The following is a 72,089-nucleotide window of genomic DNA, read 5'->3' on the forward strand; positions in this document are numbered from 1 at the left end:
ATGAATTAGTGAAGCTAATGGGGTGTTTTTAATAAGGGGTGGAATTTATTAGGAATTTATTACGTATCTTGGAACATGTTTGTACTTTCGCACTTTCGTACAGGCTTTATCAGCTCTCCCAAAAAGCCCTCTCCCACTCTAAAGAGAGATTGCTCTTTAAACAGATCAGTCCTTTTACCTCACTGAAGGCAGTACATCACGATAACACCTTTTAAAATCGTCCAGCCTGAACTCTTTTGATTGCATTTTGCTCTATAGCTTCAGGTTCATTCTGAAATATTTCAGGAATTCCTAATGAGCATATCTACATTTTCTTTCTTTTTTCTTCAACTGTTTGTTGGGGAAACAGATCTCTACCACAGCTTCGCTATGATGGATTAGCCTATCACGCATGTGAGGGGACAGGAATTCAGCCGTGGTTTCACTGAAACTCAAACTAAAGACGAGAGAGCAACACAGGAAGGGCTGTATGACACATTTTATTGGGACATTGAGTAGTGACTCTGATTTACCATACATGTCTGGGTCTGTGCAGTGCTTGGTTAGTTTAATGGGTCATTTGGGGTCCTGTTTGAGTGACAGTAAGAGTTCATGCAGAGGTAGAATAAATTGTGGTAGTATGTATAAGTTTAATCAAGCCAAGCCATCCAAAATTGAATCCTGCACATATTCCTACTGGGACCGATATCGCATGGACATTTGAGACACAGAACTAAGTACTGATCTGAACTGATATTTCTGCCTGTCCTGGTGAAGCAGGTTGTTTGGGCCCTCAAACAGTAGAGCAATATGCATGCAAATTGCATGTCATACAGCCATTTTTGCTGTTCTTCTTCTCTCCTGACAAATGTAGAACCACACGTACCTTACCTTTGTATCTTATGGTGATAACAACTCGAGCTCTTACCCTTCACCACTAAGTTTGTGAAGTACCTGGATAACATTCTTTGTATCTCCACCGAAGGTCTCCATTTGTGCCATAAGCTCAGTCCCACAGCACCCAGAATTTCCTGACTTCCTGTCATTCTGCAGCCTGTCACTTTAGTTGTGTAGATGGCATCAGTGGATTGCTTGGTGCCACTTGTGTAGTCATGCCACTGTTTCTTGTCCGTTCAATATGTTTTATATACAGACGTAAATTGTATATTATTTTACCGCTCAGGCTCATTGTTCCCGCCAGCCTGAGTTATCCCTCAGTGTTCTGCTCAGGCTTTTCCACATGGCTTGTCATCTGGCTGACTAGAAGGCCTGCAGCTAGTGTTATAAGCATATTTGAGGGACTGTCAATCGGGTCCACGACCTGAGATGTATCGCTAATATAACAACCGGGGACTGAAGTTGATTACCCTCCATCACCACAATAATTCTCACTTTCAGACCATTATCATTATCAGTCTGACCCCCAAAACTCTATCTACAGGCAGACTAGTAGCCTGTAATGATCACATACTGCTAGCATGTTTGGTACCCAGTTGGAGAGAGATCGAACAATCCTAAATGAACAAAAAAATGTTTTGGCACCCCAACCAGGTTGCCTGTGCAGTTTTGGCTCCTCAAGACAAAACATGGTCTTCATAGTATGGGCTACCTTCATAGTATGGGCTACCTCGTATGGAGTATGGTCTACCTCGTAGTCGAGGAAACACTCCTGAATGCCAGAAGCCCTAGTCCATGGTCTTTGAATGCAATTAGGTGGAAGCCGTTCCATGAACTTGTGGACCACGTTGACTATATCTGGTGCACAGCCCTAGCAGTGACAAGTCTACATGTACAGGGTCTACAGCATGTGGTGGTCATTGTGGCTATAGAACACTATATAATTTATAGATAACACTAAAGAAATGATCTCTCTAGAGCCTTAGATTTCTTGAAGCCTTTCTAAAAGGTGTGAGGTGACTCCATTCACCGTAAGTCTTCGAGATTCTGCCATCTAACTCTTCTGCTGGACTATCGTATGGAATTTTTCCAAACCTCTGTAAGATGCCAAACTGAAACTGGTGTTTCTAAAAGCTTTCTTTTTAGAAACATTTTGTTAGCTATCACTTCAGTTAAGATTGGGAGAACTGACGCATTGGCAATATGTTTGCTTTAAATTTATTGTTGGCCAGATGGCTTTAGAGTGATATTGTGGTTTAAATCCAGGGTTTCTGCCCAATGTCATATTATCCAATTTTGTAAAGCAATCAGTTGATGTTGCAGTGTTTCATGAAAGCAAACCTGCAAAGCATTCCAGATGGCTCTGAAATGATCTTGTGGTTAAACCTGGGGTTTCTCCAGTTCGTAAACTGTCCCACAGTGTAGTAGAAGTCATCACAAATGCATATAAGTAGACTGTCGACCATGACTTACCAGTTCACCCAGAGGTGTGTGTATGTGTGTGTATGTGTGTGTATGTGTGTGTGTGTGGCAGTCTTCTTCTAACGTCATTCCAGTGAGTCCTAGGTGGTGTTGGTTACTCAATGGTTACAGTATCCAGGAGGTTTTCACCACTCCTCACAGTTAGAATGGGTGAAAGAGAATGCTAATTACATATGTAACTGTGCTTCTAAAAACATTGCGTAACTACCAGGGTTCCAAGGAAAGATGGCTGTATATACAGTAAGTGGTCTACAATGTCATATATCACTCTGTGACCTTGCTGGAAGGTCCACACAGTGGTTCTCACTGCTTATTTTATTTATAGAATCACATTTACAGTACATTACTGTATATGCAGGCTCTCACGTTCCAGATTCTCTCTTTTTTTCCCCTCTTTCTTACAGATAATAAGGCAAATATTCATCTGTCCATGCTCTCCATCTCTCCACCATCTCCATCTTTATCAGAGTCACAGATGATCCAGAGTACAAACCAGGAACTCTGGCCATAAGGTTGGGACATCAGTCCTTTTTCAAGGCAACCTCATGGAAGCCGACATACAGTAACCAAGCCGAGAAAGCAGAAATGCCGTGCCAAAGGTACTCTTTGGAGTTTGCCTGCTAACCAATTTCAACCCTTCTAACAAATGAATTGATATATTGTTAGCTTAATATATTTTTATACATTATACAACAGTTTACTGTTAGCTGTTTACTAAATAAACCATTTATTTATTTCATTATTTAGTGACCATCCCCACCCCATTTTCCCCCCAATTAGGTCGCCTGCAAAATACTACTGGCAAGCCAGGTCTGCCTTACCATACAATATCAATTATGAAGGCTGAAGGCTAATATCTGCTTCCTTTGAGCCAACTAAAGCCATCGAACTGCACACGTTCACACTTCAGCTTATCCTGCATCACGATGCGAGGTTAAACCACTCAGAAGAAAGTATTATTTTTTCTCTCCCTCTTGCTTTAAGTGAGTGGCAGCGATTGTTGTTGTGTAGTTGTCCTTCTGCTGCTCCCTATTCTGGGTCACCACAGAAGATCATCTCGTCCACATAGGACATACAGTAAATAACACGTTGGGATAGATTTCAAACAAAACATAATAATAGATAATATAGAAGATAATATAACAATATAACAGTCATATTTTATACAGGACTCTATATATTATTGTCATCATTTTCTGGACAGAAGCTACTGTAGATGTTTTGAGTCACTAAACCGTGAGCCGGATTCTAACATACAGACATTCTAACAATTGCCTTAAACCCGAAACAAAATCCTTCTTAACGGTTAATTTAGCACTGTGCTTTTCCTTGGCAGGCCAGAGAGCCCTTATGCTGAGATTAATTATGGTATATTTCTCATCATTAGAGATTTATTGGTCCTGAGTTGTGCTTACAGTAATCACTGACATCACTGTAGGTAATGGGGTGTGTCTGTACTGTAAAAGAGCATGGAAATGTTTTGTTTTTTTGGAAAAAAATGTCATGAAGGCAAATGAGACAGAAAGTACATGAGTCCAGGCAAGACAAACTCACTAGCTGTGTATATCAAATGAGGGTCTGAAACAAAAAACTGAAACTTGGCAACCACATAGCAAGAAATGATCAAGAGTTTATATATTTCCTGTTACATAGCAAAGGTTTTATAGGCTGTGAGTTGATTAAGAAAGCATGGATCTCTGTGCAACCTTTGAAAAGGGAATAGAAAGGATATGAATTTGAAGCCACACATCATCAACATGCTTGTTAAAACACAGTTCAACAGCATCTGGTTGAAATCGTTAACTGAACTTTTGATTTATTTTGTTGGCCTCTTAAAGGTAAAAAACTACAAAGAACATCTTGCTTATTAACATTTAGAATTAAATTTAGTGGCATTCAAGATCATTTTGTAATAAGTCGATCATTTTCGTTTAAACTTCTTTCGGCAGTCTGTTTTAGACTACGTTAGTTTATTTTGTTATATAGTCTAATGCCATTCAGTTAACTGCTGATAGTGGTGCATGGGATGGGTGTAGTGGTGGATGGGATGGGTGTAGAGGTGGATGAGATGGGTGTAGTGGTGGATGGAATGGGTGTAGTGGTGGATGGGATGGGTGTAGTGGTGTATGTAGCAGCGGTTTATTCTCTTATGTCACCTCCACACTAGCTACGTGGATCGGTTTGATGGTTTATAATAAATGTTGATTTTTTTTTAGCATACAAATTGATTTCAGTTTGTAATTTTGGTGTCCAGGATATTAAATATTACAGAAAGTGTTTCCCTCACACACACCTGCCTGGTGTAGCTTTTATGTTGTTGTCTTTTCTTGTCAAAAGTGAAGGGCTGAACCTGTCTCTGTTTATTGCTGAAGACTATCAGTAATAATCCTCTCTGGAAAGTCGGGCAGAAGAGCTTTTACACGCATCGTTACAACCTCCCAGTGAAAAAAAAAGAATGACAAAACCATTTCCTCACAATTCCAAACATCTGACCTCTTTCTTTTCAGTGTAGCAGATTAATGTGTCTCTGAGGGTGTCTGAGGGGAGGTACCTCACAGAACATGGGAAAAATGAGGTCAACCCGAGCACCGAGTCGCCCGCCAGCACCATGTCACGGTCGCCTGTGCTGAATTACAGAAGTGCAAACTGAGAAATTCTTCACATTACCCCTTCATATGAGCATTTTATTCTGCTGCCAGGTCATTAACGTTTATCAGTGTTTAACCAGCAGCCATAATGACTCTGATTACATTTTCTCCAGAACGTCTGTGAGCTTTCCTGTGAGCAGGCTGTACAAAACACGATGTGCAGTTGTTTGTATATGCCATATGTGAGGCATATGGACTGCTTCAGGAACACAGATATGTATGAAAATGTAAGCTTTACCATTTAGTATGGAAGTAATGTGAGCAAAGATGATCTACATTTCCTTGTGGCATGGTTTCTGTTTTAGCAACTGTTAGGTATTAAAGGCTGCATGTTTTTTTGTTAAAATAATATTATTATACCGAAAGCAGCATAATATCTGATTTGTATGTGACTGAGATGTACTTTATGTATGTAAGTTTATTTGAAGGTGCATTAATTTGAATAGATTAGATTCCATCGGGGGGGGGCTCCTCACGGTGGCTTAGTGGTTAGCACGTTCGCCTCACACCTCCAGGGTCGGGGGTTCGATTCCCACCTCCACCTTGTGTGTGTGGAGTTTGCATGTTCTCCCGGTGCCTCGGGGGTTTCCTCCGGGTACACACACTGGTTTCCTCCCCCGGTCCAAAGACATGCATGGTAGGTTGATTGGCATCTCTGGGAAATTGTCCGTAGTGTGTGAGTGTGTGAGTGAATGAGAGTGTGTGTGTGCGCCCTGTGATGGGTTGGCACTCCGTCCAGGGTGTATCCTGCCTCGATGCCCGATGACGCCTGGCACAGGCTCCCCGTGACCCGAGAAGTTCGGATAAGCGGTAGGAAATGAGTGAGAGTGAGTGAGAGAGATCCCATCAGGAAACAACAAAGAAGAAGTCACACAAGAGGGAAGCTTGTCGTCTTTAACATGAACATGTTCATTATAACCCTAGGTTATAAATTAGACTATTAGTTGTTTTGCAAAATCGACCCAAAAAGTTTGTTGGTTTGAGATTAATGATGAGCTGAAGTGACTGTCAGAGCCATAACTCAAATTATGGTGACATTTCGACCTCTTTGTCTTTTACCATTGTTTCCACTTCAGACTTGTTTTTACATAATCTCCTTTCTGGATGAGGCTTTGCTCATTCCGATTGTGACTTTGAGTTGTATCTGTAGATCTTGGACAGTAGATATTCTCATAAAAAGCCAGTGGAATAGAGTGAAATAACCCTGTGCCAGCTCTAAAGCCCACTCTTATCTCTCTCTGACTTTTTACTGAAATGTGGTTGGAAAAAATATTTATCCAAAGAAACGAGTCATTATAAATGTTGTTTAGCAGAAAATATGGAAACCTGCGTGCTTTGATGTCGTTTCTATGGCGATTTAAGTCTATTTTTATAGATTTTTTTTTTAATTCTGACATGCAGAAAGTAATTATAGTGGGTGAATGTAAGTTTATTGATTTAGTCATTACTGGCAAACCAGTGCTAACATTCCGAACCAGATGAATTGCTCAAATGGGAAAATGTAACATGTTTATGACTCATGATTAGGGGTGTTTTCATTGTTCTGTATAGTAATGGCATTATTTTTAAGCAACATTGTTAATGTGTCCTAACGGACAGCGTAAAATATGTAAACGTGATTACAGGTAAACATTTACAAAATGAACAGAATAAATATTTAAAATCTTTCAGGTTTTTTTTAGTTGTGAAATCGGTTGATTACACACAGCTGACGGAGTCGACCGACATACAGGATGCTGAATAAAATTTCTGGAGAATACAATAAAGAGTCGTCTCAGTGTGAAAGTAACACATTTACACATATGACCTTATTCCTCTGGATTAGGAAGTTACCAGCTGTATTACAGTCATTGGTTTTGTGTCACCATTTACAGCATCACAACCAGAGTAGTACTATACAAACAGACGGACTCTTACAGTGCCCTGAAATGAAGGCTAATTATTGTCGTTGGCACGTTTCGGCTATGACTGAACATTAGCAGCACGAGCATACTGTGTCATGAGCAAACCTCTCATGATTTATTAGGCACCATTCCTTTCCAGTAGACGCTCACAGTATGACTGTTCTGCACTTTGCCTTCTGGGGAGCGAACGTGTCAGCCCTTCCACAAACAATCAATACATGTATTTGTGTTTTCATCTTGGACATAAGATTAGACATCTCTTTTTTTAGTCCACTAAAGTGTCCATGTAATGGCTATGCCATGTAACTTGCCCCTAAAGTAAATAAACCGAATGTCACTAAACGATCATCATAGCCAAGGTAAGGCTAAACTAAGTGGCTGAAAACGTCCATATCTTAGACGAACGCCAAAATCAGCTCTGACTAAATGACTCACATCAACATCTGTAGCTTTACTACATGCAAAAATATTCCATTTTGTAAAAAAAACCCCAAAGACATGAAACTCTTTAAAACAGACATGTTAAAGTGCAGACACTCTGCAGCTACAGGCCTTATAATCACAATACACTCTTTATTATAAAACTGAAACCATTCTCCAATGAGTTTGTGTGTGTTAAGTTTGGGTGTAGACTGAATATTTTACATGATCAGTGTTCATTTTAGTATCAATCTAATCTAAGTTTAGTATTGATCTGATTTCTGTCTTTTAATTCTAGTTTTGAAATCTAATTGTGGTACGAGTTTCCGGAAGACCCCGATATTTGGTATAGAACATACATAAGAAACAGCACCATGAATAAAACGTTGCAGTCAAACCGGGGTTCTGGACCTAGTTTTTGAACAGTATCACTCAGGGCTTGGAAAAAATATCCATGCACTTAACAGCCCCCAGAGAACCATGAAATGCACTGTTAAATGAAAGAATGTGGGACAACTGCAACTCTGCCTAAATAAGGCCATCCACCAAAAGTCAAAGACCAGGTAAGGAGGACATTATGGAAGCAATGACAGCTCAGAGAAGCCAAGACATTAATTAAAATCTGGGCTGCATAGAACACTGGTCATCACCCTGAGATCACCATCCACACACGGTGGTGTTGGCTTCTCAATGCATCAAATTAATATCAGCTTCATAGTCTGTTATATGATTAATTCCTTCCTGACCACAACCGGACATTCGGCTATGATGTATTATTTATTAATTTTAATGGTGCTCCATATATTAGAATGTATGAATATATAAGTCCATAAATAGAAAAGCTTAGTAAAAAAAAAATTAAGTCTTTTATTTCTTTTCTTTTAACTCATCAACCAGGGTTTTTACTTCTCATAAACGTTGGGGTTCAGTGGTGGCTCAACTGGTCAAGGCTCTGGGTTGTTGATCGGAGGATCGGGGTTCAAGGCCCAGCACAGTCAAGCTGCCACTGCTGGGCCCTTGAGCAAGGCCCTCAGCCCTCCCTTCTCTAGGGGTGCTGTATCATAGCTTCCCCTGCATTCTGACCCACCCTTAGTTGGGGTATGAGAAGAAAAGAATTCCACTGCTGTAATGTATATGTGGTGACGATAAATGCTTCTTATCTTATCTAAATTTGGCTTGCAGAAGTCCAGAAAAATACAAACTGCTGCTGTAAACATTCCATAAAGGTTTAATATGCACTGCTTTTTTATTCTTTTTATACGTGTTACTGGATTTGCAATCCTAAAATGTAATGGCAGTCAGGTCAGAGTGCTTTCCTTCTGGGATTCATAAATTAGCAAAACATCACACCTAAATGTCTTCATTAAATTTGTGAGAATGATGTCAATGATATTTCCTGTCTGGCAGGAAAAGACAGGAGGAAATGACTGAATTCCTATCAGTCAGGTGTCCCGGGACATGACCTTAAACACTCTATCTAGTCATGATTCACCTACAGTCTGTGGGGAGGTCATATCTCGTACTGATGTCAGCATTCGCCGTCCTTTTTCTTTTCCTGGTGACTTTTATCGTAGACTTTGTTTTGGAGTGGTTAGAACAATTGTGTGATCCTGCTTGGGTTAAAAACACGTTGCTTACATAAAGTGTATTTCATAACTACAGAATAATAGACTAATTATCACCCAAACAATTAAAATAAATTAATAGAATCAACTAAAAGAAATAAACTGATAAATGTCCATGTAAATACAGTATCTCTTGTGCTGCTCCTTTGTTGATGAATAAAATCCCAAGGTACTTAAACTCATCTGCTAGGAGTACAGCCGAAGGGAGAGAACCATGGATTTGGTCTTCAATGTCCTGATTTTCATCATAGTCAGTAAATCAACTGAGTGCATATTAAAGGTCCTGTTCAGATGGTTCTAAAAGAAGAAGACAGTCTACAAAGGACAGGGATGCTGGCCATCATTCCCAACTTTAACATTTGAAGCTGTCCAAGTGAATTGTAGAAATAGTTGGATGTTCTTTTCTCAGGCACACACTCCACCTTCTTAGAGAAGAAATTCTCACTTAGTCCTCACCTGAATACTGTAAACAACAAGCAGAGTTTTCCATCCTGAGACTTGAAATCTCAAGGCAGCCGTCCTGTACACTGGGATGAGACAAAGTGCCGAGTCCTCATCCTGGGACGGGTAAATATATCCACACTCACCTGAGGTCTATCTCCTGGGGGAACTCCAGAGTAAACTCCACAAGTTTGTTTTTCAGTAGGATTTCCTTCGTGACTTGGAGCGTCATGCAGTGTTTAGTAGACATTTCTGTATTTTTCATCTGCTGATGTAATGTTTTTCTGCATTTGGTGATTTCTAGCTGCTGTTTTTACCTGGAATATAGTGAGTGAGTGAGTGAGCATCACATTTTTAACGCAAGATTGAACTATAGTTTTACCACACAAGGGTTGGGGGTTCGATTCCCGCCTTCGCCTTGTGTGTGTGGAGTTTGCATGTTCTCCCCGTGCCTCGGGGGTTTCCTCCGGGTACTCCGGTTTCCTCCCCCGGTCCAAAGACATGCATGGTAGGTTGATTGGCATCTCTGGAAAATTGTCCGTAGTGTGTGTGTGTGTGTGTGTGTGAGTGAATGAGAGTGTGTGTGTGTGCCCTGTGATGGGTTGGCACTCCGTCCAGGGTGTATCCTGCCTCGATGCCCTATGACGCCTGAGATAGGCACAGGCTCCCCGTGACCCAAGAAGTTCGGATAAGCGGTAGGAAATGAATGAATGAAGTTTGTCACAAACAAGTCCCTTTTCTCTGTAACAGAATTTGTAAAATTGCTCTGGACCAAAACTAATATGATGGAGCGTTAACAGAGCAGTAACTAGAACACTGGATAATGGACCCAAACGCATGAATATTTTGCAGTCCACCAAGAACAAGACAAAAAGAAAAAGAATCAATGTTCTTTTGAAACCAGCTTCGTTCTATAAGGTTGTATAACTAATTTCACAATTCCAACGAGCCAGAGATTGAGTGTGAAAACCAAACCACGTTTAATTAAGATACCTTGTGTGTAGCATTAGCCTAAGAACTGGTCTTTGACCATATTTGGTCTTAAGTACCATTAAATTCTCTTGTTTTTGGTCAGTGCCTTTGTGTGTTACTTCATCACCAAGAGTCCCTGCTGGGGATTCCCTTCACTATAGTAGTAAAACCTTTTCCACCTGCCACAACAGGAGGAAACGTTAGCATTTAACAGACGGAAACATTTTAAACGAGGCACAGCTATATACATTCACTCTAATGGCAATATAGAGCAAGGGTCAAAGACTGAAGACAGGCTCAATCTGTAAACCTGCTTTATAAAGGGAAATTAAATTTACATCATTATTTTACCTAGAGTAACCTAGAGGGTCTTGGCCTAGAGCTGGCGCTTGAAATAGAGATGACAATTAGAACACATGAGGATGAGTGGGACAGACACAATAAGTAAACAAAAACACATGGGTGGGGCAGACACGTGAACCCAAACGTAAACAAAAACACTTGGGTGGGGCAGACACGTAAATAGAATACGTAAACAAAAACACTTGGGTGGGGCAGACACATAAATACAATACGTAAACAAAAACACATGGGTGGGGCAGACACATAAATACAATACGTAAACAAAAACACATGGGTGGGGCAGACACATAAATACAATACGTAAACAAAAACACATGGGTGGGGCAGACACGTAAATACAATACGTAAACAAAAACACTTGGGTGGGGCAGACACGTGAACCCAAACGTAAACTAAAACACATGGGTGGGGCAGACACGTGAACCCAAACGTAAACTAAAACACATGGCACAAGACGCTGGAACATGAAAATGTCTAAGCGTAATCCTAATGTCTGTTCTGTTGTGAACTATTCAGTGTCACGTGTGGAGGTCTTTCCAGCACTTCCTAATATCGCCTGGTCTGATTTGAACTCATTACATTAAATGCCAAACGATCCAAACATGTCTGAATTCTTTACAAACATCTTTTCTCCAAAGCCACCACTCAGTTCCATGGTTACTGCAATCAGGTTTCCATTACGCCTGAAGGAAAATGAACAAAAATGAAAGGGAAATGATGGATTGTGTATTTTTCACCCTCTAATGCTGAGCAGATACTTTCTACTTCATACTCCAGATTATATATTACTTTATCCAGCTGCCATTTGGTCCACTGATCTTTATTGTAGTTTGCTGGCATCACAAAAAAATGGCGTCACTACTGATTACCAACTACATAATTCATTTATATGCAAAATTATTTTATAAATGTATCCTACAAAACGACGTGACAGTTCAAAAGTGATTAACAACATTGTCCTTCTTGTTGGTTGTGACCAGTGGCCGCACTTTTTCACACAGAGTAAATGCCTATTAGACATGCCTGTAAGTCTGTGTTCCTAACACACTTCTATTTACCGTATATTTAGATTTCAATCTGTTTTCAAGCTGTCAATGATCTAAAAATTCTTTCACAGTCATGGCACTTAATAACTCTACATGCCATGAACTGGCAGTTCCCACCAGTGTGAAACTATGTGACTGGAAAAAAACAACCGAGGACCCGGTTCTCATGGTACTTTCTCATGAGGACAACTAGGAATCTTAAGCTAAATTTGGAACGGTGTCGTTAACATAGTGGCAAATAATCGATAGGTCTCAGCTAGGACCGAGGGTAATGAACTACTTGGTTGGATTATTTATGTTAGTAGGTGTTCTACTATCACAAGGACAAAATACACCCTGGACAGAGTGCCAACCCATCACAGGGCACACACACACTCTCATACACTACGGACAATTTTCCAGAGATGCCAATCAACCTACCATGCATGTATTTGGACCGGGGGAGGAAACCGGAGTACCCGTAGGAAACCCCCGAGGCACGGGGAGAACATGCAAACTCCACACGCACAAGGTGGAGGTGGGAATCGAACCCCCAACCCTGGATGTGTGAGGCGAACGTGCCAACCACTAAGCCACCGTGCCATGTGTTATATTGTGGCACAGTGGGTAGCATTGCTCAAGTTTCCCTTTCTCAATCCCGTGCTCATTTTTAACTAATAAGAATAAGAATACAAGTTTTAATTTTAATCATTCATAGGTAAAGGCATAAATCCCTTCAAATGACACTTACTGTAAGTGATGAAATGTCATTACTTTCCTTCTTCCTTTTCCTGCTCCTAAACTTAACCAGTGTGAATTCTTATAAATTTGCAAGCAATGAGACCATCTTGTATATTTTAGTATATTTATTCTAATCAGCCTTTACCTCCAGAGAGCTTTGTAACACTCATGAAATTTGTGAGAACAGATCCATCAAACGTTGAACACTACGAAAGCCTGGGAGAATAACTAAAATCATAACAGATTCATTTTAACTTTGACTTTTTTCAGATAATCTACATGAGAGCTGACAAGAAGACTTAATCATTAATAACGAAAGTTTAAAGGTTAAGAGGACCGAAGTCCATTATTTTCAGCCAAAGGTATAAATGAACATCGAACACGGCTTTCGGTGTGACACATAACGTGTTTTGTTTTTGTGATGTTTTCTCTTTGAACGTTTGGTGAGCTTAAGAAGCAAAATTCAACCCAGTCTAGCTCTATTTAAATCACTCAGATCATCATGCAAAACATCAGCAGAATCAACACTATGTTCCTATCTGATAAAGATGTATAACAGTCCCTCAGCACTTCGGGAATTTTCCCACAACACTGTTGCTTTAAGAGTTGATAATGGCCATCAGGAACAGTTTATGCCAAGCCAAGCAACAGTGAGATAACTCAAGCCAACCACCACTGTATATTTTGGGTTAGGAAGATTTGCCAAAGAGCCATACGGACTGCACAAGAGGGCAAGTGACCCCACTTTTAAAAATGACCCACAGCTCATGCATACTAATGGATGGTCTTCTTGGGGTTTTTTCCCTGCCTGGCTCCAAAGAAGACTTATTACGGCAGATGTTTACACAGCTGTGGCCTTCAAAGGTACAGTCTGGAGCGCTCCTTTTCAGCTACAGTGCATAAAGAATGGGACGAGCTGGAATAAAACCAATTAGATACACCATCAGGTTTTTTATGAAATGTGAGACACTCCTGTCTACAGCTCACATTACTCCTTGAATCATATCAGGCATATTGTCACACTTATTTTCTTGGGATAATTGACATCATAACTTATTCTGCAGGTTCCTATGAGCCTAATTTTGAAAAATGTGCATTCCTATTACTATTAATGTCGATTGTATAACCGTGGAATTAATTTATATTCTAGATTAAATTGTTCAAATTATTGGTCATTCGAGGTAAATTAATTAGATGAGTTATACACCCGGATGTGATGATACGCACAAAGCCGAGCTCAGTCCTATCCTTCACACTAAACCGAGTCTTCACACACGTTCCAAATTACCTACTGATATATTCGTTTATCACATCGAGATTTTTCTTTTCTTTTTTTTTGCATAAAAACTAAAAATCCACGAATTAAATCTTTTCGAAACGGCACTGCGTCATGATCGTAGATGGATTTTTGTTTGAAAACATTTGACAGTTGTTTGTAATGCTATTAACTGTACAAGGCCACATCTGTTCAACAAATGAGCCTCAAATATGTTTGAATTTTCCCAAATATCATTTATGTGATTGAAAGAAGGTTTAATAAAGTTTACATTTCGTGTCATTTTGTCTCTCGGCCCAGATCTCAGACAGGTAAGTCGTGGCCTCTGGGTTAGAGAATTTGACTCCTAACCCTTAGGTTGTGGGTTCAAGTCTCGGGCTGGCAATACCACGACTGTGTTGCCCTTGAGCAAGGCACCGAACCCCCCCAACTGCTCCCCGGGCGCCACAGAATAAATGGCTGCCCACTGCTCTGGGTGTGTGTTCACGGTGTGTGTGTGTGTGTGTGTGTGTGTGTGTGTGTGTGTGTGTGTGTTCACTGCTGTGTGTGTGCACTTTGGATGGGTTAAATGCAGAGAACACATTCTGAGTATGGGTCACCTTACTGAGCCGTATGTCACGTCACGTCAGGTAAAGTGCTGAGACACCTGTAAGTCAACAATCTAATAAGGACGATAGGCCACGTAAACAGTCCATGAAACAAAAACAATTCATTAGGAAATAGAACAAATAACTGACAAATCTGCTTCCAGGTGAAAGTGAATTATGTCTGGTTGACAAAATATCGATGATAAAATCCTGGTGCATTTAGAAACAAAAACATCTCGTTAAAAATCTGTCATCTGAAAAGAACGTTGGCACAAGTCGAGTTTTTGGAATTTTATATTTTCATATTTCTATTTCACTTTAGGATAACAGAATCAAACAGGGATTAGACCTGTTTCTTCATTCCCAAGAGAACGTGGCCAAGCCCAAGTCAGAGCTGAGGTATCCAATTAGAGATTCCTCCTCCTGTCTGTGGAATTAATGGCTGACGTAAAGAGATTCCGATCCTCAAAAGGGAAGAAAAAAAAATTGTGTGAAAAAACCAACAAACTTCTCAGTGTGCCTGAGTTCACAGATGATTTAGTCTGGCTGGTATGATGCCTGGTCACTTCATCATCAAATCCCTTTCCATCAGTACAAGGAGGAGAAAGTGTGCACATCTATCTATCTAGTGAATATTCACACTTCAACACATATTACATTCCAGCATCTTTCCCAATACAAGTCAGTGGTGCCAGGACAGATGTCTCGGCATTCGGTGCTCAAAATCTACCATCAGATATGTTTGAACAGCCCAGAACATGTAACATCTTCCTGACAGGGCAAATCTCTGAAATGTGCCAAATGCTGAATGCCCTGATTTGTTTCAATGCATTGGGTAAAGTCTATCTTTAGTGATGGCTCAGGAGTTAAGGACTCAAGCAACAACAAGAAACCCTAAGCAAGATCTTTATGATTCTGTCTGATTCAGGGTTCCTGTGCTCTGAATTCCAAAGAATGTAATATAAGGAAGTACAGAAATATCGTTCATCGTTTGTCTTAACAACCGCATCACTGATTGCTTTAATTATCATAGCAAAATATAGCTTTTCATTGCAACATTAAGCACTGTTCTCAGACCAGTCCTCACCTAGAGATTGATCACCTTGGAGCAACACAAGAACCATCAGAGACAAAAGGACTTTCAGACACTTGTAAGCTCATTAACATTAAAAGCTAAAAGTCATGATTTAACAGTTTGGTTTTTAAACATTCGGTGTTCAATCTAACTTCTCTGAACCCGACACAATTCTACGAGCTTTAAAGCAATAAAGACTTCTTTATCTTTTCACCAAGAATGAACAGGATGCTTATTATACATACACAGATCACTGATGTATATGTGGGGGGGCACGGTGGCTTAGTGGTTAGCATGTTCGCCTCACACCTCCAGGGTTGGGGGTTCGATTCCCGCCTCCGCCTTGTGTGTGTGGAGTTTGCATGTTCTCCCCGTGCCTCGGGGGTTTCCTCCGGGTACTCCGGTTTCCTCCCCCGGTCCAAAGATGTGCATGGTAGGTTGATTGGCATCTCTGGAAAATTGTCTGTAGTGTGAGTGAATGAGTGTGTGTGTGCCCTGTGATGGGTTGGCACTCCATCCAGGGTGTATCCTGCCTCGATGCCCGATGACGCCTGAGATAGGCACAGGCTCCCAGTGACCCGAGAAGTTCGGATAAGCGGTAGTGAATGAATGAATGAATGAACGATTTATGTTTATGTGACACTTAAACATTTCTATGCTATTTAACTTACCCAAATGATAACTTAATACTAAATCAGTTGTTGCTACTAAATTTGAATCATAGACTCATACTGACACATGGAACATCATTAGATCCTGTTACTCATCTTCAGTAGCTGGAGATGGACATTACTGCAGAACCGTGCACACTGTGTACACTTAAATCCACACATTCCTTCATCCTTGTGTGTAATTTGGAGTAGTCGGTCGATCTACTGTGGATGGTACAGTGGAAGAACCCAGAAGAAACGCACTCAGACATGAAAACTCCACACCAGTAGGGTGCAGGGAGATTAGAGGCAGCGATGCTACCTCATGCCTTATTGCCTTATTTTTACTTTTGCATTATGATCACAGTTAAATTGCTCTTGGTTATTGTTCAACTGCTTAAAATCTCTCACATAATGCTTATTGCTTAATTGTGCATCTCATGACATTGATTATTAAATGCTTTGAAGGTAGTTATTGGGTTAACCCTAACCTTAACCCTAACCTTAACCGTAACCCTAACCCTAACTTAACCCTAACCTTAACTCTAACCCCAACTCTTACCCTAACCCTAAACTTAACCCTAACCCCAACCCTAACCTTAACTCTAACCCCAACTCTAACCCTAACCCTAAACTTAACCCTAACCCTAACCATAACCTTAACTCTAACCCCAACCCCAACCCTAACCCTAACTCTAACCCCAACTCTAACCCTAACCCTAAACTTAACCCTAACCTTAACCTTAACCCTAACCCTAACCTTAACTCTAACCTTAACCCTAACCCCAACTCTAAACCTAACCCTAAACTTAACCCTAACCTTAACTCTAACCTTAACCCTAACCCTAACCCTAACTAACATTTTCATGTAAACAGTAATAGTATGTAGTAAAGGCTAGACAAGAATATTATGGCCAGCAGAAGCTCTTTGATGCATTTAGTTCAGATTTATGTATCAGGATTAGAATAAAACCCCATAAAAATTCACGTTGAATTCCACGCATGCTAAGCATTTCTCTACAGTGGAATATAGATCATATTCTTCTGAAAATAAAATTCTTTCTTTACTGAAGATGAAAATTTTCTTGGTGCTTGTTCTTTGTTCCTTTTCATCAGTTCATGTGTACTGACTTATTATTAACTATCTTCCAGGCAAATATAAAAAAGGACATATTACATTCATTGACTTAATAAATGACCAGAAATACCATGGATGGATGGATGGACATACAACTTCTTTGACCAATACTACCACTCACCATGGCATCCTCACAACCTCACTGACCTCGCATGACTCATCACAGACAAATTATTATTTCCAGAAAATTATTTCCTACTAAATATGCACTTACATATTTGTTACACATTTAAGGATTATAATGGTAATCTTTTTTAAAATAAATTCATTCATATGTCCTAGACCAGCTTAGCTGCAAAATAAAAAAAAACACTCATTAAGTCACACACAACACCTACATTAACGTCAGCTCATAAAAATAAAAAAGCCAATGATTATAAAGGCACAGAATCTGAAGTTCAGAAACATTGTGTGTGTGTGGTGTGTGTGTGTGTGTGTGTATGTGTGTGTGGTGTGTGTGTGTCTGAATGTGTATAACCAATGAGTAGTCAGTTAAGACCTAATGGTTTTTAACGAGCTAAACAAGCAGCTGAAAAAACATGGACTTCCTTAAAAGCACAATAGAAAACTTAACGAAAAGAAAACTTAAAACTGACGTATAGGCGAGTCTTTAATCTCACACTGATTAAACGGAGGTCTTCATTCAAGACAAATAGGAGGTCCACTTGATAGTTGATTGTCACCCAAGATGAAGATGAAGTAGAACCATGTGTGACTCCTGCCTGCTTGGACTGAAAGCCTGAAGCCCCACCAGCCCTTTTTAGACCAGATTGAAGCCATAATAGTTTGGAATAAAAACAAAATCTGAGCTAAAATGGTCTGACAAAGATTTCCTGTCAGTCCTGGCCATTATGTTTGAACTTGTTAAACTGCAGGATTTTGCTAAATAAATTTTCAAGGCAAAAAAATAAGACCGATGTATAAAGGGCACGACAACAAGGTGAGTTTATAGTTATAATAGTTCTTACTTCATACTTCATAATAAGTTCATACTTATAATAGATGTGTAATAAAGACATGTACAGTAACCCTTTTTTATTTATTTGTCTTGCAGGTGTTGGGGTAGTCGGGGTAGTTACTTCTGCACCGGTTTATGTGCGACGGAGTGGGAGCCGAGTCCTGGCTGGGAGCCCTAGCTTTACTAATCCCAGGAGATTCAAAGAAGCAACTGTGTGTACAATGTTCTATATCCCAGCCCATGTAAAGCAACTTAAATGACAGCTGACTTTGTCAAAGCGTATCTGTTTCTCCTCACAGTACTACTTATAGTGGTGTCCCTGTTAGCATTTAGCATTTAGTTAGAAACACTACAGAAGATCGCTAACTGCAGAACATCAACCTTTCCATTTATCCATCTCTGGTGCAGCATCTGCAACTTGGAACAGATATCTGTAATCTGTAGTATGTACATTGTTGTGGAACATTCCTTCATTCATTCATTCATTCATCTTCTACCGCTTATCCGAACTTCTCGGGTCACGGCGAGCCTGTGCCTATCTCAGGCATCATCGGGCATCGAGGCAGGATACACCCTGGACGGAGTGCCAACCCATCACAGGGCACACACACACTCTCATTCACTCACACACACACTACGGACAATTTCCCAGAGATGCCAATCAACCTACCATGCATGTCTTTGGACCGGGGGAGGAAACCGGAGTACCCGGAGGAAACCCCCGAGGCACGGGGAGAACATGCAAACTCCACACACATGAGGCGGAGGCGGGAATCGAACCCCCAACCCTGGAGCTGTGAGGCGAACGTGCTAACCACTAAGAACAACCATTAATTCCATTGATTTTTTAACACTATGAATAAAATATAAGGTCACACTTTCGCATCGTCAAAATGAATCCGTTCTATATCAGTTTGGATTATTTTATGTGTTGAATGTGGATCTGACAGACACACACACACACACACACACACACACACACACACACACACACACACACACACACAATGTCTCAAAGAAAACAAAATACACTGCTTACTTTCACTGTTTAAATATGAATCTACACAGACATTATGGTGCATCAGTCCACAGAAGAACATGATGTGATGTTGATTCTCAAGGCCTTCTTCACTCTAGAGGTGGATGGGTTGTTTTTCTGATCTTCTGAAGGCTTCAGTAGCCAGCGTTCAGTCCTGGTAGATACTGTGTAGAACTAAAGTCGAACACATTTCAAATAAACCACATCCCGCTTCCTGTAAGACAGTTTAAGTCATTCCAGGTCATTAAAGTAGTTGATGTGAATCACAGCACCACTTTCCATGCACTCAGAAATCATTGTACTTGTTTCTTTATTAAAATGATCTCTGGCTTTCCTCGACTTAAAGCCTGCTGACATAATCTCTGCTCACCCAATCATAATTGAATTGTCAGGGTTACGCCTAAAACAGGCTTAGGGCAGACCACACAGTGCGACACACACAGGAATGTGTACGTAACACACATTTATGCACTGAGTTGCCAAGCCATCTGCTCAGGCTTTGTGATTTCCATCTACAATAACGCTGGTGAGCTTCAAATCACAAACAAAACCAAAACCATTTATGTGTCAAAGCAAACAAATATGAAAACAGTCTGCAGTGATTTACAGTGAACACTGGGGGGCAGCTTTGAGCTGGTGGTTATGAGACACGTGATGCCTTTATCCAACATACTGTTCAAATCTATCTATCTATCTATCTATCTATCTATCTATCTATCTATCTATCTATCTATCTATCTATCTATCGTCATATGCAAAAGTTTAGGAACCCCTGACAATTGCAATGATTTTCGTTTATAAATATTTGGCGCCTTAAATACCTTTTCTCATGATTTTATGCACCTCTATGAAGTTCAAGGCTTAATGAGCCACCAAACCAATTAATCAGTGCTAAGTAGTTACAGGTATTCAAATCAACAAAATGGCAAGGGTGCCCAAATTTATGCACCTGTCTAATTTCATTTTGATGCATATTGCGCATTTTCTGTTAATCCGATAAACCTCATTTCATTACTGAAATATTACTTTAGTGTCCTTCAGTTATTTGACAGATCAAAATTAAATTGCAATATTTATACGTGAAAATCATGGAAATTGTCAGGGGTGCCTATACTTTTGCATCCGACTGTATGTCTATTTTTGTTTATTAATTTATTTAATTTAATATAAAATTGTGGGGCACGGTGGCTTAGTGGTTCCCCGTGACCCGAGAAGTTCGGATAAGCGGTAGTAAATGAATGAATGAATGAATGAATGAATAATATTAGTATATTAGTATTATTTTGCAGCATACATATGTTTTAGATTAAGACAAGAAATAAACTGTGTGTAAAACACGATTACTTTGACATTTTTTCCATTATTTTGGGGGTTTATTGCTTTTGGTTTTTGCTCTTGACAAAACCTCTGAGAATCTGAATGCCCTGTTTTTGGAAACTTCACCTGCACCAGTGCCGTGATTGAAGTCTCTGCTTCCACAATCCAAGAATTACAAATGGCCGGAATGCTGCACTGGAATGAGCTCCTTTAGAGCCAGTGACCATAAAAGGTTAAAAAAGAACATTTTACAGAAAGGGAGGGCAGAAAGGAAGAGTTTAGAGCCGGTCCTCGAAGAACAAGAGCTTCCACAGTGTTTTCTTAAGTATTGAGAAAAATTAGATTACATTTAGAATTACAAACTCAATAAAGAAGGAACAAAAGCGTAAAATAAGTGAAACGTCATCTGACTCTCAAAAAGTTCAACAAGGTCAATTCCTGAACTTCTGCTCATTTTACAGGATGTAATCTCACCGACGTTTATTAGAATGTTATTGTTAAATGTTCCATCCAGGTTTTATTCTTATTATAGAGTGAGTGAGTGAGTGAGTGAGTGAGTGAGTGAGTGAACATTCTTCTTATTAGTGCTTATTACTTTAATAATAAAAACCAATCACAGTAATATTTCTCTACACAAAATAAATGAAATTACTGCATGAAAGCACACAATAATATACCATAAGCTCAAAGTTTTATTCACAATTATTCAGTAGTAACGACAGGCATTTAGCTGGAATAATAGCATTTTACTGCTAAGACAATAGCGCCCTCTAAAGGCGCATGTCTGCAAATAAATCTATTTCACATGCCAATATTTCACCTTTCCATTCGGAAAACATTTAAATTTACCAAGTTCCAGGATTAACTTTGAATAAGTTAAAGATTATAACGAATATAATCACAAGACAAAGTAAAAACATTCAAAATAAAAACATCAGAAACCACAAAAATGCAAACTCTAAACTTTTACTTAATGCCACTAATATTTAGGAATATAGTTTGGTCAAAAAAAATGAAACGTACCCAGTTTGCATATGAAGCTCAGGAATTAAATAAAATAATGGGTTTCTATATCTTTTTTTACATTTAATGCATTTAGCAGACACCCTTATCCAGAGTGACTTACAACTGAGCAACTGAGGGTCAAGGGCCTTGCTCGGGGGCCCAGCAGTGGCAGCTTGATGGACTTGGGGTTCAAACCCATGACCTTCCGATCAGTAGCCCAACACCTTAACCACTGAGCTACCACATCCCACATCCCGTCTTTCAGCCCACAACAATATTCTGTGGGTACAGCAGTGGGTACAGAGGTGGGTACATTGGAGGGTACAGCAGTGGGTACAGAGGTGGGTACAGAGGTGGGTACAGCAGTGGGTACAGCTGTGGGTACAGAAGCAGGTACAAAGGTGGGTACATTGGTGGGTAAATTGGTGGGTACAGAGGTGGGTACAGCGGTGGGTACAGAAGCGGGTACAGAGGTGGGTACAGAGGTGGGTACAGAGGTGGGTACAGAAGCAGGTACAGAGGTGGGTACAGCGGTGGGTACAGTGGTGGGTACAGAGGTGGGTACAGAAGCGGGTACAGCAGTGGGTACAGAGGTGGGTACAGCAGTAGGTACAGCGGTGGGTACAGGGTCATTGAAACTGGACATGTAAGTGGACAGTAAGTGGGACAGTGATTCATGCTACTAGTTAGAGAGCGAGAGAGAGAGAGAGAGAGAGAGAGAGAGAGAGAGAGAGAGAGAGAGAGAGAGAGAATAAAGAGTGTGATAATTCACTATTGCACTTATTTGGTGTATATGGAAATAGACTGCAGTGTGCTTTACTAATGACTGTACAGATAGCACACACATTTTTCTTACACAACTGACAAGGACTTCTGTCTGAATCATTTTATTTCCCTGTAAACATTTCTATATCTATGTATGCATCTGTGTCTCTCTATGTAGAGAATGTAAAGAAAACAGCAGCGGTTATACAGCAGTTATACAGCAGTTATACAACAGTTATATAGCAGTTATACAGCAGTATGCTGGCACGGTTTTGTGCTATTTGTTCCCTTGGAGGACTCGCAGGTGAGGCTGAAGTGAGGTGGGAAATACCAAAGAATCAATATTTAAAGAAGCATTTCAGACCTGTCTGACCCTGATAAACATTAGAACACATAAAGAACCCTGATAAACATTAGAACACATAAAGAACCCTGATAAACATTAGAACACATAAAGAACCCTGATAAACATTAGAACACATAAAGAACCCTGATAAACATTAGAACACATAAAGATCCCTGATAAACATTAGAACACATAAAGAACCCTGATAAACATTAGAACACATAAAGAACCCTGATAAACATTAGAACACATAAAGATCTCTGATAAACATTAGAACACATAAAGAACCCTGATAAACATTAGAACACATAAAGAACCCTGATAAACATTAGAACACATAAAGATCCCTGATAAACATTAGAACACATAAAGATCCCTGATAAACATTAGAACACATAAAGAACCCTGATAAACATTAGAACACATAAAGATCCCTGATAAACATTAGAACACATAAAGATCCCTGATAAACATTAGAACACATAAAGAACCCTGATAAACATTAGAACACATAAAGAACCCTGATAAACATTAGAACACATAAAGAACCCTGATAAACATTAGAACACATAAAGAACCCTGATAAACATTAGAACACAAAGATATAAAGAGAGCAGTTTTCTTGTTTCCACCCAACAAACAGTGGGTACAGTATATATACATACAGTATGAAGCAGTAGGGTAATTGTGGTAAATTGTGAATGATTGTTGTTTTAAATTTTCTGATGTTACACCTCCTCTGTGTCTCAAGGTCAGTGATAAAAGGTAGTTTTTAGTTCTAAAAGTTACCAAAAATATCTTTGTCCATATGATTATTTGATCATATGATTAAACCTTTCTATTCTGCTGAGTGATCTCTTACAGGACGATTCTGTCCCATGACCCTGAACATAGGATCACTAAATGGTTTAATGAGTGTAAAATTTATAAATCGTATGTTAAGGCTTCAGCAGTCACTGAATTTCAGAGTGATGTGTTACAGACTGTTTGCTGCCACCATCATCACCAACTAAGTAAAGATGTTCTGTATGAATTTCTCTCCCCAGTTCAGTTCTACAGTAAAATCTATTCAAAGCTCTGCTGAAACCTTTGCTTGATAGGTCAGGCTTGTTTATGACGATCTCATTATCATCCTTTTAATCTGCCTCCATTTGTCCTGCAGAGCTTCTTTAAAACTGTCTGTCATGAGGAAGTAAAACACAGGGTTGATGGCACTGTGAGCGAATGCAATTGGCCGTGTCACTATGTAAGCCCCGTTGATGTAGTCTACAACACACTGTGACAATTTTAATTCAGGAAGCCGTGATGCAAGACGCACATTTCTCATGACATGGAGAGGTGTGTAGAGCAACAGGAACATGATTGCTGCAGACCTCACAATCTTTACTGGCCTTTGGAAAGATGTCCCAAGCACTTCCTGTCTTTTCACTAGTACAGAAACCATCTTTTGTGATGCTAGGAACAAACCTATAAGAGGAATCACATATCCAGTTATAGTGAGAACTAAGCTGTAGATCAGAGTAACTTTGGCCACTCCCAGACTCGCAAAATCACGACACACTGTCCAGTTATTTTGCTCCAAGTCCTGGATGATGAAGACGATGAGAGGAGCGATTTGAATATTCATCCAGATCCAGTTCAGGATGGTGATGCACAGCGAGGCCTTGAGAGTCAACAGGATGTGTTCTCGCTGTGGGTGACATATCAATAAGAACCGGTCCACACTTACCCACATCATGAAAAGAATGCTGGAGTACAGGTTCACATGGAGGATATAACGATTTATCATGCAGAGTGCAGTATTGAATTTCTTCAGGTTGTGAGCGTAGTTATAGGACAGCTCAGGTAAAGTGCACAGGAAGACGAGGTCAGACACAGACAGGTTAAACAGGTACACGTTAGTGGACTTCCAAGCAGGGAGGCAAAAGATGTAGCCTAGGATCACCACTAGGTTTCCAATGAAGCCAATGGTAAATTCCAGACCGTACATTGGTGAGAGGTAATCTCTTTCCAACAGTGGACTGATTAACATGGAACAGTTTTCCTGCAGATATAAAGATTATTTTACATATAATTACTGCACATAACGAGCTCGATTTTCCTGCCAATCTAATCATAATTTACCGGTAAATGCTGCTGTTTTGTTTTTGTAGGTTGGACACGATCCTGTTGCTATTTTTCTCATTATGACTTAACATGTTGTTCTAATGAGTGTGGAACTGTGTGAAAGAAGCTTTGTGTATTTCAATATAAATTGTCCATATAACCCAAATTCTAACTATATACAGCATTATAGCATTCATTATTAGAACAGTAAAAAAAAACAACTTGCTAAGTTGTTCAAATGAAAGATGTTTATAACTTCATATGCTATATTTTATTTTAACCAGCAGTTAAATCCACACCAGCTGAGATGCAGCAAAAAAGCATCACTCATGACCTCCCAGATGCTCTGGTTAGGACTGCTGTGAAGTCCAGATAAACAAGGTAATTTGGTGTGAATCACATTATTTAGATATATTATTTAATATTAATTCTTTTTAAATTAGAAATAAATACATAAATATACAAATAAATAAATAAATAAATAAATAAATAAATAAATAAATAATTAGTAGTAGTATGAATCAGATGCTATTCAGATATATTAATTCATATTACTTCTCTTTAAATGGAAAAAAAATAAATAAATAAATAAATAAAATAAAAATAAATAGTAGTAGTATGAATCAGATACTATTTAGATATATTATTTCATATTACTTCTCTTTAAATTAAAAATAAATACATATATAAATAAATACATAAATAAAATACATTTAAAATAAAATGAAATAAAATAAAATAATAATTATTAGCACTAGTATGAATTAGATACTATTAAATATATTATTTCATATTACTTCTCTTTAAATTAAAAATAAATAAATAAATAGTAGTAGTGGTATGAATTATATAGTAAAAATAAAAATCAATAAACAAATAACTCAATTAATATCCCTAAGAACTTGTTCTTGTGCTTTTGCCATGGCCATGAAAATAGAGCCCATATTCTCAGTGGTATGAGAACGTAGACAGAGAAAATACCCAGACTTCATTCCACACATGGGATTTCTCATGATAATTAAATTATCATTCTCATTTCTCAATGATAAATAAATGAAATCAAAATTTATTTGCTTAAAAACGATCAGTTTTTATAAAGAACATATTAAAAGACCAGGTTTAATAGCTCTAAACAATAAAACAATAATGATAAATAAATATGCTCCTTCTCATTATACAGTCAGCAGAGTATAAAATCTCTGTAGCTCTGTAAAATAATACCTACAATTAATTACCTCTCAATGTAATATTTCATTTTTTTATATATATTTATAATAGTATAGATAGTATTGTTGTTCCTCTACGTGATCCCTTAAAGACTCTGTGCTGTATTTCACACAAAGGGTTTCAAGATGAACTTGGAATATCCAATGGAACCTTAAGCAAACCTTAAAATATTACCATTAATATTAATACTCTCTATTAGATAATAGATTTATAACAGTGCTGATTGTATATTTATACACTAACTGAAGCATCAGGTAGAGAAACAGAACTGGCGTATTATATATACCTGGTGTTTTAAGTTTTTAATTAAAATAACTTTAATCTTTACTGTTAGCAACAATGTGCACTTGTGTTTAAGCACAGTTAGCATTTTATCTTGCTAAATATTATCAAATGTATATATAAATATTATAGATTTTATTAAAAATTTAACAATTATTTCAAGAGAAAAAACTCCTGACAATGTAATACCCTTTGGCATTAAAGGTACTCATTAATACATATTTATATAAATTAACTAATACACGTTATCTGTCTCAAAGTAGATTTAAAGCGTTCTTACCATTATGCTGTTTGTTCTGCTGGCTTTGGGAGACTGAACTCAGCTTTTCAGGGCTCTTTATTCCCAAAATCTCAGCACCACCCATTTGTAGCACATCATCATTAAGTGTAAAGTGTACACTGTATTTATTTGGTATTTTTCTAACCTGAGATATGATGCAATGACACACTGATGCAACCTGATGCAACGATCACTTTGGTGCTTTTCTTCTATCTTTTCTTTGTCTCCGTGTCTGTCTTTCACTCCTGTTTATCATTTATTGTCAATTTATCGAGTTACAGACGGAGAAATGTTAAGTTTTCATGACTGCATTATTTGATGGATTTTTTTTTCAGTTGTCTTGTACATTAAAGCTTGATATCAGCTTTAATGTTCATAAAGTAAGCGTTGTTGGATGGTCGTTCATATGGAACCTTAAGGACACCAGACCCTGCTGCCATGTTCCAGCTCCTAGACGTTATTTACAAGCCTCAGATAGCAAACTGATTTTGCATAAATTATTCATTCATTCATTTCCTACCGCTTATCCGAACTTCTCGGGTCATGGGGAGCCTGTGTCTATCTCAGGCGTAATCGGGCATCGAGGCAGGATACACCCTGGATGGAGTGCCAACCCATCACAGGGCACACACACACTCTCATTCACTCACACACTACGGACAATTTTCCAGAGATGCCAATCAACCTACCATGCATGTCTTTGGACCGGGGGAGGAAACCGGAGTACCCGGAGGAAACCCCCAAGGCACTGGGAGAACATGCAAACTCCACACACACAAGGTGGAGGCGGGAATTGAACCCCCGACCCTGGAGGTGTGAGGCGAACGTGCTACCCACTAAGCCACCGTGTCCCCTTGCATAAATTATCTACTACTAATTTTATTTGATGAAAGAAATGGGTCACAAATATTAATTAAATATTAATATCACCCCTGATTTTAGATACTGTATTAGAAATATACTGCATGTGGCACCTTTAGTAGCAACGACTGCAACCGAAAGCATCCAATAACTGGAGATCGGTCTTTTACATCACTGTGGACGAATCTTGCTCTTTTTTGTAGAATTGCTTGAATTCAGCCACATTTGAATGATTATTAGCTGCTAGTTTAAGGTTCTGCCTTAAATAGTGAACATAATTAATGGTTCCATCAATTAGCCAACAGCAAAGCATCCTCGGGCCATCACACAACCAATACTATGTTGGTCTGTTGGTACAATTATTGTTGTTACCTACTATTGAATGTTGCGTTACCCTGAAAATGATGGTACTGAGTACAGTTCTTTTCAAGCCAACTCTTTTTTTTCAGTTTTGTAGTGACCAACACGCTTGAGATTAGAGACTGCTCACGCAACTTAAAGCTATCAGAGAAGAATTTAGCCATTAATGAAACTTTTATGAAGCTGTGTTAACAACCTCCACTGGTACATTGTTATACAACCATAAAGCTGCTTTTGCCAATCAATGATGTCTGCCTCAGTGTCATGCCCTTATTATGTTTCTTCAATGGACGAGAGATTCCATGGTCCATAATCTTCTGCAGCACCCATGTGGCAATGACACAGTGAATAGATGATCTCATAAACGATTATATGTCAGTGACCTGAAGGTTTTATTTTCTTTTATAGATGAATACTGTATAAAATCAGCAACATCTATGTTTGGAGTGATTAACAGTGATTAGATCCTAGGATTGGAACTTACCAAAACATGAAGGTCATTGTGGTGAAGGACAACAACACATGATTAAGAAAATGAGTGAGTGAGTGAGGGCTCAGATTTAAACCTCAAATATTAAACTAACACAAATCGTTGCTTCAAGGCAGAATTAGGGGATGGGTCGTGGATATTCCTGCCATCCTAAGCTCCAATATTCCAGCCTCACAGAAAGGCACAATTGACAAGTTAGTACATTTTTACACGGTTAATGAACAGACCAAGATCAAAGCTTAATTTGCCAAAGTTCAAAGCAAATGATTGCAGTCTTGTTACTATAAAGGCAGCTAGTCAGAATGAGTCGGTTTTCAACAACTGAAATCAATTTAATTCTATAAATGAAGTACTTTTCTAACCCACACAGTACACAGGAGAGGCACTACAATGCCATGCACTGTCTCACACATTCTGTTGTGTAACGCATCATCGACTTGGTTTAAGAGCACTGGATTTGTCTTGGTGCGACAGGTCGGAGTGTGTTATAGCAGTCAGACTGCAGGAGTGAGAAGTCATGTGATCTGTTGCAGAATGGGCTTCTTGCCCCGTCTACTTTATCAAACAATCTATTTTATCAAACAACAAAATGAACCCTAATGAACTAATCTCAATCATTTGACATGCGTAATGCTTCACGAAGGAATTATATGCTTTGTTCCTGGGATTTTAACCACAGGTCCCTTTTTTGTTCTAGTTTTCAGTAGCATTATTTGTGCCTTTTTGTCCACTTCCAAAAAATATGGAAGAAAAGTTGTTTTTTAACGCTTTCTCAATCAACACTGAAAGGGACAAAAATGGAGTTTAATATATTTAAGGCAAATCACATTGATGGTTTAAGGATATTTGTGGGCAGTAACAGGGAAAAGGAGGCAGATTTACCTCTGTGAAATGTTTAAATGGCATAAGCATATGTAAGTGTGTGTGTGTGTGTGTGTGTGTGTGTGTGTGTGTGTGTGTGTGTGTGTGTGTGTGTGTGTGTGTGTGTGTGCATTTCCTTATTTTTGTGTGCACACACACTGTGGGTTCCTGTGCACACACACTGTGGGATTTATAAAGCCCATGGGAATCATACATGCTCATAACAGCCTCAAACTTAGTGATGTCATTTCAGCCATGTTCTGCAGCTCATCTTTCAGTAAGTATAAACTGTATGATCCTCCACACAGCACCATTTAATACAACACCCTCAGCATGCAGGGTCTGTCAGTCACTAACAGAATAAAATACACTGTTGATATTTAATATTTACATATAGAGCACACAGTTTGCAGCCCACACCAACACTGTGATCCTGTAAGGAGGAGGCATACGGCTTTGGATCCATTTGCAGCTTAGTTTAATGATAATCAGAAGAGAGGTCAGACAGGCAATAATCAGGACGGGCAGAGGTACAAATATCAGAGTATAGGTGAAAATCAGAGTCGAGAACAGGCAAAAGGTCATGGCAGGCAAAAAGCAGACAGAAGAGCCAGAAACAGGAAACAGAGTAATACCAGGAAATCAGAACACAGGAAAACGCTCAGAATGACAGTATGGAGACTAGTCGAGTCCTCATACAGAAGTTCATGTGTGGTTTTAAAGGGAGAGGAGATGAGAAACAGGTGGCGGTGATAATGAGCTGGGCTGGTGGTGGATGGGAGGTGTAGTCCGGAAGCTCGCTAGTACTCCGGAGACGCATCTCTATGGAGACACTCAGGCGGCGGCTTGTAGTTCGTGACAGAGCCCCCACCCACCCACCCACCCACCCCCCCGCGATGCAAGAACGGTTGTGGCGCCGAAGTCGACCCCGTGAACGAGGAGCCGGTTTGTGGGGGAGCCGTTGGTGGAAGTCCGCGGTGAGTGACGGATCCAGGATGTCTCCAGCTTTCACTCACGAGCGCTCCTCCGGACCGAACCTCTCCCAGTCAGCTAGGTACTCCAAACGGCCCCCTCGGCGCCTGGAGTCGAGTAGTTCTCAAACTAGATATATATCCTCGCTGTCGACTGGCGGGGGGGGGGGGGGGGGATGACGGTGTCAGGATCCTCTCTCGGCTCCTCAGCGGGTTTCAGCAGAGAAACGTGGAAAGTGGGTGAGATGCGGTAGGTGGGTGGCAGGGCGAGACGGGGTTGACCTGCTTGATGATTCGGAATGGGCCCACGTACCTGGGACTGAGTTTAACGGCATGGGAAGACGAGGGCGAATGTCACGGGTCGAGAGACAAACCCACTGGCCGGATTGGTACTCGGGGTGTTCCTTGCGATGTCGATCAGCTTGAGTTTTCTGTGCCCTGACGGCACTCCGTAGCCGTCGGTGCGCTGCCGTCGGTGCGCTGCGTCCCACGTCTCCTCGCTCTGGCGAAACCACTCATCGATGGCCGGCAGGTCGATGGGTCTGTCGGACCAGGGGAATAAGGGAGGCTGGTGACACACTGAAAAGGCGTCGGGCCGGTGGCGGGTTTAATTAGGGAATTCTGGGCATATTCGGCCCAGATCAGGTACTTGCTCCATTCGTCCTGCTTGTGCTGAGAGTACGTACAAAGGAAGCGGATGATTTCTTGGTTAAGGCGTTCTGTCTGGCTGTTGGATTGTGGGTGATACCCTGAAGTGAGGCTTATTTTGACACTCAACCGCTCGAAAAAGGCTTTCCAAACTCACGAGGTGAACTGGGGACCTCGATCTGAGACGATGTCCTCGGGCAGACCATAGTAGCAAAAAACGTGGGTACAAAGCATTTCTGCTCTCTCGAAGGTGGTAGGGAGCTTGTTAGCGGAATCAGCCGGCAGGCTTTAGAGAACCGGTTGATGACAGTCAGAATGGTAGTGTAATTGTTGGAACGAAGCAGATCAGTGACAAAGTCCAGGGCAATGTGGGACCATGGGTCGTTGTGGCACTGAGAGTGGTAGTAACAGGAACGCTGGGCATTGGTGTGAGGCTTTGGAGGTTAGGCATGCCGTGCAGCTTCGGACGTGTTTGTTGGTGTCCGTGACCAGCGTTGGCCACCAGAACTTATTTACTTAGGCCGGGCTTGTATGTAGCAGCTCTAGGAGCGAAGTACGCAGGTGTTCAGGCACGTACGTTTTGGCGATCGGGCTTTCGTCTGGTGGTGTCGTCAGAACATTGGCTTGGGCGATCTCGGTCTCGATGTCCCACTGAATGGGTGCGATGATCCGCCTCTCAGGGATGATGGGCTCATTGGGCGTGTGTTGGTCCGACTCCCGATACAGTCGTGACAGGGCGTCGGCCTTTCGTGTTCTTGCTCCCCGGTCTGTAGGTCACTGAAAACTGGAACCGGGTGAAGAACATCAGGTACTCCAGGTTGCGGTGGTCTGTAAGAACAATGAAGGGATGCTCGAATGCTGCTTTCATGGCCAGCAGCTCACGGTATCTCACGTCATAGTTTCGCTCTGTCGGAGACAGTTTGCGAGAAAAGTAGGTGCACGGAAACATCTTATCAGCGGGTACCTGGCATTGGGACAGTATGGCTCCTACTCCTGTGTTGGACGCGTCCACTTCGACTATGAAGGGTCGGTCCGGGTCAGGGTGGTGGAGAATAGGTGCTGAGGTGAAGCTCTCCTTGAGCTGGCTGAATGCAGAGTGCGCCTCTGGTGACCAGGTGAGGTGGCTTGGTGCATTTCTCGTCATTGAGGTGAGGGCCACAGCGATGGTGCTGAAGCCACGAGTAAAGCGGCGGTAGAAATTGGCAAAGCCTAAGAAGCGTTGTAACTCTTTGAGGGTCTGTGGTTTGGGCCACTGTAACACTGCCTGCACCTTGTGTCGTCCATGGCCACCCCCTCAGCTGAAATAACGTACCCCAGAAAGGCCGTCACAGTCTGATGAAACTCACATTTCTCCGCTCTGACATAACTGATGCCGGATGAGGCGTTGTAGCACTGCCCTCACGTGTTTGACCTGTTCCTCTTCATTCTCGGAGAGATGAGGATGTCGTCGATGTAAATGATCACCCAGCGATCTAGCAAGTCCCGGAAAACATTGTTGATGAATGATTGGAATGAATGACCGCCAGACTGTTCGATAAGCCAAATGGCATGACCAAATATTCATAGTGACCTGATTGGGTTGAGAAGGCGGTCTTCCACTCGTCCCCCTGTCTAATGCGGATAAGATTGTAGGTGCAGCGGAGGTCGAGTTTTGTGAAAAACCGCGCTCGGCGAAGTTGCTCCAGGGCTGATGGTACGAGTGGAAGGGGGTATCTGAACTTTACGGTTATGTTGTTGAGGGCCCGATAGTCAATGCATGGTCGGGGCCCCCCGTCCTTCTTCTTGACGAAGAAGAACCCTGACGACGCTGGAGACACAGAGGGGCGGATGAACCCTTTCTTCAGCTCCTCCTGGATATACTCAGTCATGGCTGCGGGCTCCAGTTGCGAGAGTGGGAAGATTCTCCCCCTAGATGGCGTTGCCCCAGGTAGGAGGTCAATAGCACAGTCACAGGGACAATGAGGAGGCAGCTCTGTGGCTTTGGTTTTGCTGAACGCCACCCCGAGGTCTTGGTATATTGGTAGACCGGGAATGTTGGCGGATATCGGCGTGGCGTCGGTGGTGTTGAGCTGACTGGGCTTGGCCGGTGAGCTGAGTCACGAGCTGCGCGACCGCTGCTGTATCCTCGGCTGGCGAGGTCTCCTGTAAGGAGGAGGCATACGGCTGTGGATCCATTTGCAGCTTAGTTGAATGATAATCAGAAGAGAGGTCAGACAGGCAATAATCAGGACGGGCAGAGGTACAAATATCAGAGTATAGCCGAAAATCAGAGTCAAGAACAGGCAAAAGGTCGGGGCAGGCAGAAAGCAGACAGAAGAGCCAGAAACAGGAAACAGAGTAATACCAGGAAATCAGAACACAGGAAAACGCTCAGAATGACAGTATGGAGACTAGGACTAGGAAATCAGAACACAGGAAAACGCTCAGAATGACAGTATGGAGACTAGTCGAGACCTCGCACAGATGTCAAGTTCATGTGTGGTTTTAAAGAGAGAGGAGATGAGAAACAGGTGGCGGAGATAATGAGCTGGGCTGGTGGTGGATGGGAGGTGTAGTCCGGAAGTGCGCTAGTACTCCGGAGACGCCTCTCTATGGAGCTGTTCAGGCGGCGGCTCGTAGTTCATGACAGATCCATGATGTGTGATATAACGTGATGGGGGAAGTCATGACCTAACGGTTAGGGAGTCTGACTCCTACCCCTAAGGTTGTGGGTTCGAGTCTTGGGCCGGCAATACCACGACTGAGGTGCCCTTGAGCAAGGCACCAAACCCCCCAACAGCTCCCCGGGCGTCGCAGCATAAATGGCTGCCCACTGCTCCGGGTGTGTGTTCATGGTGTGTGTGTGTGTGTGTGTGTGTGTGTGTGTGTGTGTGTGTGTGTGTGTGTGTGTGTGTGTGTGTGTGTGTATGTGTGTGTGTGTGCACTTTGGATGGGTTAAATACAGAGAACAAATTCTGAGTCTGGGTCACCGTACTTAGCCGTATGTCACGTCACAATTGTTGAGGTGGATGACTTATTTTCTTCATTTCTCCTTTGCATGGAGCGTAGCAGGAGTTTTTAGACTTTCTGAAGCCAGGATTTAGACTTGACAGAGATTGTGTCAAACTCTAGTAGAAGCCATCCACACATTTGTGATAAACCATAAGCAGCTGTCTGCATCACCATGATTTCTAAGCCAATACAATTTATGTGAAAAAAGCTCTTTATCTATCTGTTCAATTTATATAGCACTTAGGTTTAAGGTTTTAAGAAGCTTGTGAGATTGACCTGAGAGTGTAAATGGAAAAAAACTATCCTATAGTTAAAGTCCCTGTTTACTGTGTGATGGCTAGTGAAAATTTCTGGGTGTTCATCTAGCGGAGAACCTCACCTGGTCACTCAACACCAGCGCCATCACCAAGAAAGCCCAGCAGCGTCTCTACTTCCTCCGAAGGCTGAGAAAGGCACATCTCCCTCCCCCAACCCTGACCATGTTCTACAGAGGGACCATTGAGAGCATCCGGAGCAGCTGCATCACTGTCTGGTTTGGGAACTGTACGATCTCGGATCGCAAAACCCTGCAGCGGATAGTGAGGACAGCGGAGAAGATCATTGGGGTCTCTCTTCCCTCTATCATGGACACTTACACCACACGCTGCGTCCGCAAAGGCAACAGCATTGTCGATGACCCCACACACCCCTCACACACACTCTTCACCCTCCTGCCGTCTGCCCTCACGACCAGACTGCGTAACAGTTTCTTCCCACAAGCCATCAGACTTCTCAATAACCGAACTGTACTATACTGAGCACAACATACACACACATCATCTGTATGGACTGCACAGACCCTCACAAAACACACACACTGTTTTGCACACTTTTCTGCTGTTTTTGCACATATTGGACAATATCTCAGTCATCTGCTGTTTTTTGCACAACTCCATATATAATCCAAAGGACCTGCTGCTAAGAACCTGCTGCTGTTCATTCTTTTACTGCACAAAATATTGTTTGAACATTCAGTATTTACATACAGTATGTACACTGCTTCGGTCGGTCGGCGCTGTTTCTGTTACTGTTTATTGTCTTTTGTGTATTGCATTTTTTGTACTTTTTGTATTGTCTTGTAACTTAATGTCTGCACTGTTTTTTGTCCTGCACTGTCTTTTGTCCTGCACTGTCTTGCTTGTCTTGTCCTGCACTGTTTGCACCAGGTTGCACAGTTGCACTTTATGTGGCTAAGACTACTTACATGTCCTTAGCCCTGTCTTTGTTTTATGTAGCACCTTGATCCTGGAGAAACGTTGTCTCATTTCACTGTGTACTGCAACAGCTATATATGGTTGAAATGACAATAAAAAGCTTCTTGACTCTTGACTTGACTTGAAATGTAATAGATTATTACTGTGTACATGACTGAGGACTCTCTGAGGACCTGAATGTCCTGAGCTTTTATTCTCACCCTTCTATTGTCCTGAATGCTGATTCTGCTTCCCAAATGTCAAGAATTACAAATGGCCTGAATGTTTTCACTGTAACGAGCTTTAATGCCGATTCCATCATGTGTGTAACAGAAAAAGAGAGACACAAGGAAGAAGTCATTTAGAGCTCATGGGAAAAAAGGACTTTCACATGTTCCTCATGTACAGAACCAATAATAGTCGGAAGTGTCTCCTCCTGAACAAATTTTCTCCTTCTGAACTTCTTTTCTTTGTTGATATTTCCATAATAAGCTTTATTTAATTCCACTAAAGTGTTTTATTTTTTCTCCTTGCATATTTTATTGATTATTACTGTTTATTTTATTTCTAATCATTTATGAGAATGAAAATAATTTTTTTCCCCAAAAATGTAATAACTACTGAAACACAGTCATGGAAGAAGGTCCGATTTTATTCATAATTGTTAAGTAGTAATAACAGGCGTTCCAGCAGGATAATAGTATTTTACCGCTAAGACAACAGCGCCCCCTACAGGCACACGTCTGAAAAAGCTATTTGTAACTATTTAATTTGACCAAGTACTACAGATGTTTAATAAGTTACTAAATAAATGACCTCACTAATAAATGCAAAGATAGCACAGAGACACTGATTAATAACAAGAACTTTTTGTCTAAAAAAGTCTAACTTTTTGACAAAAAGACTTTTGTCTTTTTGTCTCATTTCTCTATAAAAGTTAGCTACTACTATTCTCTATCTCTTTCTTTCACATATACATCTATACAGAGGGATGAAAAATTAAAGGAAAATCAATGTTTCTGTTATACAGGATTCTGGTGTCATTTGGCTCCATTTTCATGAAAAATAACAAAGAAAGAAATAATTAATGATGATTTTCAGACCTGTTTATCTTTAGACCTGAAGATAATATTGAGCTAAGTGAAGTCTTCAGTCTTCTTTTTTCCATACTAAAAACAGAAAATGAACCAATGTACGGACAAAACGTGCTTCGGTGTCTGATGACGCAAACTTCTCTCATTGTGAATGGAGAATATTTTCAGTTTCTTAATGTAAAATAAAACCCATTATAATCTACATCCGAACTTGACTATCGTGAAAGCAGGATGTCGTGAACCTTTTCGCTGCAGTCGTCCGAGTCTCCTGGTCTTCTCTGGTAAAAGTTTACAACAAGTATAAAGTTAACATCATACTGCATTCAATACAGTACAGAGTGCTTATAGAACGTTTAATGAGTATTTAAATATAAATAATATGTTATATATGTGTTAGAGAGTACTTGTTATCATCAAAACAAACGAATTAAATCTTATCTCTCCAATACAGTTCTAGGGACTTTACTAAGACACTTTATGTTTGCTTTTGCTTTAATTTGTCACCCATCTGTAAAGTCACTTGTTATCATCTCTGCCTTTGCTTGATAGGGCAGACTTGTTTATGACGGTCTCATTATCATCCTTTTAATCTGCCTCCATTTGTCCTGCAGAGCTTCTTTAAAACTGTCTGTCATGAGGAAGTAAAACACAGGGTTGACGATATTGTTAATAAATGCATATGGCCGTGTCACTATGTAAGCCCCGTTGATGTAGTCTAAAACACACCGTGAGAAATTTAATTCAGGAAGCCGTGATGCGATACGCGTATTTCTCATGACATGGATAGGTGTGTAGAGCAACAGGAACATGATTGCTGCAGACCTCACAATCCTTACTGGCCTTTGGAAAGATGTCCCAAGCACTTCCTGTCTTTTTACTAGTAAAGAAACCATCTTTTGTGATGCTAGGAACAAACCTATAAGGGGAATCACATATCCAGTTATAGTGAGAATTATGCTGTAGATCAGAGTAACTTGGGGATTTCCCAGACTTGAAAAATCACGACACGCTGTCCAGTTATTTTCCTCCAAGTCCTGGATGATGAAGACGACTAGAGGAGCGATTTGAATATTCACCCAGATCCAGTTCAGGATGGTGATGATTATTGCAGCCTTGAGAGTCAACAGGATGTGTTCTCGATGTGGGTGACATATCAATAATAACCGGTCCACACTTACCCACATCATGAAAAGGATGCTGGAGTACATGTTCACATGGAGGATATAACGATTAATTATACATAGTGAAGAATTGAATTTCTTCAGGTTGTGAGCGTAGTTATAGGCCAGCTCAGGTAAAGTGCACAGGAAGACGAGGTCAGACACAGACAGGTTAAACAGGTACACGTTAGTGGATTTCCAAGTAGGGAGGCAAAAGATATAGCCTAGGATCACCACTAGGTTTCCGATGAAGCCGATGGTAAATTCCAGACCGTACATTGGTGTGAGGTAATATTTCTCCAACAGTGGAGTGATGAACATGGAACAGTTTTCCTGCAGACATAAAGATTATTTTACATATAATTACTGCACATAAAGAGCTCGATTTTCCTGCCAATCTAATCATAATTTACCGGTAAATGCTGCTGTTTTGTTTTTGTAGGTTGGACACGATCCTGTTGCTATTTTTCTCATTATGAATTAACATGTTGTTCTAATGAGTGTGGAACTGTGTGAAAGGAGCTTTGTGTATTTCAATATAAATTGTCCATATAACCCAAATTCTAACTATATACAGCATTATAGCATTCATTATCAGAACAGTAAAAAAAAAACAACTTGCTAAGTTGTTCAAATGAAAGATGTTTATAACTTCATATGCTATATTTTATTTTAACCAGCAGTTAAATCCACACCAGCTGAGATGCAGCAAAAAAGCATCACTCGTGACCTCCCAGATGCTCTGGTTAGGACTGCTGTGAAGTCCAGATAAACAAGGTAATTTGGTGTGAATCACATTATTTAGATATATTATTTCATATTACTCACTCACTCACTCGTTTTCTACCGCTTATCCGAACTACTCGGGTCACGGGGAGCCTGTGCCTATCTCAGGCGTCATCGGGCATCAAGGCAGGATACACCCTGGACGGAGTGCCAACCCATTGCAGGGCACACACACACTCTCATTCACACACACACTACGGACAATTTTCCAGAGATGCCAATCAACCTACCATGCATGTCTTTGGACCTGGGGAGGAAACCGGAGTACCCGGAGGAAACCCCCGAGGAACGGGGAGAACATGCAAACTCCGCACACACAAGGTGGAGGTGGGAATCGAACCCACAACCCTGGAGGTGTGAGGCGAACGTGCTAACCACTAAGCCACCGTGCCCCCATTTCATATTACTTCTCTTTAAATTATAAATAAATAAATAAGTAAACAGACAAATAAATAAATAAATAAATAAATAAATAAATAAATAAATGAAATGAAATGAAATAAAATAAAAAAATAAAATAAAATAATAATTATTAGTAGTAGTAGTATGAATTACATACTATTTGAATATATTATTTCATATTACTCCTCTTTAAATTATAAATAAATAAATAAGTAAATGAACAGACAAACAAACAAATAAATAAATAAATAAAAATAAAATAAAATAAAATAAAATAATAATAATTTTTAGTAGTAGTAGTAGTATGAATTACATACTATTTAAATATTATTTCATATTACTTCTCTTTAAATTATAAATAAATAAATAATAAAATAAAATAAAATAAAAATAAAATGAAATAAAATACTAATAATTAGTAGTAGTAGTAGTCGTAGTAGTAGTAGTAGTATGACTTAGATACTATTTAGATATATTATTTCATATTACTTCTCTTTAAATTATAAATAATAATAATAATAATAATAATAATAATAATAATAATTAGTAGTAGTACTGTAGTATGACTTAGATACTATTTCGATATATTATTTCATACTACTTCTCTTTAAATTAAAAATAAATAAATAAATAGTAGTAGTGGTATGAATTATATAGTAAAAATAAAAATCAATAAACAAATAACTCCCTTAATATCCCTAAGAACTTGTTCTTGTGCTTTTGCCATGGCCATGAAAATAGAGCCCATATTCTCAGTGGTATGAGAACGTAGACAGAGAAAATACCCAGAGTTCATTCCACACATGGGATTTCTCATGATAATTAAATTATCATTCTCATTTGTCATGATAATTAAATTAAATTAAATTGAATCAAAATTTCTTTGCTTAAAAACAGTTTTTATAAAGAACATATTAAAAGTCCAGGTTTAATAGCTCTAAACGATAATGATAAATAAATATGCTCCTTCTCATTATACAGTCAGCAGAGTATAAAATATCTGTAGCTCTGTAAAATAATACCTGCAATTAATTACCTCTCAATGTACTATTTCGTTTTTTATATATATATTTATAATAGTATAGATAGTATTGTTGTTCCTCTACGTGATCCCTTAAAGACTCTGCGCTGTATTTCACACAAAGGGTTTCAAGATGAACTTGGAATATCCAATGGAACCTTAAGCAAACCTTAAAATATTACCATTAATATTAATACTCTCTATTAGATAATAGATTTATAACAGTGCTGATTGTATATTTATACACTAACTGAAGCATCAGGTAGAGAAACAGAACTGGCGTATTATATATACCTGGTGTTTTAAGTTTTTAATTAAAATAACTTTAATCTTTACTGTTAGCAACAATGTGCACTTGTGTTTAAGCACAGTTAGCATTTTATCTTGCTAAATATTATCATATGTATATATAAATATTATAGATTTTATTAAAAATTTAACAATTATTTCAAGATAAAAAACTCCTGACAATGTAATACCCTTTGGCATTAAAGGTACTCATTAATACATATTTATATATATTAACTAATACACGTTATCTGTCTCAAAGTAGATTTGAAGCGTTCTTACCATTATGCTGTTTGTTCTGCTGGCTTTGGGAGACTGAACTCAGCTTTTCAGGGCTCTTTATTCCCAAAATCTCAGCACCACCCATTTGTAGCACATCATCATTAAGTGTAAAGTGTACACTGTATTTATTTGGTATTTTTCTAACCTGAGATCTGATGCAATGACACACTGATGCAACCTGATGCAACGATCACTTTGGTGCTTTTCTTCTATCTTTTCTTTGTCTCAGTGTATTTCTTTCACTCCTGTTTATCATTTATTGTCAATTTATCAAGTTACAGACGGAGAAATGTTTTCATGACTGCATTATTTGATGGATTTTTTTTTCAGTTGTCTTGTACATTAAAGCTTGATATCAGCTTTAATGTTCATAAAGTAAGCGTTGTTGGATGGTCGTTCATATGGAACCTTAAGGACACCAGACCCTGCTGCCATGTTCCAGCTCCTAGACATTATTTACAATAGCAAACTGATTTTGCATAAATTATTCATTCATTCATTTCCTACCGCTTATCCGAACTTCTCGGGTCACAGGGAGCCTGTGCCTATCTCAGGCGTCATCGGGCATCGAGGCAGGATACACCCTGGACGGAGTGCCAACCCATCACAGGGCACACACACACTCTCATTCACTCACACACTACGGACAATTTTCCAGAGATGCCAATCAACCTACCATGCATGTCTTTGGACTGGGGGAGGAAACCGGAGTACCCGGAGGAAACCCCCGAGACACGGGGAGAACATGCAAACTCCACACACACAAGGTGGAGGTGGGAATCGAACCCCCAACCCTGGAGGTGTGAGGCGAACATGCTACCCACTAAGCCACCGTGTCCCCTTGCATAAATTATCTACTACTAATTTTATTTGATGAAAGAAATGGGTCACAAATATTAATTAAATATTAATATCACCCCTGATTTTAGATACTGTATTAGAAATATACTGCATGTGGCACCTTTAGTAGCAACGACTGCAACCGAAAGCATCCAATAACTGGAGATCGGTCCTTTACATCACTGTGGACGAATCTTGTTCTTTTTTGTAGAATTGCTTGAATTCAGCCACATTTGAATGATTATTAGCTGCTAGTTTAAGGTTCTGCCTTAAATTGTGAACAGAATTAATGGTTCCATCAATTAGCTAACAGCAAAGCATCCTCGGGCCATCACACAACCAATACCAAGTTGGTCTGTTGGTACAATTATTGTTGTTACCTACTATTGAATGTTGTTAAAATGATACCCAGAAATACCCTGAAAATGATGGTACTGAGTACAGTTCTTTTCAAGCCAACTCTTTTTTTCAGTTTTGTAGTGACCAACACGCTTGAGGTTAGAGACTGCTCACGCAACTTAAAGCTATCAGAGAAGAATTTAGCCATTAATGAAACTTTTATGAAGCTGTGTTAACAACCTCCACTGGTACATTGTTATACAACCATAAAGCTGCTTTTGCCAATTATACATCAATGATGTCTGCCTCAGTGTCATGCCCTTATTATGTTTCTTCAATGGACGAGAGATTCCATGGTCCATAATCTTCTGCAGCACCCATGTGGCAATGACACAGTGAATAGATGATCTCATAAACAATTATATGTCAGTGACCTGAAGGTTTTATTTTCTTTTATAGATGAATACTGTATAAAATCAGCAACATCTATGTTTGGAGTGATTAACAGTGATTAGATCCTAGGATTGGAACTTACCAAAACATGAAGGTCATTGTGGTGAAGGACAACAACACATGATTAAGAAAATGAGTGAGTGAGTGAGTGAGTGAGTGAGTGAGTGAGTGAGTGAGTGAGTGAGGGCTAGATTTAAACCTCAAATATTAAACTAACACAAATCGTTGCTTCAAGGCAGAATTAGGGGATGGGTCGTGGATATTCCTGCCATCCTAAGCTCCAATATTCCAGCCTCACAGAAAGGCACAATTGACAAGTTAGTACATTTTTACACGGTTAATGAACAGACCAAGATCAAAGCTTAATTTGCCAAAGTTCAAAGCAAATGATTGCAGTCTGTTACTATAAAGGCAGCTAGTCAGAATGAGTCGGTTTTCAACAACTGAAATCAATTTAATTCTATAAATGAAGTACTTTTCTAACCCACACAGTACACAGGAGAGGCACTACAATGCCATGCACTGTCTCACACATTCTGTTGTGTAACGCATCATCGACTTGGTTTAAGAGCACTGGATTTGTCTTGGTGCGACAGGTCGGAGTGTGTTATAGCAGTCAGACTGCAGGAGTGAAGTCATGTGATCTGTTGCAGAATGGGCTTCTTGCCCCATCTACTTTATCAAACAATCTATTTTATCAAACAACAAAATGAACCCTAATGAACTAATCTCAATCATTTGACATGCGTAATGCTTCACGAAGGAATTATATGCTTTGTTCCTGGGATTTTAACCACAGGTCCCTTTTTTGTTCTAGTTTTCAGTAGCATTATTTGTGCCTTTTTGTCCACTTCCAAAAAATATGGAAGAAAAGTTGTTTTTTAATGCTTTCTCAATCAACACTGAAAGGGACAAAAATGGAGTTTAATATATTTAAGGCAAATCACATTGATGGTTTAAGGATATTTGTGGGCAGTAACAGGGAAAAGGAGGCAGATTTACCTCTGTGAAATGTTTTAAAGAAAATTGTGATTTATTAAGTTTAAATGACATAAGCATATGTGTGTGTGTGTGTGTGTGTGTGTGTGTGTGTGTGTGTGTGTGTGTGTGTGTGTGTGTGTGTGTGTGTGTGTGTGCGTGCATTTCCTTATTTTTGTGTGCACACACACACTGTGGGATTTATAAAGCCCATGGGAATCATACATGCTCATAACAGCCTCAAACTTAGTGATGTAATTTCTTATATCTCAGCCATGTTCAATTCAATTCAAGTTTTTAACAATAGACATTGTCTCAGAGCAGCTTTACAGAACATAAACATAGAGAAAGTAAACATAAGGAATAATAAAAGAAATAAGGAATAATAAAAGAAAAATAATTAACAATAAAAATAATTAACAGAATAAAAATATGTTCTGCAGCTCATCTTTCAGTAAGTATAAACTGTATGATCCTCCACACAGCACCATTTAGTACAACACCCTCAGCATGCAGGGTCTGTCAGTCACTAACAGAATAAAATACACTGTTGATATTTAATATTTACATATAGAGCACACAGTTTGCAGCCCACACCAACACTGTGATCCATGATGTGTGATATAACGTGATGGGGGAAGTCGTGACCTAATGGTTAGAGAGTCTGACTCCTAAACCTAGTCTGGGTCACCGTACTTAGCCGTACTGTTGAGGTGGATGACTTATTTTCTTCATTTCTCCTTTGCATGGAGCGTAGCAGAAGCTTTTAGACTTTCTGAAGCCAGGATTTAGACTTGACAGAGATTGTGTCAAACTCTAGTAGAAGCCATCCACACATTTGAGATAAACCATAAGCAGCTGTCTGCATCACCATGATTTCTAATCCAATACAATTTATGTGAAAAAAGCTCTTTATTTATCTGTTCAATTTATATAGCACTTAAGTTTAAGGTTTTAAGAAGCTTGTGAGATTGACCTCATGTTCCTCATGTACAGAACCAATAATAGTCGGAAGTGTCTCCTCCTGAACGTCTGTTCTCCTCCTGAACTCCTTTTCTTTGTTGATATTTCCATAATAAGCTTTATTTAATTCCACTAAAGTGTTTTATTTTTTCTTCTTGCATATTGTATTGATCATTGCTGTATATTTTATTTCCAATCATTTAGGAAAATGTAATAACTACTGAAACACAGTCATGGAAGAAGGTCCGATTTTATTCATAATTGTTAAGTAGTAATAACAAGCGTTCCAGCAGAATAGTATTTTACCGCTAAGACAACAGCGCCCCCTACAGGTGCACGTCTGAAAAAGCTATTTGTAACCATTTAATTTGACCAAGTACTACAGATGTTTAATAAGTTACTAAATAGGGTAATTGTGATACTAGTATAATTAATAGTGTACCTCACTAATAAATGTAAAGATAGCACAGAGACACTGATTAATAACAAGAACTTTTAGTCTAAAACATCCAATTTGGCTCCATTTTCATGAAAAATAACAAAGAAATAATTAATGATGATTTTTAGACCTGTTTATCTTTAGACCTGAAGATAATATTGAGCTAAGTGAAATCTTCGGTCTTCTTTTTTCCATCCTAAAAACAGAAAATGAACCAATGTACAGACAAAACATGCTTAGGTGTCTGATGACGCAAACTTCTCTCACTGTGAATGGAGAATATTTTCAGTTTCGTAATGTAAAATAAAACCCATTATAATCTACATCCGAACTTGACTATCGTGAAAGCAGGATGTCGTGAACCTTTTTGCTGCAGTCGTCCGAGTCTCCTGGTCTTCTCTGGTAAAAGTTTACAACAAGAATAAAGTTAACATCATACTTATGGCTTGAGAAAAACGATTCACGAAGTCTATGAGAAAGTTTCACATCATATCAACAGACGGTATAGTACTTATAATCTGACAGTGAAATCAGAGGTCACTGCATTCAATACAGTACAGAGTGCTTATGACTGATGACCTTTACTCTGTGATCAAACATTTCTGTTCTTCTGGGAACTTTCTCAGTCTGTCTACAGGGAACAAGAGCTAATAGAACGGTTTAATGAGTATTTAAATATAAATAATATGTTATATATGTGTTAGAGAGTACTTGTTATCATCAAAACAAACGAATTAAATCTTATCTCTCCAATACAGTTCTAGGGACTTTACTAAGACACTTTATGTTTGCTTTTGCTTTAATTTGTCACCCAACTGTGAAGTCACTTGTTATCATCTCTGCCTTTGCTTGATAGGTCAGACTTGTTTATGACGATCTCATTATCATCCTTTTAATCTGCCTCCATTTGTCCTGCAGAGCTTCTTTAAAACTGTCTGTCATGAGGAAGTAAAACACAGGGTTGATGGCACTGTGTAAATAGGCAATTGGCCTCGACAGTATGAAAGCTGAATTGATGTAGTCTACAACACACTGTGACAAATTTAAGTCAGGAAGCCGAGACACAATACGGACAATCCTCATGACGTGGAGAGGTGTGTAGAGCAACAGGAACATGATTGCTGCAGACCTCACAATCCTTACTGGCCTTTGGAAAGATTTCCCACGCATCTCTTCTCTTTTAATGAGAACAGAAACCATCTTTTGTGATGCTAGGAACAAACCTATAAGGGGAATCACATATCCACTTATAGTGAGAATTATGCTGTAGATCAGAATAACTCGGGGAACTCCCAGACTCGCAAAATCACGACACGCTGTCCAGTTATTTTCCTCCAAGTCCTGGATGATGAAGACGATGAGAGGAGCGATTTGAATATTCACCCAGATCCAGTTCAGGATGGTGATGCACAGTGAGGCCTTGAGAGTCAACAGGATGTGTTCTCGCTGTGGGTGACACATCAGTAAGAACCGGTCCACACTTACCCACATCATGAAAAGGATGCTGGAGTACAGGTTCACATGGAGGATATAACGATTAATTACACATAGTGAAGAATTGAATTTCTTCTGGTTGTATGCATAGTTATAAGACAGCTCAGGTAAAGTGCACAGGAAGATGAGGTCAGACACAGACAGGTTAAACAGGTACACATTAGTGGACTTCCAAGTAGGGAGGCAAAAGATATAGCCTAGGACCACCACTAGGTTTCCGATGAAGCCGATAGCAGATTCCAGACCGTACATTGGTGAGAGGTAATATTTCTCCAACAGTGGACTCAAGACACTGGAACAGTTTTCCTGCAGACATAAAGATTAGTGTAACTAATATATAATGACTGTACATAAAGGCCTCTATTTTCATGTCAGTGAAGGTGGAATTTGCTGAATAATACTAGCATGATGTTTTATTAAAAACGTTCACTCTTTAAACAGCTTTTGCTATTTTTCTGGGTATAAATGAATGTCATGTACAGATGTGTGGAATAATGCAAAAGGAGATTTTCATATCAAATCAGGGCCAAAAAATAGAATAGTGTTTGTTCATAATTTATAAAACTACATTTCACTATAAAATGAATTCATCCAAATAATAACTCATTAAATTCATTAAATTTGTCGTGGAATCAGATTATTCAGATAAACTGTAAAGTTTTAAATCTTTCAACCTTAATTAATCTAATTAGTTAATTATACTGTATGCAGTGAGTCTGAAGTCATAAAATTTGGTCTATAAATTGTTAAATTTACGATAAAATGGTCAAATTAAAATAAATGTTGTATTTGAGTGTTTCTCTCTGAACGCATTAGGAGTGAAAATGTGCACTTACATCTAACGGCCTCATCTTTTACACTATCTCATCCAGTGGGGTCCAAAATTCTGATACCAGTTTTTCTGACTGCATTTTTGTTTTGCTTTGTTTTGTTTCACTTGATATTGGAGACAAACAGAAACTTTTACGAGTTTGAGAAGATTTAAACAAAGGAAACGTTCAACATTTTGAACGTTTAAGATATTTTTATGCGCTTGTTATCATGTAATCTGCTGTGTAAATAAAGCTTGTGCTTCATCTCATCTGTTGAATCCTGTGTTCAGATGACATGCACATAAATGTGAACTGAAATGGATCATAAGGTTCTGCACAAACTTGTCCAGCTCGAGTGCACGCTGTCAGTACAGTGAAACGGCAAAATCCTGAAATTCATGTAAATATTTGAAACGTTCAACTTTTTACTCCTGTTATTGTCAGTAATATAATTCGGACTATAGATCGTTGTTATAAATTAGAAAAGAATGTAGAATATAATTATTTTTCTCTAGTGGTCTCAGACTTCTGGACCCCACTACAGTATATATACTAAATTCTAAATTCTATACTAAATTCTATGGCAATAGAATTAACATGAAATCTGTATGTGATTTATAAATAATGACTTTACATAAAAACAGCATTGTGCTGCACAACACGCTCTAAAATCTCATAGGAAACAAGAGGAACTGTTTTTAATGTATTCAATACATTTTGCCTTTCCACTTTGTGCCAAATCTCACTGAGGAATAATATATATACATTTGTGTGTGTGTGTGTGTGTGTGTGTGTGTGTGTGTGTGTGTGTGTGTGTGTGTGTGTGTGTGTGTCCACTATGAGCATGAAAATAGAGCACAGATTCTTTGTTGTATGAGATTTTACACTTAGACTATATTACATCCATCTCATCACAATAATGATGGATAAAGCATGTAGAAGTTCTTGTTAGATTAATTTCAGCCTTCAGAAAAGGTTTAAAGACTAAGCTGAACACCAGCAAACAATTACGAAAAACTAAAAATTCCTTTTACTTCTTTAATATTTTACTTGTTTGTGATATTATGTGATATGTTTAAAAAAAAATCTTTTAATAAATATGAGTTTCTGATTAAAAAAAACAAAACACTAAAATTATTAAAAAATCATTACAATTGATTACAATTTATAAAAAAAAAGACTGATCTATTTTAAGCATAATTAGATTAAAAATTGGATAATCCGATTGAATTACACTTCATTTGCAAGTAGGCTACGTTAACCTTAAGAAATCTAAATCTCCCTCTGAATGAGCCCTTAAAGCTTCTCAGTCAAAACCTACAACAGAATGTTTCAGCTCAAACCCATTGTGTGTACAATAAAAAACCTTAATTAGCAAAATAAGACTTAATTGAATATTTAAAAAACCCATGAAAGCATAAGCATTAGAATACTTTCATGATTAGCCAACGTTGATGGTGGATTTACAGAAAACCAAACTAACACATTCAGTAATATACATAAGATTGATGTATAAAAAAGGACTCTCTTACATTTTTAACAATAAACTAAACTTTAAACTCTTATTGTAAATATTAAAGTGTTGGTACTTAACATAGTCAGCATTTTCTTTCCAAATGTTTAGAAAAATCTCTTGACAATCTTTAGCAATACTGGAACTTATTAATGCTTTTTCTATACAAATGATCTAGTATACATTATCTCGATCAAAGCATGCATAGAATTTGAAGCATTCTTACCATTACGCTGTTTGTTCTGCTGGCTTTGGGAGACTGAACTCAGCTTTTCAGGGCTCTTTATTCCCAAAATCTCAGCACCACCCATTTGTAGCACATCATCATTAAGTGTAAAGTGTACACTGTATTTATTTGGTATTTTTCAATCCTGAGATCTGATGCAATGACACACTGATGCAACCTGATGCAACGATCACTTTGCTGCTTTTCTTCTTTCTTTCTCTGCCTCTATACCTGTCTTTCACTCCTGTTGATTTGCCTGTGTTATCGTTTCGTAGACATTCGTAGAGGTGCAAATGGAAAAGTGCTAAGTTTTGTTGAATCAAAATTGTTGACTGTTGGATGGAGCTTTTACAAATGTGTGTTGAACAGTGATGATTGTTTCCAGCGAAGCTACAATTGATCTGTCGCTGTACTAACGCAGTGTAAGCAGAAATGCCTGAAGTGACCTGACTACAAGTTCTTGTGCTTATTATTACATTATTGTACACCTAAAACATCCGTAAAGTATATTTCAGAACAGGAAGGAGGCACATTTGACATTGCTGTGACCTTGACCCTGTTTGTCAAAATTCTAAAATGTCTTCTGGTTACAATTCTAATTCTATATAAATCTTACAAATATCCAACCTTTTTTTATTTTAGATAAAACACATAATCCCGGACATATGGACTATCAGGTTTTTTGTGTCCCCTTTAAAGAAAATTAAAAATAATAAAAATTTCAAATCATTCACATGTTTTGTCATTAGAGTGTCCACCAGCTTTAAATGGCAAAACTGTCGTGCATAAACGTCCTCTAAAATCACTGCTAATTGCTGGCATGATAAATAATGTCCATCTGAGATATATGCACACTATTTGTCTATTTATAATTCACAGAAAATATCTCTACATTTTAACTAGATGAAATTCTATACTTACATGGTACATACTGAAGGTTTATAATCTAATTCAGGTTTAGTCTATTTGTTATATTACAAATAACCTTATAACTTGCAGATACTTAAAATGCAGATATCTAAATTTTAGAACTTTTTACTGAATATTAGAAGTTCAAAATTATTTTGCAAAAAGACACAATCCATTATTTTCCTTTTTTATGTTTTTTTGGATTACTCTTTCATTGTTGTCATATTTTTTGAGTCTCTTTCTAATTATGAAATCATGAACACTGAACTTACACTAGCCTATAGTCTCTTAGGTGTTCTTAACCTTAACCTTAACCTTTACCATAACCTTAACCCTTACCCTAACCCCAACATTAACCCTAACCCTAACCTTAACCCTAACCCTAAGCTTAACCCTAACCTTTACCCCAACCTTTCCCTAACCTTAACCCTAACCTTAACCCTTACCCTAGTTTTTTTAAAAAGAAGAAGAAAAGCAAATAATGGGGCAAATACTTTTTCTCTACACTGTAATTTCAGATGTCTGGAATTTATAGAAATTCTGAAAATGTCTATAAACAGCTTGTGGGAATTTTAATAGTGATTTTGTAATGCATTTAATTGCTAATAAGTATCATTTAATTTTTTACTCTTAAAATAGGATTATACAATTATAACTAATCATAATAACATTATAGCTATCATATGAAGTTATTGAGAGATCTAAAGACATATAAAAAGTCTACATCTACCTGTTAAAATGACAGGTGTGTGATGAAAAAAATAAATCTCATTTAGTCCTTCACTCAAAGTCCTTCAAACCTTTTTCAACTTTATTGTGAAATTGACAAATTGACGAACAACCGTTGAAGAAATATTTTAGGATTAAAAAGAAAACCAAAGAAAAAAATTCCAACACACAGCTTGCAAGTGCTGCAGTGATCAAAGTCAACCAATCATATTCAAACTCACGTTAAATATTAATTAGTATACACTTGGCATCCTTTAACATCGCTAATTAATTCCTAACAAATTACAGCTATTCCCAGATGATCTTCCTAATTTTTTCTTTGTAACATCCAACTACAGTGCCAATTTAGTTTATTTGTAAAAGACTTTAACATTTCACATAAGCAAAAGCAGTCTCAAAGCAGCTTTACAGAATTATAGGAACATAAATAAATAAATAAGTAGATAGATAGATAGATAGATAGATAGATAGATAGATAGATAGATAGATAGATAGATAGATAAAGAAAGTTTTAAATTAATTTAAAAACATTAATTTAGTGAAGATTTATTTAATTTATAAAATCATATATATTTCTAACATTTATCCCTAATGATTAAGTCTGGGGTAATAGTGGTGAGGTAAAACTCCCTGAGATGATATGAGGAAGAAACCTTGAGAGGAACCAGACTCAGAAGTGAACTTCATCCTCATCTGGGTGACACTGAACAGGAAATAATGTCCATGTAAATAATGTCCTTCCTACAGCAGTTTATAATAGTGCAACTGAGAGCTCATAGAGGAACTAATGGGTCATCGTAAATTCACCACAGACCCAACACTAAAACCTTTCTGTCAAAGTCTTTAAATGATTGCTAATAAACACCAGACCATACAGCTGACTGACACAACAATGGTTCAAAGAAGGCATTACAGTCTCACAGCGGAGACGGTCATTTCCTGTTAGGATGACCACCAGGTGAGGAGAGCATGGGAGTGGCATGTATAGCTCAAAGAGAGAGAGAGAGAGAGAGAGAGAGAGAGAGAGAGAGAGACAGAGAGATTGTTAGGTATGATTGTAATCAGGTGATGGACAATGTAAATTATATGTAAAGTGCCAACAGAGACTCCATCTATGACAGCATCAATAAAAGGCTAGAGCCAGAAGGTGACACAGACATAAGGGCTTCCTGGGATGTAAAATGTCCCACCACACCAGGGTGGTAAGGCGACAGCATTCAGACATCCCAGTGCACCAAACACTCTCTATGGCCATGAAACACTCTTATTGAATTCTGTTGCACTCCAAGATCTAAAAGATGTAGTACTGCTCTTAAATACCTTAATGTACAATTACACAGGGTTATCAGATATAAATCTTATATAAGACTCAATAACTAAAAGAGTGCATTATTATGGCACTGACACATTTAGCATTTTCACCCTGATAGCATCCAAACAGAGCATAGAGATGTAGAAAAATATTGGGTGGGTCACAAAAAAGGCACATGAATGACATTACTATGTGCAGGATGTCCATCTAAAACTGATGAATAGTCCAGAAGAAAACTGGTCTATAGCAACATTAAAAGAATTACGACATTTTTTTTTCCAAGTACTGGTTGCTTCCTACAGGTACCTGTGCAAACAGACTTTTGGGCAAACAGAACACTGACATCCCCAAATATAGATACCAGTACACAAGGTAAGTGCCTACACTTTAACCGGTATGACAAGATACCAAATCAGCACTTACCCGAATACTGATATCCCGGACAAGCCCCCAAAATTGTAAGGAATTCTCATCTGTTGCCAGGGTAACCATCCATTCATCTGCCGCCTGGGCAGCATAACCTAAAATTCAGCCACTCAGACCTCTGCTCGATTTCCGTTCTCCACAGGCGCTTGGAGAAATCTCAATGAAACACACACGTGTCAGTCTTTCAAAGAGAAGTTCCAAGGTTTATTGTGTCAAACATGAATATATAGAGGAAGGACAGAATAAAAACAGTTATCATGAAGCAGGAAACCTCCCAGCTGCAGTATCATGTTTTTCATAACTTCTTTCATACAAAGCGTATTGTAGCAGAGCAGAGAGGCTAGGGAGAGGAGGTTATGCTAAGGTCAAGATATCTGTGTGTGTGTGTGTGTGTGTGTGTGTGTGTGTGTGTGTGTGTGTGTGTATGTGTGTGTATGAGAGAGAGAGAGAGAGAGAGAGAGAGAGTATGTGTGTGTATGTGATTGTGTGTAAGAAAAGAACATTGTGCTTTGTACAGAGAGTCTGCAACATTATCAGAAAAGATGAAGTATTTCTTACAATTATTCTCACAGGTGGTGAGGTAAAACTCCCTGAGATGATATGAGGAAGAAACCTTGAGAGGATCCAGCCTCAGAAGTGAACCTCATCCTCATCTGGGTGACACTAGACAGGAAATAATGTCCATGTAAATAATGTCCTTTCTACAGCAATTTATAATAGTGCAACTGAGAGCTCATAGAGGAACTAATGGGTCATCGTAAACTCACCACAGACCCAACACTAAAACCTTTCTGTCAAAGTCTTTAAATGATTGCTGATAAACACCAGACCATACAGCTGACTGACAAAACATTGGTTCAAAGAAGGCATTAAAGTCTCCAGGTGGAGACGGTCATTTCCTGTCAGGGTGACCACCAGGTGATGAGAGCTTGGGAGTGGCATGTACAGCTCAAAAAGAGAGAGAGAGAGAGAGAGAGAGAGAGAGAGAGATATTGTTAGGTATGATTGTAATCAGGTGATGGACAATGTAAATTATATGTAAAGTGCCGACAGAGACTCCATCTATGACAGCATCAATAAAAACCTAGAGCCAGAAGGTGAAACAGACATAAGGGCTTCCTGGGATGTAAAGTGTCCCACCACACCAGGGTGGTAAGGCGACAGCATTCAGACATCCCAGTGCACCAAACACTCTCTACGGCCATGAATTGAATTCTATTGCAATCCAAGATCTAACAGATGTAGTACTGCCCTTAAATACCTTAATGTACAATTACACAGGGTTATCAGATATAAATCTTATATAAGACTCAGTAACTAAAAGAGTGCATTTTTATGGCACTGACACATTTAGCATTTTCACCCTGATAGCCTCAAAACAGAGCATAAAGATGTAGAAAAATATTGGGTGGGTCACAAAAAAGGCACATGAATGACATTACTATGTGCAGGATGTCCATCTAAAACTGATGAATAGTCCAGAAGAAAACTGGTCTATAGCAGAATTAAAAGAATTACGACATTTTTTTTTTCAAGTACTGGTTGCTTCCTACAGGTACCTGTGCAAAAAGACTTTTTGGCAAACAGAACACTGACATCCCCAAATATAGATACCAGTACACAAGGTAAGTGCCTACACTTTAACCGGTATGACAAGATACCAAATCAGCACTTACCCGAATACTGATATCCCGGACGAGCCCCCAAAATTGTAAGGAATTCTCATCTGTCGCCAGGGTAACCATCCTTTCATCTGCCGCCTGGACAGCATGACCTAAAATTCTGCTGCTCAGACCTCTGCTCGATTTCCGTTCTCCACAGGCGCTTGGGGAAATCTCAATGAAACACACACGTGTCAGTCTTTCAAAGAGAAGTTCCAAGGTTTATTGTGTCAAACATGAATATATAGAGGAAGGACAAAAAGTGTGTGTGTGTGTGTGCGGAGCTTAATGCTAGTATCAGCAGAAGATACCTTGACTGTTATCAAGAAGCAGGAAACCTCCCAGCTGCAGTATCATGTTTTTCATAACTTCTTTCATACAAAGCGTATTGTAGCAGAGCAGAGAGGCTAGGGAGAGGGGGTTATGCTAAGGTCAAGATATCTGTGTGTGTGTGTGTGTGTGTGTGTATGTGTGTGTATGAGAGAGAGAGAGAGAGAGAGAGAGAGAGAGAGAGAGAGAGAGAGTATGTGTGTGTATGTGATTGTGTGTAAGAAAAGAACATTGTGCTTTGTACAGAGAGTCTGCAACATTATCAGAAAAGATGAAGTATTTCTTACAATTATTCTCACAGGTGGTGAGGTAAAACTCCCTGAGATGATATGAGGAAGAAACCTTGAGAGGATCCAGACTCAGAAGTGAACCTCATCCTCATCTGGGTGACACTAGACAGGAAATAATGTCCATGTAAATAATGTCCTTTCTACAGCAATTTATAATAGTGCAACTGAGAGCTCATAGAGGAACTAATGGGTCATCGTAAACTCACCACAGACCCAACACTAAAACCTTTCTGTCAAAGTCTTTAAATGATTGCTGATAAACACCAGACCATACAGCTGACTGACAAAACATTGGTTCAAAGAAGGCATTAAAGTCTCCAGGTGGAGACGGTCATTTCCTGTCAGGGTGACCACCAGGTGATGAGAGCTTGGGAGTGGCATGTACAGCTCAAAAAGAGAGAGAGAGAGAGAGAGAGAGAGAGAGAGAGAGAGAGAGAGAGAGAGATATTGTTAGGTATGATTGTAATCAGGTGATGGACAATGTAAATTATATGTAAAGTGCCGACAGAGACTCCATCTATGACAGCATCAATAAAAACCTAGAGCCAGAAGGTGAAACAGACATAAGGGCTTCCTGGGATGTAAAGTGTCCCACCACACCAGGGTGGTAAGGCGACAGCATTCAGACATCCCAGTGCACCAAACACTCTCTACGGCCATGAATTGAATTCTATTGCAATCCAAGATCTAACAGATGTAGTACTGCCCTTAAATACCTTAATGTACAATTACACAGGGTTATCAGATATAAATCTTATATAAGACTCAGTAACTAAAAGAGTGCATTTTTATGGCACTGACACATTTAGCATTTTCACCCTGATAGCCTCAAAACAGAGCATAAAGATGTAGAAAAATATTGGGTGGGTCACAAAAAAGGCACATGAATGACATTACTATGTGCAGGATGTCCATCTAAAACTGATGAATAGTCCAGAAGAAAACTGTTCTATAGCAGAATTAAACGAATTACGACATTTTTTTTTTCAAGTACTGGTTGCTTCCTACAGGTACCTGTGCAAAAAGACTTTTTGGCAAACAGAACACTGACATCCCCAAATATAGATACCAGTACACAAGGTAAGTGCCTACACTTTAACCGGTATGACAAGATACCAAATCAGCACTTACCCGAATACTGATATCCCGGACGAGCCCCCAAAATTGTAAGGAATTCTCATCTGTCGCCAGGGTAACCATCCTTTCATCTGCCGCCTGGACAGCATGACCTAAAATTCTGCTGCTCAGACCTCTGCTCGATTTCCGTTCTCCACAGGCGCTTGGGGAAATCTCAATGAAACACACACGTGTCAGTCTTTCAAAAAGAAGTTCCAAGGTTTATTGTGTCAAACATGAATATATAGAGGAAGGACAAAATAAAAACAGTTATCATGAAGCAGGAAACCTCCCAGCTGCAGTATCATGTTTTTCATAACTTCTTTCATACAAAGGGTATTGTAGCAGAGCAGAGAGGCTAGGGAGAGGGGGTTATGCTAAGGTTAGGATATCTGTGTGTGTGTGTGTGTGTGTGTGTGTGTGTGTGTGTGTGTGTGTGTGTGTATGAGAGTGTGTGAAAGAGAGAGAGAGAGAGAGAGAGAGAGAGAGAGAGAGAGAGAGAGAGAGTGAGAGTGTGTGTGTATGTGATTGTGTGTAAGAAAAGAACATTGTGCTTTGTACAGAAAGTCTGCAACATTAACAGAAAAGATGAAGTATTTCATACAATTATTCTCACAGGTGGTGAGGTAAAACTCCCTGAGATGATATGAGAAAGAAACCTTGAGAGGATCCAGACTCAGACGTGATCCTCATCTGGGTGACACTAGACAGGAAATAATGTCCATGTAAATAGTGTCCTTTCTACAGCAGTTTATAATAGTGCAACTGAGAGCTCATAGAGGAACTAATGGGTCATCGTAAACTCACCACAGACCCAACACTAAAACCTTTCTGTCAAAGTCTTTAAATGATTGCTGATAAACACCAGACCATACAGCTGACTGACAAAACATTGGTTCAAAGAAGGCATTAAAGTCTCCAGGCGGAGACGGTCATTTCCTGTCAGGGTGACCACCAGGTGACGAGAGCATGGGAGTGGCATGTATAGCTCAAAGAGAGAGAGAGAGAGAGAGAGAGAGAGAGAGAGAGAGAGAGAGAGAGAGAGAGATTGTTAGGTATGATTGTAATCAGGTGATGGACAATGTAAATTATATGTAAAGTGCAGACAGAGACTCCATCTACGACAGCATCAATAAAAGCCTAGAGCCAGAATGTGAAACAGACATAAGGGCTTCCTGGGATGTAAAGTGTCCCACCACACCAGGGTGGTAAGGCGACAGCATTCAATTGCTTCAAATAGCTTCTATTGCCCTCCAAGATCTAACAGATGTAGTACTGCTCTTAAATACCTTAATGTACAATTACACAGGGTTATCAGATATAAATCTTATATAAGACTCAGTAACTAAAAGAGTGCATTTTTATGGCACTGACACATTTAGCATTTTCACCCTGATAGCATCAAAACAGAGCATAAAGATGTAGGGTGGGTCACAAAAAAGGCACATGAATGACATTACTACAGTATGTGCAGGATGTCCATCTAAAACTGATGAATAGTCCATAAGAAAACTGGTCTATCGCAACATTAAAAGAATTACGACATTTTTTTTTCAAGTACTGGTTGCTTCCTACAGGTACCTGTGCAAACAGACTTTTGGGCAAACAGAAGACTTTTAATCAAAATACAACCAAAACACCAAATGTTTGCAATGTGTTTTGGTCTGATGAGAATGTTTCCTCGCCATAACACAAAAAAGCACCAAAAGAGCATCGTGTTCACATTGAAGCGTGGAGGTTTGTCGTGCTTTGAGCTGCTCTTGTTCAGCTTGAATTTGGGTTTTAAGCTGAGTGGAGGGGATAATGAATAGATCCAAATACAGGTCAGTTTTGGTGCAAAACTTTATGGTTTCTGCTAAAACTCCTAAGGAATTGGACTTTCAGCATGACAAGGTGAATGTGGTTTAGATGGAGTCTGCAGCGGGACTATGGTGGAATGGGCAATTAGCGAGGCGCACCTGTTGCTTATTTTTGTTGTTGTATATTAACAAGCTGTTTTCTCTCAGGACACATAGCATGAGATCAGCATGCTTATTAGAACATCGAACTTAATTGAACTATATGAATATAACAAGCAAACAGGGAAAGAGGATAAACAAAACTGAAAACATGAACAAAGAATCACAGGCAGGTTAGAAAGGTTAAGTGATATTAGATTAATAATTACAACTAGATAATGACATAATAGAGCGATAAAATAATGGCCAAACAAAGGTGGAGACAAAGAATCAAAATAAAATGCACAAAATTGAAAAGATCTGGAGTAGATCATAGAGTGGCTTTTCCCAACTTCTACCTCAACCCTGACTTGCTGAACAATCCCATCCAGCTTGTAGTAGTTTTACATGTCCATGTGCATGGACAGAGATAAGATGAACACTCCATCTCCACAAAACTCCACCCACCCCTTCAGAACATTGGATGAGTTTACCTAAAACTTTCCCCAAACTGACAAACCCATAGAGTGCCACGGTTAACCCAAAAACTAGAATGGGACCTCCCAAGTCTGTTTGAGCTGTGGAGACACTTCTGCACAGATGGATGGCTCCTGATCTCTGTGATCCAAATACCCTTCCCTATTCACAGAGCTGGCATAATGAGTGACAGTTAGTTAGTCAAGAAGATAAATATCAGGCACTATGGGACTAGAAAATGTACAAATCATCACAGCCTGATTCAAATCAAGGTAATGGAAATGTATTGGAAGGTAAAGGTGAGGTTTAGTAAGTCTATGAGGTTGTGAAGTTTTAAACTGAGATGAAGATGACCTGTTTAGACATCTTATAGTTTATGGAATGAAGTGATTCAACCTGGAGTTTTTTCCTGTCCATTTCATTAGAGTTATTCAAAAGACTGTAATGCTTTTGGTCAGGACAGCTTCAGCGATACTCATGTAGAAACCGCTAAGGCTCGCTGATAGCGTCTTCAAGAAGAAGAGAAATTGGTGTATTTTTTTTTTTTAGCAAAAAGTGAGGACCAACATTTAAGTATTTAAAACTGCACAATTGTTCAACTGGTGTTCTATTGATGTACTCTAAATCGGTACTTGTGTAAATTTTTCTTCCTAGAGGCTGTCTCTATTTCACCTTATCATTATTTGTGATAAGTGACTAAGAATCATATAACAATTGTGTGAGATCTATTTAAGTGAGCGGAGCAGTGCCAGTGGGCCTTTGTGAGGGTTAAACACGTGCAGTATAATGTGTTGGAGCGAGGCTGTACATCTGCTGGAAGCTCTGATTGTAGTAGTCTAAGTTCAGCATGGAGAAGAAGCGCTGATCAGACCACATACCTCTGCTGTGGCTCCACCGCATGAATACTTGGATCACTTGTCAGAATCTGGCATTACATTAAAGTTCACTGTGAGCACAGAAGCTGAATTTCTATCAGTTCAGGGAGGAGTCAGTTACCGACTGAGAGGCTACCTAATCTGTGTGTGGCAGGTGGGGGTGTGGTTTAGGTATTCATCAGCAGGAGTATGGGGAAATGGGCAATTAATGTTGCACACCTGTTGCATATGTTTGTTAGCTTATTTTTAGTTGTTTTGTTCTCTCTCTCTCTCTCTCTCTCTCTCTCTCTCTCTCTCTCTCTCTCTCGGGTAGGAGGGTAGTAAAGAAAGTTAAGGTAAGGGTTAGAGTAAGGTTAGATTTCAATCTGAGACAAGCTGTGTAAAACATTATTATTTGGAAATAAAAATAATTAAATAAAAATGCATATTAGAAATAATATGATAGAAATATGATAATAATATTACTATTGTAATGACAAGGCCAGTTCTATTGATTTTGCTATATGCTGAAAACATATGGTTTTGAGACCAAAAGATGGAGACTATTGTCCAAAATGTTATATTTCAATTCTTGATATTTAATGTTGGATGTTAGAACATGGCATGATGTTTATGAACCCATAAATATTACAAGTGATCAATAATATTGGAACATGTGATGACTAAAAGGAGTTACTTGGTTCCTAGATGTGCTCAATTACATTGACTCGAAAACTCTATATGATTATTCCTGGTTTGAGCTCGGGGTTTCGCATGTGACGACTTTATGTGTTGTTAAAGAGGATGAACCAACATGAAGCGCTGAAAGAAACTGAGGAGCTGAGGATGATTTCATTTTCTTTGGAAAAATGGAAATGGAAGCTCACATTTTTTCTTTCCTGATATTCATCATTTTAACTCCAAAGGTTTTATATAGTAAAAAAAAACTGACATTGTCATTACAATACTTTCACGGTAAACTGTCAATCAACACCATTTACAATATTGTACTAAATGTTAATATTAATATATAAATGCATTTTAATATACACAACATTTAATGTAGCCATATTCAATTGTATTAGAAGTTTACTTTTTATTATTAGTCTATATTAGCTTATATCTTTGTTATGCATATTTATTTATAATTGCTTGATAGTAAATATATTCAAATAAACAAATGAAATACAATCATGTTCAAGAAACTGTTTTATTAGTATTCAGAATTATTAGAATTATTCAGTAGTTGCATCAGGCGTTTAGTGAAATAATAGCGCCCTCTACTGGCACGTCAGCAAAAAACTCTGTACAGCACAGTATTGGAGAGCAAAGCAATTATAATAAGTGCTGTCTTTGTCTGGGTCAGACTTGTTTCATTATCATACTTTTAATCTGCCTCCATTTGGCCTGCAGAGCTTCTTTAAAACTGTCTGTCATGAGGAAGTAAAACACAGGGTTGATGGCACTCTGTGCAAATCCAATTGGCCGTGTCACTATGTAAGCCCCGTTGATGTAGTCTACAACACACTGTGACAAATTTAATTCAGGAAGCCGAGACACAATACGGACAATCCTCATGACATGGAGAGGTGTGTAGAGCACCAGGAACATGATTGCTGCAGACCTCACAACCCTTACTGGCCTTTGGAATGATGTCCCACACATCTCCTCTCTTTTAATGAGAACAGAAACCATCTTTTGTGATGACAGAAACAAACCTATAAGGGGAATCACATATCCACTTATAGTGAGAATTATGCTGTACATCAGAATAACTTGGGGATTTCCCAGACTCGCAAAATCACGACACACTGTCCAGTTATTTTGCTCCAAGTCTGTGATAATGAAGACGATGAGAGGAGAGATTTGAACAGTCACCCAGATCCAGTTCAGGATGGTGATGCACAGCGAGGCCTTGAGAGTCAACAGGATGTGTTGTCGATGTGGGTGACATATCAGTAAGAACCGGTCCACACTTACCCACATCATGAAAAGGATGCTGGAGTACAGGTTCACATGGAGGATATAACGATTTATCATGCAGAGTGCAGTATTGAATTTCTTCAGGTTGTGAGCGTAGTTATAGGACAGCTCAGGTAAAGTGCACAGGAAGACGAGGTCAGACACAGACAGGTTAAACAGGTACACGTTAGTGGACTTCCAAGCAGGGAGGCAAAAGATATAGCCTAGGACCACCACTAGGTTTCCGATGAAGCCGATGGTAAATTCCAGACCGTACATTGGTGAGAGGTAATATTTCTCCAACAGTGGACTCAAGACACTGGAACAGTTTTCCTGCATGAAGATTATTTTACATATAATCACACAATAGGTATTATTTGGGTGTATATTGGTATTTAAATCTACACCAGCTAAGATGTGCCATATTCAATACTCGATATCATGACCTCCTATAGACGCATTTTTTAAAAAGGTTTTGTTGTGACAAATGAGGATCTCAAAATAATTCTATTATTTGTATTCTAAATTCATGAAAAGCTGCTTTTACAAATAAAATTTGTAGTGCATATGTTAGGTATCTGAATACCTGTAAATGTGATATTTTAATAATAATAATATATTAATAATTATTTATTTATTCCTTAAAAAATAGGACATATAAAGGAAATGTAAAGAAATATATAATCTATATTATGCATAATTATTGAAATACAGAATGAACAGATTAAGCTTTATTTACAAAAACATTTCCCTATACATTATTTTATATATAAAAATATAATCTAATGGCAATATTTAACACTAACTTGTTAATACATGTTTATAATATTTTAAGCATTCTTACCATTATGCTGGTTAGTCTTTTGGCTTTGGGAGAACAATTCATGCACTAGCCTTGGAAAAGTTTATTGTGTTCTTCAGAAAGGTCTCACATACATGTCTGAAAACGTTGTGCATAAAATCCCCAAGCATAGACATTAATAGCAAATGTGTGTATGTATAAAAGTACACAAGTCTATTTCTAATACCATCCTCCACACCCTCAACCACAAGTTGAGATAGTTGTCATATCCACTAACATGTTTCTTTAACTCATGGTTCACCATCCATATTTGTCACAGTACCAGTGGTGCAGCTCTAAACAAAGCATAGTTGGCAACTAAATGAAAAGAGAAACTAGACTTAACACCATCATTACTATTATAACACGATTATCCCTCAAATATCATGTTTTTTTGCACATACATTCACAATATGTCAGCTCTCAGACTTATCATCATCATAATCATAAAAATGTGGTATCCATTCAAGAGTCAGCTACTCCAGTATATCTGATCAATTTTCCTCATTCATTAACCAATTTTCCTCATTCATTAAAGAACACAACAATGGTGTTGCACAATATGTCAGAATCAGAATCAAATAATGTCCACCAGTTTTCTGTGATTCCTGATTTGTCCTTGGCACATGCACCCCAAGTGGACGTTTCATGAGGAATAACATCAGTCTGTTCTAGAACTTATCTGTTATAAGATCTAATTATTGACAATTGAGTAGTCCCCTTACCCATACCTTCCTAGTCATTAGATACCCACATGCTCCCCTCATGCTCATTTTCCCCTGGCTCCAGAAACAAAATCCAAACATAGACTGGAATAATGACCAAGTTCTCAACTGGGGCACCCACTACACCTTTCAATACCTCCATCCAGCCCTGGTTACTGATAAGCCCCTTTTTGATCTCGCTGCCATTCCCACATTTTACCACAACCTGGGTCTAGCCTTCAGCAAAGATTGAGCAACTTCCTTGCATCCACATAGGCTCTACAACTGTGTCATTGTTCCTCTGTCAAGGACCAATCTCTCTGCCTGGACGTCCAGAGAAGAATTAAACAAGCCAGCTCCGATCTGCCGATTCCTAACAGCTGGAAGAGGGAGGGTTATTTTTTCTGGTCCACCTTCAAGCACAGATTCATCAATTGTGTCATGGTTCCTTCATTGTTCCATTATCCCAGAGCTCCAAGCATGCTTTCTTTCCTCCATCAGAGTATCAGGTGGCCATAACTCAGAAAGGATGTCTGAGAATTTGTCCCCTTCCGCTGGGCATACTACCGTTCTTTCTGTGGTGGATCGCTTTTCCAAAATGGCTCACTTCATCTCCCTGCCCAACTTAGCATCGGGCCAAGGAAACAGCTCTGATCCTTAGCATGTTTTTTGACCTCGGCCCTCAGTTCACTTCTATATTTGGGAAAAGCGAATTCCTGCCAGTGCCTTAACCAAGAGCTGAAAAGTGGACTCTGCATCCTGTGTACCGGAGAACCCATATCCTGGGAGTCCCACCCGGTGTGACTGGCAAATGCTCATTACTCCCTTCTGTAGGCTGCCACTGGTCTCTCGCTGTTCCATGCTGTGCATGGGTATCAACCACCACTATTCACCACTCATCAGTTGGAGGCCTCAGTCACCTCTGCCCTAGCCCTCCTCAAGCATTGCTGACTGAATTGGAGCGGATCCTCTACCACATTACTCTGTTTACATACTGTGTTACCATGTTATGTGTTCTGTTTAGACATCTAGCCTTCATTCAAGTTCCTGTTAGCCTGGATTTGATGCTGCCTGTTACCAGTCTGTCTGCCCTGAATTTGTCCTGCCTGGTTTTGACCCTGCCTGTTTCGTAAGGCAAGACGTAAGGCAAATAGACAAAAGAAAATAGATGTAAAAATACTAAGGGTTGAAGAGTTGACAGACTTAAATATGAGTGACTAAAAGAAGACAACGAGGGATCAGACGCTGTACCTAGACAGCTGGAAGAAGATTCCAAAAGAAAGGAAGATTATAATGCGTTTTAAAAGTTTTATTTTCAGAAGTTCAGGAGAACTCTGAATCGCTTTCCTTTTTTTATGTTCATGTATTCTATAATAGCATTGATAAGATTAATATTGCTTATTTTGATGGTAAACTTAGATGTATATGTTTCTTGCAGTGAAATCTTAAAGGCCCACTGTGACATTTACTCGCATCAAGATTCGCTTATACACTAGCATTCGTGGGTGACATCTGCAAATGAAGTGTTTCAGCTCTGAGAAGGTGTCAGTCATATGTAACCACAGCTTTGCAGATGCAGGAAGTAAACTGAAACCATATAACCATATATAGAATTGTCGACGAGAAATGTCTAGAGGATGAAATTTGATATTGGATGTCGAAAAAGCCCAAGGTGGCCGGACTCGACAGGGAAATCCAACTTGCAATAGCAATGTTACAAAGTGTTTATAAGGCCAATGAAATGTCATCTCAAGCAGTTCAAGCAGTAAAGATTAAGTTTAAAGCTAGACAATGAAGAACAAATGAAATGTTTTCTCATGTTTGTTTTTTTATTTTCATTTACTCAGAAGACTTGTGGATATGAGGCTATATTATATTTTATAATAGTGTTCATGTCTATTGTTATTATTGTGAAAACTCTTGCTTTCATATTGTGTTTTTCATGATTTTGGATTTATAAAGGGATATTTATCCATTTTTATTATTTTATTTATTAGATCTATCTATCTATCTATCTATCTATCTATCTATCTATCTATCTATCTATCTATCTATCATGTGAAATGTCATGTGACAGCAGGGTTAACAAAGTCAACACCAGAACATGTGTCTTTTTAGATTTTAATATACATAAGATATATACAAGATTTTCTTAATTCCAATTGTATTAAACATTATAAAATTATTCTAATGTTTATTCGTATGTTCCAATTTTGGTTATTATTAATGCTTATTACTTAGCTGTGCAGGATTTCACTTTAAATAAGACATAGTCTTATGAAGGGTATGGAAAACACAAGATGTTCAAGAAGCTCCGGTTTTTATTCAGAATTATGATGTTGTTTATTATTATTATAATTATTCAGCAGGATAATAGTAATTTACAGCTAAAACAATAGCTCCCCCTGCAGGTCCATACCTGCAAATAACTCTATTTTACATTTCAACATTTATCTTTGACTATTTGTAAGTACCAAGTTTAAAATAAGTTACAGTTGATTGCATATAGTGATATATAATGAATATAATCACAAGACAAAATGTTTTCACCAAATATCACTTGTTGGATTGTAAACTCTAAACGAATGTCACTATTATATTAAAGGAATATGTTGAAGTAAAACTAAACACAGCTCAGAGACCTTCACACAAGAAATGTGTTATGACTGATTAACTACATTTCGGTGTACACGGTAAAATGTATATACACTCACTAGTCACTTTGATAGGAACACCTTTACAGTTATCCAGTATGATGATGATGCAGCTATGGATATAAAGCTGCAATAGTGTTTATGTCAAACTGAGGGGAAATGTGATCTCGCTGTGTTTGACTGTGGTACTTAACAGCAGATGGGCTGGCATGAAAGTTTCAGAAACTGCTGATGTCCTGGGAATTTCACTCAAAACAGTTTACACAGAATAATGCAAATGAATGAAACACATGTAGATTTGCGCAGAAACACCTTGCTGAGAAAGTCTGAGCTCATGGCTAAATCAAATAGCCATATTTTACAAGTGAGGTGGAGTAGATGGGCTACAACAGCACAAGACCACATGGGGATTCTGAAGTAAAACTTTGAAACGACAGAAAAACATTTTAACAACATACACGCACATACATACTCAAATATATATCAATAAATTGACCTGCAATAAATTTTCAAAATGGTCACTTTAAAAAATAGTTTTATAGGTAATTAATGACACTTGTAAAATTGAGTCCAGGGCATACTGAAAATGTGTTCGGCACTTTACTAAGTCACTTTCTTTTGTTTCTGGCTACATTTGTCATTTATTTGTATATAAATATAAGATTTAAATGCAAGGCAATAATTATCAGTGCTGACTTTGTCTGGGTCAGACTCGTTTATGACGGTCTCAGTATCATCCTTTTAATCTGCCTCCACTTTTCCTGCAGCACTTCTTTAAAACTGTCTGTCATGAGGAAGTAAAACACAGGGTTGATGGCACTGTGAGCGAATCCAAATGGCCGTGTCACTATGAAAGCCCCATTGATGTAGTCTAAAACACACAATGACAAATTTAATTCAGGAAGCCGTGATGCAAAACGCACAATCCTCATGACATGGAGAGGTGTGTAGAGCAACAGGAACATGATAGTTGCGATCCGCACGATTCTTACTGGCCTTTGAAAAGACTTGCCACGCAATTCCTGTCTTTTCACTAGTACAGAAACCATCTTGTTTGATGACTGAAACAAAGCCACCAGTGGCATCACATATCCAGTTATAGTGAGAATTATGCTGTAGATCAGAATAACTCGGGGAACTCCCAGGCTCCCAAAATCACGACACACTGTCCAGCCATTTTGCTCCAAGTCCTGGATGATGAAGACGATGAGAGGAGAAATTTGAGCAGTCACCCAGATCCAGTTCAGGATGCTGATGATTAATGCAGCCTTGAGAGTCAACAGGATGTGTTCTCGCTGTGGGTGACACATCAATAAAAACCGGTCCACACTTACCCACATCATGAAAAGGATGCTGGAGTACAGGTTCACATTGAGAATGTAGCGATTAACTACACATAGTGATGAATTGAATTTTTTCAGGTTGTAAGCGTAGTTATAGGACAGCTCAGGTAAAGTGCACAGGAAGATGAGGTCAGACACAGACAGGTTAAACAGGTACACGTTAGTGGACTTCCAAGCAGGGAGGCAAAAGATGTAGCCTAGGACCACCACTAGGTTTCCGATGAAGCCGATGGCAAATTCCAGACCGTACATTGGTGAGAGGTAATATTTCTCCAACAGTGGAGTGACGACACTGGAACAGTTTTCCTGAATGAAGAATATTTTACATATAATTACTGCACATATATAGATGCTCTATTTTCATGCAAATGCAAACATAATTTGCAGGTTAACAGTGGTGTGGGTTTTTATTTCTGTTTTTTCGGTTGGTCGTTGTTGGTATTTTTTTTTGCCATTTTCAAGCTTAAGCTCTCGTTCTATTTAAGTGATTATAAATGATTACTATTATAGATATTAAATGATCTAATGCAATTTGCATTTCAGTATAAGTAGACTACTGTCTCTAAACAGTCTATTATAAGAGCAAGTTTGTTGTGGCTGCTAAATGGCAAATCCTTCCATAATGTTTTTAGAAAAATGTTCTGCATACACGCACTATTATAGAAAATAAAAGGAGTTCATTTGATTAGACACGTTTAGCCCTTCTTTACATTTGCACCATGTTAACACCTGCACCAACGCTCATGCAAACACTTATTCTTTGTGTTCGCAACTTAGCCATGAAAATAAAGACCAGAATTCTCTACGGTATGAAGATGTACACTGAGATTATACCTATGCATGAGCTAATGTCACACAGGGGATTCTCATCACATTAATGAGACTTATTTAAAGCAATTCTTTTTGCATGAAGCCTAATGGCCTATTATGCTTGTTTATAAAGTAAAGGTTTTAAAGGCCAGGTTTATTACCACTAAAACATTAGTACCTTATTTTACATTATAGACTGTACACAATATAAATTAGTATAAACATGAACATAATTTACCTACACTCTGAGAAACTGAGAAACCAGTTTTAAATCCTATAAAATAGTTTTTCCGTACCAGAAATATTTCCCTTTATTTTTGTGGAAAAAAAGAACCTTTAAATATCTAATAAAACCTCAAGGAATCCCTAAAGAACTGAGGAAAATGTTAAGTATTGAAAAATAAATTTGCAACCAAACAATGTCGAGAGTGAATTTATATAAAATCAAGCTAATTTATAGGTAAAATGTATGTAAGTTATACATGAATAAATTTTTTAGAATAAACTAATCTTTATTCTCTTACAGTATGTAGTATTTGTGCTTAACCACTTTTCTTGCTAAAGATTAAATAAAAAAATGCTGAAAATATAACAACCGTATCAATGCTTTTGAATAATGAGTAGATGTACTCATTAATTAAAATGTATACACATTATCTAGTACAAATCTATATGTATTATCTAGTTTCTGCCTCAAAGCATGTATATTTGAAGCGTTCTTACCATTACGCTGTTTGTTCTGCTGGCTTTGGGAGACTGAACTCAGCTTTTCAGGGCTCTTTATTCCCAAAATCTCAGCACCACCCATTTGTAGCACATCGTCATTAAGTGTAAAATGTACACTGTATTTATTTGGTATTTTTTCTAACCTGAGATCTGATGCAATGACACACTGATGCAACCTGATGCAACGATCACTTTGCTGTTTTTCTTCTTTCTTTCTCTGCCTCTGTCTTTCATTGCTGTCGATTTGTTATTGTCATTTCTGCAATCTGTGTAATTGTGCAAATAAAGAGTTTAAGTTTTTTTAACGCAACCTGAATCGGTTTGTAGAAGCTTTTTGCAAATGTCCTTTACAGTAAGGTTTTATTTCAGCTGTACAGTGGTGAAGCATTGCAAGCAGAAACACCTGAAGTGAACTCGCATATGCAAAATGAGTTAAATGTCTCAATGAACCCTGATAGTAGTTTATGCCAGTTTAATTGCTAACGCTCTTCAGCTCAAGGTTTTTACTATATTGAACACAAGTTGTTTTGTGTTTACTGTTCAGTTTCCTGAAAGTTAATCAGGTTTTAGTATCAGAGAGTCAGCAATCACCAGATGGGTCATTAGCCTGTCTGGTGTAGAGTAACTATCATTAAAATTTTGTTTCAGAGCAGCTTTGTTGTCCTCACTCATCATTGAATCTTGGGTGCCCAAAACCCTGCCAATGGATCATGTTTTATTCCTCCTCAATCGCCTACTGTTAAGTACTAACCACAAATGAAAAGCCTTACCATGTTGTATACGATCTAACCCAGTGGTCTGGACAATAATGATTTGTCATTCAGGTCTTCATGCTTGCTTACTTATGCATTTATCAAGCTAACACTAAGAACCTGTTGGCTTACAGTGTAATATATCACATGCCTTCAAAATCAATGTTTCTTTATCTTTGAGAAGTCATAATGCTTTGGCTCATCAGTATATAACTGTAAATCTATTTATCACCAAATATTATACCCATATGTAAAAAAGTAATTGCCCTTTAAATTGAATAACAGTTTGTACCAGCTTTTGCAGCAACATCTGCATCCAAATGCTTCCTGTAGCTGGAGACCTGTCTTTCACACCGCTGTGGAGGAATTTTGGCCCACTCTTCTTAGCATAATTGCTCCCATGGTGTCTAATTGAGGATGATTCCTCCACAGGAAATCTGCCAAAGCCATCTGCAGGCCTTGTATGAAGACTCTAACTTAAATGGTTGAAGTGCCAGATACCAATGTTGATTCCACATATTGGCATCTTTCATGGACTGGCATGCTTCAAGGAGTGGGACATGGTCAAAACAGAGGGTGAAAGCTCGTCCAAGCAGGTATTATATGAGGGTGAGGTCTGCTTACTTGTTGTTGTTGTTGTTGTTGCCAGTTGGCCAGCCACCCCAGATATACTATTGCATCCTCTCCCTCTTATAGATCCCTTTTAAAAGCTTCCCTTTAAAATAATTGCCCTGCGTCTCATCGGGCCATCGGTCTGGTCAGAATAAGCATCTTAATTCATATCAATTCTTATTGACTATCTTGAAGCAGACATCCTGAATTTGGTTCTTCTGAGAATGCCCCAATTTTCTTCCAAAGAGACCATAATTTACTGATTATTTTCAGGAAATAAAGCAATTCTCACCAGTATTTATTGTTACTAAACAGACTTTAATAAATGCTTAAGGACATGAATTGTAAGTTTACATTTGGAATTCAGGTTACTTAAATCAGGACAATCTGTTACAGGAATGGTAACAGGTGGTCTATAAAATCCATTCACATTACAGTCAGTTTCACCTTGGAAATAAAGACCTCATATTGCTTCCCACCACTAGATTGAAATTTCCTGCCAAGTCTCAACCTTTGAGGAGCGCAGTGAGCGGAAGATGTGACATACATTTAAGTACGGTGACTCATACTCAGAATTCGCTCTTTGCATTTGACCCATTCAAAGTGCACACACACAGCAGTGAACACACACACCGTGAACACACACCCGGAGCACTGGGCAGCCATTTATGCTGCGGTGCCCAGGGAGCACTTGGGGGGGGTTCGGTGCCTTGTTCAAGGGCACCTCAGTCGTGGCCGGCCCGAGACTCGAACCCACAACCTTAGGATTACGAGTCAGACTCTCTAACCATTAGGCCACGACTTGCCCCTTAAGGGTAAAGTATGGCAGATATACCACCTTAACCTCCGTAGACAATGGGACAATGGAAGGAGGTAGAACTCTGGCAACAACAGTAGCAGAGATCAATAATTTTTGGTTAAGGTATCCAAAAACAGCTGATCCCACATAGTCCCTGTTGAAGAAAATCTCTCTTAATTTGACCCTGGATATGAAAAAGTGATATTGGTACTGAAGTAAAGTATTTCTCTAGGCCCTTGGTTTGACACCAATTTGTCACACTTCCTGATGGCAGATGTTTTGGCAACTGATGGATTGTGTTATAGTTGGTCCTATAACACCACATGTGGTCCTAAAGAGTTCGCAGGTCACATGGTGAACCCAGCTAAATGTGTTAATGAATGGGTGGATTCATTTGGATGCAGATGCGCCCCAAATAAATGAGACTGCTTCAAATGCAGCCTTCCCAAACCCCACAACAAAAATAAGGGGAGGTAGTTCCTAGGAATAATGGGATATTGTCACAGGTTTGTGCCTAATTCGCTGGGACTTCACCAGCACACTGTCTGATCTCATTAAATCACATCCACTCTATTGGTCAGAGCAGTAGCAGGACCATGGACCTCTGGCCTCTGATTCACTTTCTAACTTTCCCCATTTTTTGTGGTGGAAAACAGACTGACCTGTAAGACAGAGGGCTGGCAGATGTTTTGTCCCACATGATGAAGAATGCCAAAGTAACTGTTCAGTCACTTGTTGCTAGCATCAATGTGGTCTGCAGTCTGGGGCCAGGACAGTAGTGCCTAACTTCTTCCCCTAACAGAGAAGACAGTCAGAGTCCAGACAGTTCCACGACCTGCGTCAGGCATTTAGGTTACTATGGCAGGTGGGGGTGTAGTTTGGGGGATTGGGAGTATAGGGAAATGGGCAATTAATGTGGCACACCTGTTGCTTATTTATGTTAGCTTATATTAAGATGTTCAAACTCGCTCACTCTCACCCCTCTGAGCTGGGCTGGTTTGTGTGTGTATCAGAGCATGAGTTAAATGAAGCCATAAGCAGCCTAGTCATGTAATAGGAAAAGATGTGCGACATTTTCATGCCATGGAACAAAGGTGATTGAATGTTGGCTTTATGTTTTTAAATATAATTTGCTATTAATTCTGTCATATGTCAAGAGCAATTCTGGCAAGGAAAGGATGCGACCCCTTCACAAGCCCAGCCCATTGGTGGTGTCCCACTATGGCTAGACTTTCCAAAAAAGTCAGTAAATATCATAAAGTTTAATTTGTCAGGTTTATTTCAAAAAGCTTTAAAATGCTGTAAGACTGTGATGGAATTTTACATTCATTTTCTATGCTGTTAACACCGTTTGACTTTTTGTGATGACTTTTTAAGTTTTACTAAAAGAGCACACCAGTATTGTGTCTGAATCCATAAAGGTCCACAAAATAAAAGGTTTCACGACAATGGCTGGTTTAGGAGTTACATACTGTATATCTTGGAGCAGAAAAACAAAATGGGTAAAGATTTTGCTTTTCCAAAGCCTGGCAGTGTTAGTCTGTAAAACCTGTTTTTAGATTTATTTGTGAATACCTTGCTTTAGTATTATTAGTTCTTCATAACAGCTGACCTTTTTAATTGTCTCACTGTTACACGCTTGCAGTCTCAAAAAGGTATATCCCCGCACCCCCATAGTCGTATGGTAGATCGGTCCCACAGAAGGTGATGTGATGGTGATTTTCATGGTTGTCGTCACAGTAGACATGGGTGACTTGTTTCTCTATTGTAGGGAGAATGGTTATCAAAATTACATAACATACAATCATGCTCTGTTGCTCTGTGTTGCCAAGCCGTCAGCTCAGCCTTTCGCCAAATCATTTTCCCATCATATGAATGTATAATCAGTATCATTTATCCTGAAAATGATAAGGTACAAGCAAGGGCGTCGATTTGGGTAGGGACGGTAGGGACATGTCCCTACCAATATCCAGGGAACACTCAATTGTCCGTAGCAATAATTCGACCAAGCCTATGTATATTTATACATAACCACTGATATCCGTCTGTGTCATGTGCTTTTTTACTTATTTCATTTAACATTTATCCAGGAATCATTAAATAAGATGAAAATGTTTTACAACGCCGTTCTGTAAAAAAATAGCGCAACTAGTGGGACAAAAACGGTTAACAGATTTACCCCCTACAATGAATCCCGCTTCTGTAACTCAACTCTCTAAAATGATTGGCCTTTGCCTTTTTTGAGTCCTGCCTCTGTAACCCACGTCGCTGTTTGATTGGCTTTGTCTTTCTCGCTAATGTGTTGAGGTCGGCTGCAGCTATATTCCGTTGTATGTAGCAATATGCAACGTGATTATGCAGGCTACCGGTATGTGAGTAAGGAAGTATTCTTATACTACAGTTTTATGCACAAAATACGGGGAATGTTGTCCCCACCAATGTCAAATAAATTATGTCCCCACCAATGTCAAATAAATTATGTCCCCACCAATGTCAAAATCAAACTTTCGCCATTGGGTACAAGTTAGAGATCAATCAGAACCCAAAAACCCAGAACTTAATTACTTGGAAATAACAAGAATGAAACACTAAAAAACAGCACAACTGTATAAAACGATAATCAGAAGTTATGATTTTCGCATTTAGTTTTTAGATTATTTTGAATATTTGAAAACGTATTAGCTATAAATTGTACGATAAAACATCATTACATTTTTGGGGGTTTTCTTATATTTTTGTATATTAAAGATATTCTTTATAATTTTGTGTTATTACTATAGTCTTGCTCTTGCC

At 38.9% G+C, this 72,089-nt stretch overlaps 5 protein-coding genes across 5 annotated transcripts; all 5 read right to left on the minus strand.

Annotated features, from left to right (window-relative positions):
- Window positions 1-21,211: 21,211 nt before the first annotated feature.
- LOC125139951 (succinate receptor 1-like) lies at window positions 21,212-26,639 on the minus strand. The gene is made up of 2 exons (XM_047806564.1): window positions 26,549-26,639; window positions 21,212-24,697 (listed from the first exon to the last, which is right to left on the minus strand). Exons 1-2 carry the CDS (start codon window positions 26,549-26,551, stop codon window positions 23,765-23,767), a joined length of 936 nt encoding a protein of 311 aa, XP_047662520.1. The 5' UTR covers window positions 26,552-26,639; the 3' UTR covers window positions 21,212-23,764.
- A 9,774-nt stretch (window positions 26,640-36,413) lies between these two features.
- LOC113652871 (succinate receptor 1-like) lies at window positions 36,414-37,549 on the minus strand. The gene has a single exon (XM_027162179.2). The coding sequence runs from the start codon at window positions 37,535-37,537 to the stop codon at window positions 36,617-36,619; it is 921 nt and encodes a 306-aa protein (XP_027017980.2). The 5' UTR covers window positions 37,538-37,549; the 3' UTR covers window positions 36,414-36,616.
- A 6,261-nt stretch (window positions 37,550-43,810) lies between these two features.
- On the minus strand, window positions 43,811-48,601 carry LOC113652842 (succinate receptor 1-like). The gene is made up of 2 exons (XM_027162128.2): window positions 48,053-48,601; window positions 43,811-45,807 (listed from the first exon to the last, which is right to left on the minus strand). Exons 1-2 carry the CDS (start codon window positions 48,053-48,055, stop codon window positions 44,875-44,877), a joined length of 936 nt encoding a protein of 311 aa, XP_027017929.1. The 5' UTR covers window positions 48,056-48,601; the 3' UTR covers window positions 43,811-44,874.
- Window positions 48,602-59,353: 10,752 nt separating this feature from the next.
- Window positions 59,354-61,415, minus strand: LOC113652864 (succinate receptor 1-like). The gene is made up of 2 exons (XM_047806595.1): window positions 60,900-61,415; window positions 59,354-60,388 (listed from the first exon to the last, which is right to left on the minus strand). Exons 1-2 carry the CDS (start codon window positions 60,939-60,941, stop codon window positions 59,456-59,458), a joined length of 975 nt encoding a protein of 324 aa, XP_047662551.1. The 5' UTR covers window positions 60,942-61,415; the 3' UTR covers window positions 59,354-59,455.
- Window positions 61,416-64,903: 3,488 nt separating this feature from the next.
- On the minus strand, window positions 64,904-65,885 carry LOC125139914 (succinate receptor 1-like). Its single transcript, XM_047806052.1, has one exon. The coding sequence runs from the start codon at window positions 65,847-65,849 to the stop codon at window positions 64,971-64,973; it is 879 nt and encodes a 292-aa protein (XP_047662008.1). The 5' UTR covers window positions 65,850-65,885; the 3' UTR covers window positions 64,904-64,970.
- Between the last annotated feature and the right edge of the window lie 6,204 nt (window positions 65,886-72,089).

The sequence above is a fragment of the Tachysurus fulvidraco genome, chromosome 22 (assembly GCF_022655615.1).
Source record: "Tachysurus fulvidraco isolate hzauxx_2018 chromosome 22, HZAU_PFXX_2.0, whole genome shotgun sequence".
NCBI lineage: Eukaryota > Metazoa > Chordata > Actinopteri > Siluriformes > Bagridae > Tachysurus > Tachysurus fulvidraco.

What these genes read in the sequence shown, in the direction of transcription:
- LOC113652871 (XM_027162179.2), bottom strand. Translation starts at nt 37,537, where the DNA reads ATGTTCATCACTCCACTGTTGGAGAAATATTACCTCACACCAATGTAC.
- LOC113652864 (XM_047806595.1), bottom strand. Translation starts at nt 60,941, where the DNA reads ATGAATTGTTCTCCCAAAGCCAAAAGACTAACCAGCATAATG. An exon ending in AAAGACTAACCAGCATAATG is followed by an intron (nt 60,389 to 60,899) that starts GTAAGAATGCTT and finishes ATCTTCATGCAG; the next exon opens with GAAAACTGTTCCAGTGTCTT.
- LOC125139914 (XM_047806052.1), bottom strand. Translation starts at nt 65,849, where the DNA reads ATGTACGGTCTGGAATTTGCCATCGGCTTCATCGGAAACCTAGTGGTG.